General features: G+C 48.5%; 2 protein-coding genes and 1 pseudogene across 2 annotated transcripts; 1 reads left to right on the top strand and 2 right to left on the bottom strand.

Annotated features, from left to right (window-relative positions):
• Nucleotides 1–14,405: 14,405 nt before the first annotated feature.
• CAMK2N1 (calcium/calmodulin dependent protein kinase II inhibitor 1) lies at nucleotides 14,406–18,163 on the bottom strand. Its single transcript, XM_007980213.3, has 2 exons — nucleotides 17,166–18,163; nucleotides 14,406–15,722 (listed from the first exon to the last, which is right to left on the bottom strand). Exons 1-2 carry the CDS (start codon nucleotides 17,329–17,331, stop codon nucleotides 15,652–15,654), a joined length of 237 nt encoding a protein of 78 aa, XP_007978404.1. The 5' UTR covers nucleotides 17,332–18,163; the 3' UTR covers nucleotides 14,406–15,651.
• A 12,878-nt stretch (nucleotides 18,164–31,041) lies between these two features.
• MUL1 (mitochondrial E3 ubiquitin protein ligase 1) lies at nucleotides 31,042–40,418 on the bottom strand. The gene is made up of 4 exons (XM_007980209.3): nucleotides 40,150–40,418; nucleotides 34,775–34,862; nucleotides 33,625–33,745; nucleotides 31,042–32,995 (listed from the first exon to the last, which is right to left on the bottom strand). Exons 1-4 carry the CDS (start codon nucleotides 40,267–40,269, stop codon nucleotides 32,266–32,268), a joined length of 1,059 nt encoding a protein of 352 aa, XP_007978400.1. The 5' UTR covers nucleotides 40,270–40,418; the 3' UTR covers nucleotides 31,042–32,265.
• Nucleotides 40,419–60,143: 19,725 nt separating this feature from the next.
• The window catches only part of LOC103225454 (small ribosomal subunit protein eS4-like), a 21,253-nt pseudogene continuing 10,685 nt past the window's right edge, over nucleotides 60,144–70,711 (top strand).

The following is a 70,711-nucleotide window of genomic DNA, read 5'->3' as shown; positions in this document are numbered from 1 at the left end:
ATGTGAGCAGACCCTTGGGAAGGGCAGGGGAGTATCTGAGACCACTCATCAGAGGCTCTTCCAAAGCTCAGCACCAGTCACCCACAATACCCTGTTTCACATGCAGGGCTCAGCACATGGTAAGACTTAACACATGTTTGCTGAGTGCATGTGTGAATGAATTTGTGTATGAGGGATGAGGCCTCTCCAGGGGGATCTCGCAGAAGGAGGACCATCCTTTTTGCCAATTCAAAATCCAAGGAAGGATGTGGGAGGCCAAAGCACTCTTGCTCTGCAGGCAAGGAACGCAGAGGTCCAGGCAGTGGAAGACAAGGATCCCCAGGGGAGCAAGTAAGGGAGAGCACCCAGCAATGGTGCCAGAGATCCCAGAGGACACTGGCATGGGAGAAATCTTGTAAGACTTCCTGCAAGGACCTGCAAAAGCAGGCCCAGGAGAGGACAATCAGATGCCAATCACTTAGGCCACTCTGTGGTGATACCACATCCCTGGAAACTGGTCACAGCCAGCCCAGTCTACATCCCTAGAGGACCCAACCTGCTCCAAAAGCCCCCTGCATCCCCAGCCACCTGGGTCTCTGCCTCTGTAGGAGGAGCATCTGCCCAGCACGTAAAGCTCCTGGGATGACTTTCACACTAACATGGTGCTTGACAGTTCGCAAAGACCCTTTACACATTGTCCAGTAACCCTCCCCACCGCCCTGCCAGGTAAGTGCAGTATTACTATCTCAGAGGCTCAGAGATGGTAAGTGACTTGTCCGTGGACATAAAGCTAGCAAGAGGTTTGGTGAGATTTCAACCCAGGCCTGTCTGACTGGGATCTCACCTCTCCACTCCAGCATGCTGTCTTTTGAAGAAAGTTAAAGCCTAGACCCGATTGAAAATTCATAGTTAAAGGTACACATTATGTGTTCAATGATGCAGTCAATGCACATAGTCAATGCTCAAAATACTTAAAAATTGCACACAAACTGTGCTGGGTAATGCACAATGTTCAGAGTAGGTGGTTTCATTATGCACAGTAAATGCACTTACTAGGTACGTGGCAATGATAGTGCCGGGAGGAGGACGCACGCCAGGGACAAGGCTGAGGCTCTCAGGCCTGTTTTGCGAACAACTGCACTTGATCTTGGTCCCACCATGGGTCAAAGATGATGATAATAATGGTGACAATGGGTCCCCCTCCAGCAGCCTCCTCTGAGGTTCCAACTGGATGTCAGGCCCCTCTTCTCTGCACCCACTCACCCTGAACTTGCCCTGTGGCCTCAGTGTCTGTTTGTCTGTCTGCCTCTCACGCCAGAAAAGATTTTAAACCGGACAGTCTCGCTTTAGAGTCTAATTATTTATCCACCATTATACTGTTTCACCATGGATGCACAGATAGAATGGATGGTTGGATGGTGGCTCAGTTTGTTTTTGCTGCTATAACAGAACACCTGAGACTGGGTAATTTATAAAGAACAGAGATTTATTTCTTACAGTTCTGGAGTCTGGGAAGTCCAAGGTTTGAGAGACTGGCATCTGGCAGGGAGCTTCTTGCTGCACCATCATCCCATGGCACAAGGTGGAAGGGCAAGAGGGCACAAGAGGAGGCCAAACTCACTTTTATAACAAACTCGCTCCCTTGATAATGGCATTAATCCATTCATGGGGGCAGAACCTTTGTGTCTTAATCACTTCTTGAAGGTCCCACCTCTCAATACTGTTGCATTTGGGCTTAAGTCTCCAACACATGAGCTTTAGGGGACATATTCAAACCATAACAGATGGAGCAAATGGATGGATAGATGGATAGATGGACAGAGGGATGGATGGATGGATGGATGGATGGATGGATGGATGGATGGAAGAATGGTTGGATGGATGGACAGACGGACAGACAGATGGATGGATAAGTGGGTGGATGGATGGATGGATGGATGGATGGACGGATGGATGAAAAATAGGGGAATGGAAAAGTGAGAGACAGTAAGCTCTTGACAATGATAGTTGGTATGGTCATTTAAACCCATATCCCAAGAAGGTTCAGGAAAAAAATTAAGTCAAGATCTAACGTAGATCCCTAGCCCAGAAACCACCATCCCAAAAGCCTAGAACTCATGAAACTGTCAGTAAAAAGGTCTGAAAAGATCTATTGGTCTTTGCTTCTTAAAGGTGAAGACCATCCTCCAGCATCTTCCTGTCCTTGCCATGACATGCACACACTGCCCAGGATACAGTTGCACACATTGGCCAGAACTAACAAAATTCTCATCAGATGGGATAGGAGGTTATTGGACACCTACTATGTGCTTGGCACAGTCCTTTGCTGAGCAGCTGGCTGGCCGGCTGGCTTTCTCTGGCAGGCTGCCAGCCTGGCCAGCTGACTGACAGGGCCCATATCAGCTCACACAGCAGCTGGCATTTCCTTCGCTGTAAATGCCCTTGTCTCACTGGATAGAGGGAGAGTGTGATGATGACAGGGCTGGTCAGAATGATTTAGTTTCATTTCTGATGTGCCCTGCCTAGGGAATTCTCATTGTCATCAGGTGGTGACAGTTTATGGCTATGGGTATTTAAACAGCTTGGTTATTCATTTCAATAGGCATCATATAAAATTATTAAACAGGCAGAGGAGATGGTAGGCATAGCCTGATCTGTTTGGAAAAAGATTACCTGGGAGCTGACCTTCCAGGTAAAGAAATATTGACATAGGTGTGTTCTCAGGGTGTCCCAGGTGTTAATTATGGAGGCGACTCCCTGCAGTCACCCCCTTATGTCCAAAAGGAAAGTGCTGCTGCATGTATCTCCAGTTGTTTGGGGGAAAATAAAGTTTATTCTTTCATGATCATAAAAGTAAAACATCCCCATTGTAAAATATTTAGAGAATTCAGGGAAGTAGAAAAAAAGAAAGCAAAAACCATCCGTTAACCCACATCCCAAAGAAAACACTGAACATTCTCCTCCATCTTTTTAATTTTTCTTATACAGGTTTGACATAGCTGAGATGACAATAATGATTAATAATAGTAACTAAACCTTAACAATATATGCGAGGCAATGTTTTAAGTGTTTTCTAAGTATTAACTCATTTAATTCTATCAATGGTTCTCTGAGGCAGGGCTATTATTTTGTCTATTTTACAGATGAGGAAACTGAGGCACAGAGAGGTTAGTTAGCTTGCCTGAGTTCACAGCCAGTAAGTGGCAGACAGAGCTGGGATGCAAACCACTCCATGATACCGTCTCTCCTACCATCACACAATTTATATTTTCCTCTCTGCCTTAAGCTCCATGCAGACACATGTGCACTTTCCTTTGTCCTTGCATGAGCTGCAGAAACATTATTATTATTGTTATTAAGATGGAGTTTCACCCTTGTTGGCCAAGCTGGAGTGCAATAGCATGACCTCGGCTCACTGCAACCTCCGCCTCCTGGGTTCAAGTGCTTCTTCTGCCTCAGCCTCCTGAGTAACTGGGATTACAGGCACATGCCGCCAAGCCTGGACAATTTTTCATATTTTTAGTAGAGATGGGGTTTCACCATGTTGGCCAGGCTGGTCTCGAACTCCTGACCTCAGGTGTTCCACCTGCCTCAGCCGCCCAAAGTGCTGGGATTTACAGGCATGAGCCACCGTGCCTGGCAGAAACATTATTATGAATGGCCATCAAATATTGTAAGTTTCTGGACTACAATTTACTTAGTCATTCCTCTGTTTGGGACTTTTTTTTTCCTGAATTTTCAGTATTCTGTACCATCAATAGCATAGTGGTGAACAAATCTTCACAGAAGAAAACCACTGCCTCCTATAGTGTTTCCTCTCCCAAGCATATAACCACCCTGTCACCACCACACAAAGCTGGCCCCAGTTCTTCACTAGGCCTTGAAAGCAACAAGCTCTGCCCCCTACTCTTCACTGGCCCCCAGGCGGGATCAGAACTCTGAAGCGACTCCCACTGTGGACCAGATATCTCTCAAATGCATCCACGCCTGCTCAGGCAAGACCATGTGGGCATCACGCCTGTCCCACCAGCCACCTGGCACTGCACCTCATTTCTTCCAGCCTCAGGTTCTTCCCTTTAAAGTGAAAACACCAATTCAAACCCTACCTACCTTAACTGACGAGTTTTCTGTGAGACTCAGATGACACAGTTGTGTAAAAAAGGCTTTTGAAACTGGAAAAGAGCTCTGTTTATGCTAGACATTGTTATTATCATAACATTAATTCACTAACATTCCCTGAGGAGCTGCTGTGTGCCAGGCATTTGTGCAAAGCCCTGGGGACATGGAGACCAAGGAGAGAGCTCCAGCGCCTACCCAAGAGGGAGCATGGTCTGATGGAGGAGGCCCGATCAGCAATAACACATGAGGCTTGGACAGAAGGAAGCATCGGCACTGCAGGAGCCTAAGTGAGGGAGCTCATTCCGTTCAGGTGGAAGGGTGTCAGGGAAGGCTTCCTGGAGAAGGTGACATCTCAGCTGCAACCTGGAGGATTTAGCTAAATGGAAAGGATAAGAGGCTGAAAGAAGAGCATGTGCAAAAGTGCAGAGGCATAACAAGTATGGCACTCTGGAAACAACACAGTGGCCAGGGCATTGAAGCGGGCTTATGGAGAAGTGGAGGAAGATAAGGCTTGCAGTGTAGACCACACCCCATCTGCTCTTTTAACTGCCAGTGATCCCCAGAACTGTTTAGAGAATGGAAAAGGTGCTGTGCAATCCATCCCCAGAAAAACAGCCTCCCCGGGCTCATCTATGGGTGACGGGCCAGCATGATCCACTGTATAGCCTAAGGGTAGCACAGCATCATGGGAAGGGACCCACCAAGACAGTCAGGACCCTGCTTCATAGAGCGCAGCAGAGCAGTCATTAGAGACCTTCCCCTTCCTTCTGCCACCGCTGGGTGCCCCCTTTCTCTGATATCAACTCCACAGCAGCGCCTCCCCAAGGACTGCTCCAAAGCTCAGACCTGAGGATGGAGCCCCAGGAGGCTCAGGGAAAAAATCTGCTATTTATTGAGCACCTACTAGGTGCTGGGCAATAGATCATTTTATCACCTTTCCAGCAATCCTCTGAGGCCTTGATACGTGGCCCCATTTCACAGATGAGGGTCAGAGAAGTAAAGGAATGGTGCGCTGGCCATTCAGGTTAACATAGCCATCGGAGAGACCAGGCTGAATCACTGGTCTGCAGCTTCCCCGTTGGTGCCCTCGGACAAAATGACCGCTTCTCTAGACCCCGATGGGATAACAACAGTGCTGTTGCTTCTGCGGGCGGCTGTGGGGCCTCGCGGAGATGGGTACTCAGAGCATGACGCATGCGTATGCAGACCACACAGCAGCTGCAATGGCTGGCTTAGACTACGCCCACCTCTCCCATGTGCCCTGCAGAGTCCCACTTTCCTGAGGTCAAGACCAGGATTGAGTTCAATCTGAAATCTCTCCACATTCATCCAGGGAGTGGACCAGTCCAGTCCCAGGCACTAGTGGCGTTGTTGTGCTGTCTTAACTCCCCAGTTTGGTCACTTCAAGATGCTAATGCTTTCCACCTCCGCTAGGACTGCGGGGAAATCTAGGGCCCACCCTCCACCCCCACCCCTACCCTCTGGCCATCTCAGAAATGCCCACACACACATCAGCTTCTCTCTGCCAGTGATAGGAACACAGCCAGGCTCCAGTGGACCAAAGAAACCTCCCAGGAGCTTTCCCAAGACCTCCTCCCGAAAGCAAGGGGAGAAGACCCTGCTGTGCGACTCCAGTCAAGACCCTCAAGCTTTCTGTGCCCCAGTTTCTTCTCAACTCCCCGAGATTGGTGGGCCCACTGAAGTCCATGGAGGGTTTATTTCCTTCTTGACAAATATTTATTTACACACTGTTCTAGAGAGAGTAGCGAGCAAGGCATTGCCCGTAGGAAGCTTCTGGCCTTTTGTGCCTGTTTCCCCGTCTGTTAAATGGAGATTATAATAGTGCCTACCTCATAGAGTTGTTGTGAAGATTAAATAAATTAATATGTATAAGAGCTTAGTGCGGCGCTGCACGTGATGGCTCACGCCTGTGACCCCAGCACTTGTGGGAGGTCATGGCAAGAGGACTGATTGAGTCCAGGAGTTGGAGACCAGGCTGGGCAACATAGTGAGACCCCCATCTCTACATAAATATTTTAAAAATTAACTAGGTGTGGTGGTGTGCACCTGTAGTCCCAGCTACTTGGGAGGCTGAAGTGGAAGGATCGCTTGAGCCTAGGAAGTTGAGGCTACAGTGAACTGTGATCATGCCAATACACTCCAGCCTGGGCAACACAGCGAGACCCTGACTCTCAAAAAAAAAAAAAAAAGAGCTTAGTGCAAGGCCTGGCACTTCATAAGTGCCCACAGAGACTTGGTAGTGGTGGCAGTAGCAGCATTCCTCGGTGGACTGTAAGGACTGGATGAGATAATACACATAAAGCATTTAGGGTTGTAACTGGCACACAGTACACGTGAAATATATGACAGTGATTTCCTTAAATGTTAACGGTTACATCAGCCCATTTTAGAGAGGAGAGAACTGAGGTATGATAAGTTAAGTGACTTGCCCTAAATCTCACTTTAAAGGCTCTTAAACAGGCTCTAAACTAGTATTTGCTAACCTCAGCACATTGCTGTTTGAGGCTGGATCATTCTTTCTGGTGGGGCTGTCCTGTGCGCTGCAGGATGTTCAGCAGCAGCCCGGGCCTCCACTCGCCAGATGCCAGTAGCACTAGCCCTCTCCCCAGCATTGTGACAACCAAAAATGTCTCCAGATGTTGCCAAAGCCCCCTGGGGGCCCGAATCGGCCCCAGCTGAGACGCACTGCTGTAAACTGACCCTTGAGCTCCCACCTCAAAAACTTCCTGATCTAGCCCTAACCTCCTTTCCCCCAGTCCCAACACCACTACAAATGCCTTGTTCCAACCAGACCCTAAAGGACTGCCCTTTCTCAAGCAAACCCCAAACTCACCAACATCTGTCCCTCCGCTCAAGAGCACCCTTGCCACCCCTACCCGCTTCTCCAAGGCCCCACTGAAATCCCGCCCACTCATTAAATGGTCTCCTCACCCCCTAGAACACATTGTTTGTCTGTGTCCAACCCTCATCATGATGGGCATTTCGTTTTGTATCATATCTGATCGTGAACATGTCCATGCTTCCCTGTTCCCTGTCCCTGACACCCACCCCCAACTCCAGGGGAGGGCTGTGCCTGACTCACCCCTGGTGTCCCCGGCACCCTGCATGGGGCCAGGCACACAGACTGAGTCATCACTTTGTGCAGATGGTTGTCATAGATAAGACTGGTGCCCAAGCAGCCTCTTGGGTGCTGGTGAAGGGTCCCCAGGTTAGAAGGCAACGCGGCATGGAATTTAGCAGTGGTTAAGAGTTCAGAGTGGACCAGGCGCGGTGGCTCACGCTTGTAATCCCAGCACTTTGGGAGGTCGAGGTGGGCGGATCACCTGAGGTCCGGAGTTCAAGACCAGCCTGGCCAACATGGTGAAACCCCATCTCTACTAAAAATACAAAAATTAGCTGGGTGTGGTGGTGCATGCCTGTAATCCCAGCTACTTGGGAAGCTGAGGCAGGAGAATGGCTTGAACTCATGAGGCGGAAGTTCATTTCATTGCACTCCAGCCTGGGGCACAAGAGCAAGACTTCATCTCAAAAGAAAAAAAAACAAAAAACAAAAAAAGAGTTCAGAATGGAAGCCAGACTCAGACTCAGTTTCCACTCCTGGCTCCTTCCTGACTGAGGACAGGTTACCCAGACCCTCTGGGCCTCAGTTTCTTTGTATGTGAAATGGGCATGCATTTATAGTTGTAACTGGCACACACAATAAACATTATTCCTAGGGCTGCTGTGAGAATTAAATAAGAAAATGTACACGGAACACTTAGCACTGTGGCACATGATAAGAAGACTATCAAGAAAATTAAAATAATGGAAAAAATTAAAATGCTGATAGTGATAACTGTGCACTCATACAATGTCTTGGCTGCAGAGGTCATTCCCCCACATTACCTTGTGGGGTTTGATCAGCAGTTCTGGAAGCACCTAGGGCAGGAATCACCACCACAGGGTCACAGATGAGACTGCTGAGGTTCACAGGGGAACCGAGCAGAGCGGCAGGTACCCTGGCTCCCAACTCAGTCAGGGCTCTCTGGTTCCGGAAAAGAATTCTAGGTGAAGGCGGGAGGGGGTGGGAAAGTCCTTCCCCCTAGGTGCCCCTGAGGTCTAACTCTGGAACTCCTTGGATAATGAGAAAAGGGGGGCTTCGGAACCCTGGATGTGGGTTCCACATCCTGCGGGGGCAGGGAGGCCGCCTGGGAGTCCGCCAGACGCGGTAAATAATTCACACAGATGAACTGGAGATAAGGGCGGTTTCGTGGAGGATCGAGTTCAGGTCGGAGGAGGCTCAGACGGCTGGGGGGACTTGTGGTCTCCTCTGTCTGAGAGGGGAAAATTCGTGGGACTCTGGCTGCCAGGAAAACACAGTCCCCAGGTGCCGGCCCGGTGCCACTCCCTGCCATTGGCGGGAGGGAGCTCCCCGGAACTGCCCCGCGGGGCAACATGCCTGGCCAGCCGCCTCCGCCCAGCCGTCCCCATGGCAACCGGCTGGCCTGGTCCAGGGTTCACAGCCAACCGGATCCTCGGTCTCCCCTCCCCCACGGGAGGCTGGGCGTCTTAGACTCCCAACTCTGTTCTCTGGGAGCTTCCAGCTACAGGAGCCTACAGAATCATCCTGTCTGACCCCCTCGTTTTATGGGAGGTCCGTCGAGACCACGGACTCTGGGGGCCTGCCCATCCTGGTTGCAAGCCTCGCTCCACCATTTTCCAGCTGTGGGATCCTAGAAAAGGGACTTGGCCACCCTGCGCCTCGGTGTTCATTATCTGTAAAATGGGGATGATAACAATAGTGGCTATCTTATAGGGTTGTGAAAATTGAATGGACTAAATGCAAAGAGGGCAGAGGGGTTACTGGTCTGTAGCCAGCACTGAGGAAGCATTATTTTCCATGTTGGGAAACGGAGTCTCAAAGGAGCAAAATACTTGCCCAAGGTGACGGTCACACAGCATGCTATTGGCAGATTTGGAATTGGAATGCAGTTGTCATTCTTCCTAAAACACCCAGGGTGGACACACTGGGATTCCCTGTGCTTCCTGCAGGCCCATCCAAGCCACCTCTCTGACCTCTTGACAGTCACAGTCATTGAATTGTCCTTGACCAGGCAGTAAGGTCCCTGAACCAGAAAAGGTCTTGCTTTAGCCAGCCCGGTCTCCCCACTGCCAAGCACAAACCTGCTTCCTGCACCTCTGCTTCCCCCCCCCCCCCCCGCCCGTGCCTGGCAGAGGAGCTATCCAATGAATATAGACTTAATAAATTAATTAGTTCATCTCTTCTACCCAAACACCCTCCCAGAGCAAGCTCCTGAAGCCCCTGGTCACCCAGCTGTCTGCCTTACAGGACACCCCTTACCCTGACCACTTCCTGTCATCAACCCCCACTCCACCCCACTGCCATCACCATGCTGTTTGGATTTCCCATGGCACATTGCTTGGGTCCTTCTCCTCCCTTCAGCTTGCCCTCCCTGACTTCCTTCCCCACTTAGTGACCCTTTGTCCTCAAAATAGCTGTTTTGGGGTCAAGGACCTTCCTCCAAGTCCAGAGGTGTTCCTTTCCCCTGTGTTAAGGACAAACCCTCCAATGTGAGAGGCAACAAAGTAAACCGTCCTCATCCCCGATCCTGGGAGAAACAGATGGGGACCTGGTACTGCCACGATGTGGGTAGGGGCGATCCAGCGGCTTTCTGGGACTCTCAATCCCACTACGGAGGTGGCAGGGGCTTTGGGACGCAGAATCTCTGTCCTTAGGGGCCACCCCACAAGCTCCAGCCCAGCTGCCAGGTTTCCTCGGATACGGCCCAGTCGCCTCTGATTTATTTTTGCATATGGTTTGGGAGAATCTCTGTTGCTGGAATAACGACAACCTTTTTTTTTTTTCTCTTTTCCTTCCCTCCAATAGGCAGGCTTTATAAACCACAGCAGCTGCCTGAAGGTTTCCAAGAAAAAATTCTGCACAGTTTCTAACCAGGGTGACAGTTCCCCTCCACAGGAAGTTCTTTTATTAATTTTTTTATCTCTTCTTTTGTAAGACTATCTATCGGTCATCAGGGAGCACCTGTGGGCATTTTTTTGTTTCCCCCCACTGCTCCCATTTGCCTGGAATTCATTATTAAATCCAAACCACAGTGGCCTTGCCCAACACAGGGGCGAAGTTCGAACTACTGAAAAATGGGTCACTCAAATCGCCTGTGCAGAAGAATCCCAAATAATTTATGGAGATACTCCTTCCTCAAGGAGGTGAAACATAAATCCCTGTCCCTGAAGTGTGGGCTGTGCATAATGATTTCCTTCTATGGAGTATAGTATGGAAAGCAGGGAGAAAGAGTGATTTTGCAGGAGAGAAACCTGACAAACACTAGCTCAGCCAGATGGCCAAGGTCAACATCAGCAGCGGTTAGTCGTGTCTATAGCATGGACACTTGATATGATGTGATGAGAAGAGCACATCACCCCCAAACCCATAACCACTGTTGAACCACAAGAAAAACAGCAGACAGACCCCACTTGAGGGACAGTCTACAAAGTACCTGACCAACAGTCTATCAAAAACAAGGAAAGTCTGAGAAACTACCACAGCCAAGAGCAGCCTAGGGAAATATGATGGCTATATGCAATGTGGGAGACCCTGTGGAACAGAAAAAGGATGGTGGGTAAAAACTAATAAAATCCAAATAAACTACAGAGTTTAGTTAACAGTAACATACCAGTGTTGTGGAAAATGTATGGCAGTAATGTCAGGTGTTAACAATAGGAGAAACTGGGTCGGGGTATGTGGCAATTCTGTAATATCTGCGTAACTTTCTGTAAATCTAAATCTATTCTAAAAGTTTACTTTTTAAACAGCGAGCCATCTGTCTGGGCTTCAGGTAATCCTCAAAACCTAGCTATCTTTGATTCCCCATTTTTGCCATTTATGAAGGATTTGAGCTTCTGAGGTGGGGAGTATCCAAGCCCCTAGATCCCAACCTCATTTCCATAGGAACAATCATCATTTTCAGGCCCAGGAAAAACATCCATTTTGTTCACCATTTTATACCCAGATAGCCTAGCACAGTACCAAGCACATAGTAGGTACTAAATTGATATTTGTCAAATGAAAGAAACTTGAGGAGGTCTTCACGAAGGAAGTGATCCAAGCAGAAAGTCAAGATCTTCCCTTTCCAGGGCAAGAAGTCAGTACCTCTTAGTCTCCATCCAGAGAAGGAAGACTTCTGGCAGTCTGGTTAGAAGTGGGTAGAGACTCCTCTTGACTCTGCCTTTGGAAGGCAAGCATGTGGATTTGCTTAGGATTGTATTTATTGGGGCATTTTGGGAGCTGGATGAAGATCATGAGAGGCAGGCTGATCCCCTGAAAACGACTCCCCACCTCCTCACCCAAGGCCCCACCCTTCAAACCCCCAGGATGCCTCCACTGACCCTCAGGGCAACTGCCAAAACTATAGGCAAAGAAGCTTCATGCAACAAAAACGGTTGGCTAGATCTTAAAAGTTCATTTCCTGGCACCTGGTAGTCACTTCATATATGTTCTTATTGATGGCTGCCATTTGTTATGCACCAGGCCCTGTGCTAGGGAAAAGGGAGGAGTTCCCATCTAATGATATGCGAGAATTGTCATTATCCCTATTTAATAGAAGGCAAAACAGAGGCCCAGAGAACCTGAGAAATGCCCAAGTCACAGCTAGAAAGTATAGAAGAGAGGTTTCAATCCAAGACATCTGTGTCCCAAGCCCATGCACCAGCCACCCTAATGTCTGACCCCTCCCTCTAGGCCAGAGCTTCCCACTAGCCCCCCAGACCCTGGGAATTCCCTCTTGGCTCTCTGCAGAGGTACCCCTTACTCATTCCTTCATCTGTGGCCTCTAGACAGTAGTAATTTTCAAGTCTCTTTCTTTCAAAACTTAATTTGCCAATTTCCCCCTTAGAGGTGCTTTTTGATATTCCTTCAGGCTGTCAGCCTGGACAGGCCACGGAAGCAGAATCCAGGGAGATGGATGCTTATTACAACCATTCAATTAATTAAGTTTGAATAATGCAGCGCTGGCATGCTCCCATCGATGCATGGAGGCCTATAGACCTCCCCCACCTTAGACTTTTAATAGCCTTTTCCATATTTATTGCTACCTAACCGGACACTTCAAACATATCCTGCACTCAGTATAATTTGATATCTGCCCAGACCCCAAAATGCCCTCTCGACAAAGGTTTACCTGATGCTATACTATATTTAAAAGATTGATATTCCTTTTTGCTGAATGGAGTCCTTGGGAAAGGAGGACTCTGTCTTCCCGAGCAGAGGATCGGGCATTCGCTGGCGGGGTGGCCTCCCGCAGGAATGTTTTCATACATCACTCATTAAAATGGACCTGGAGCCTTGGCCGAGGGCTCCCATACTCCCTGCTTCCCAACAAAGGACAGCCCCAAGGCCTTAGCTGACCACATCCAAGCCCTGCCCCCTTCTAAACCCTTACACAGTGACTGTCAGAGCCAACAGGGCCTCAAACCAACAAAGGACATTTAAGGCTGAAGGACAGTGACAACAGCTGGGACTGAGCCTGGGCCTGGGGTCAGATGACCCTGCATCCTCCTCCTGAAGCGTGGGCCCTGGGTTCCGGTCCTGTCTCTGTGACTTACTAGCTGAGTCACCTTATACAAGTTACTTCACCCTTCTGAGCCCCAGTTTCTCCTGTATAATCAGGATAATAATAGTGCCTATTTCATATGGCTTTGTGAGCCTGGTATACAGTAAGAGCTCAATTAATGCAGAAGCTGTGCAATCCTTTTGGCCTCTCTGGGGCCTCGATTTTCTTACCTACTGAAGAGAGCAACTCGTGGGTTTCTAGGGGTGCTGGGATGATTGCACGGGAAAACAGGAGGGAAAACACGTTGTAATTACACAGTGCTTTGATCACATCAGTGGCAATTACTCCTGGGTGCGGACACAAACCATGCCTTCCAAAAGAATCTTTTCACGTGGCTTCTGCCCCTCGGCAGATTGATGCCTTGTCCCCCTCAGTCTATCAGAGGGAAAGCACAGGGGATGGCTGAGCTCCATGGTGCCCATCAGCTCGGAGGTGCTGGGAGTCCCCGGGTGAGCAGGGAGGAGAACAGGTTCTGAAGGAGGGTCAGCACCTGGGAAAATCAATCTGGCATTCGCACTCCTGCTGGCCCCACCAGCCCCAGCTTGCTCACCACTCCCAATAATAACTGCTTGCATGGAGAGCTCTCTGCTGGGACCTCCTGAGCCCTTGGGCCTCCACCGCCTGGGAAGGAGGTTGAGACATCACCCCCTCTGGGCCCTCTGGAGCCCCTCTTCCTCCTGCCCACCCCCCTTCCCTCGCCTCTTACCTGATGTCTGAGTCACACTTAGGCTCCTGTCACCGTGAGCTGTGTTGTGACGCCTGGCTGACAGCTTTCCCACAAACACATTAAAACCTCCCAGCACTTCTGGGTGTGTGATAGCCCAGGAGAAAAAAACCTCTCCCAGTTTTCTTCAGCCAAAATCCTTCTCCCAAACCCTCCTCCCCCGGGACCCTGCTCCCCCACCTTTGACTGCCCCAAGCCTAACAAGGGGCTGAGATTTGTCTACCTATCAAGCCTTCCTAACTGATGATTAGAGGAAGGCTGGTAAGTGCAGGTGCCTGAGATCTCTCAGGCCGTGCACCCCCAGGAGCAGCGCATCCCTCGACCTGCGAGCCCTGGAAAGTGAAGATGCAGAGAACGCAACTCCTCTTCAGCCCTGCCTCTGAGGACAGGGGGCCCTTGGCGAAGTATGAAATGTGCATAGAGTGGCCTGATACTGAGTGTTCCCATGTGCTGGCATTGTGTTCATCCTCCTAATAACCCTATGAGGCAGGGGCTGAGTTATCCTCACTTTACAGATTAGGAAATGGAGGCTTAAAGAAGGTCAGGCTCAAGTCCAAAGACCTAGGAAGTCAGGGAGCTGGGACTTGCATCCAACTCTGCCAGCCTGCAAAGTCGCTCTTAACAAGATTGGCTGCTTCCCTGCACAGTATCCCTTTCTCCCCTCACCCCCACCAGAGATGGCAGAAACCTCAGGGATGCAGTGAGAACTCAAACTGCAAATCCAAAACGGAACAAATGCACCTTAGGGGGATGGCCTTGCCAGTCCAGCCCATCTTTCCTCTCATCTGAGTCCACCCACAGGGGCCCCCAACATTGCCATTTTGCCTCGCAGACCAAAGCCACCATCCCTCCTTCCTGTCTGCAGCCAGCCCACAAACAGCAAGTCATGTCCCCCCCCACCTCACCCCCTAGCCAAAACAGAGGAAAGAGAGGAGTGAGACACAGGAACAATTCTTTTATTGTACATTGGAGAAATAGCCCTGTGTGCTGGTTCAAGGTGCAACATACAGAATATTGAATTAAGAAAAGAGGGAACGGGGAGGGGAAGGGAAACCTCTTGAGGTCCAAAGTTGCAAACAAAAAATGGTAAAAGATTTCCTCACGCAAGAGGCATTTTTGCAAATACCATGCAAAACAGGCAGCTGGTGTGCCTTAAGAGAATCCCTATAAATAACAGAAAAGACACTCCAAGCATTCCTGTACGTGGACTCAGAGCACAGAGAAAAGAAACTAAAATGCCTTTTGGCATTTCAAGATATTTGGCACTCTTGTGATTACATTTTTTTACAGTCCATTAAAGAGAATAAACTGACATAATATTAGAGAAATAAACAGGCTGCTCACACAACAGATTGCAAGGGGAGGTTAGAAAAAGCTCAAGCATTTTTTTGTTTTTCATGTGTGCATGTGTGTGTGTGTGTGTGTTTCTGACATAAAAAATGTGTCCATTTGCATTAACTTGGGCAAATAGCTTGCAGCAACAAAGAAACACAAGCTTTACAACTCATTTTAAAATAAAACAAGGATCTTTTCTATGTATCATTCCTTAGAAAAGTTCTCTTCTTGTTTTAAACACATTCCTGATAACTTCTAAAGATGACCAAAATAAAACAGAATATCTACAGAGATCATATTCTGAATTTTTTGTACATCCAAGGATAACAACATAAAAAAAATAAAACTGGACAGCATTTCACATCCAAGTGCACAGAACCATTTTTGCAAGATTAAATAATGTAAACATTGGGAACAGCCAAATCAGCGAAGAATGCCAACACCTCAAAATACCTGGTGTTGCCACTTCATTAAGTGGTTCAAAATCCAGATCTATAATTGCGCAATATTCACCGTATATAAAAAGAAATGGATATTAATTTTGACAAATAGCTGCAACTGAGACTTTTTATTTCTTTATATGTGTGTATATAGTGATTTTTTATTATTTTTAAAATTTTATTTATTTATTTATTTTTATTTTTGCAGAGAAGCCCAGAGCCTTCTCCTCCTCCTCCTTCTCACACCTCATCGGTCTCCCGGCCTGATACCAGAAACAGGTTGTTGATTTCATCGTGGGTAGCAAGCTAGTAATACATTTCAAAGTGCTTTCTGTTTTCATGCTTTTTGCCAATAACTGTTATCGCCGTTCTTATTCTCTCCCTTAACTCATTGTCTTTGGGGGAGTTAGACACCAGGAGGTGCCTTGTCGGTCATATTTTTCAGCACGTCATCAATCCTATCATCTTCAATAACAACTGCAAAAAAAGGGGGGGAAAAGAGAGGTGAGCGCACTTGGGCCTAGCCAGAGGTCTCTGACATTTCCCCTTTTGCCCAGAGTGGGAGGTCGGGAGAGGAGAGGGGGAGGGAGCAGGGCTCACTGCGCGGTGAAACAGCTCCATCCTCCTCCGCCCCTGCCAGGGGTCCCTTCCCTGCTTTCCTCTGAACTACCCCAACATCCCCTATCCTCCAGCCTGCATCCCAGCTCCATTCTGAGAAAAGGAAACAGAGAGGGCGCCAATCCAGCCGCTCTTGCTGCAGCCGGGGCGCGCACTGGCCGAGTTCTCCCGGCACCAGGTGCACTAATTTAGACAGAAATGTCTGGAGCTGTGATAGGAGAGGGAGCCAAAGTCTTTGGGTCTCGGGACCGTCGCTGGGCAAGGCTAGGTGTGGAAATGCGCAGAGCCAGGAGGGGACGCCAAAGCCGGTTCCCACGACGCGCAGCGGGTGGGAGTTAGGGCCTGGCCTGGGCGGGCGCCCCCTCCTGCGAGCCCTCTCCAAATCGCCAGCGGACGGACTCCGCCGCCCGCGCTCCCCGCTGCGGCAGGGACACTAGCGGTAACTTCCGCCTCTCTCACCGTCTCGACCTAGCCTTGTCTTTCTCAGTCCCTCCATCAGTCCCTCGGCGCGACGACCGCCGATCGAGGTCTCTGGGTCTCCCTTGTCTAAGGCGTCGGTCGCCTTTATTGTTTCGGCGGCTTCTGCGTTCTCCCCATACGCGCGTCCTCGGCTCTGTCTCTCCCGCTTCAGCTCCCCTCTCGGGAGCTTTGTCTCGGTTTCTGCCACCCTCGGTCTCCCGCGTACCCCCTCCCCTCCATCCCTGCGTCTCAGTCTCTCTTGGCAGACGTCAGTCCCCCTCATTGTCCCCGCGCCTCTAGAGCTCCTCTCGGAGCCTCTCTGCCTCTCCGCCTCTCTGGGGCTTTTCCAGCTCTCGCGCGGATCGCCCAGGCCTGGCAAACCCCCACCCAGGCCAAGTAACAATGAAAACCCCGTAAGACTCGAACGCCCTAGCCTTCCCTGCAGGAATGGGATCCTCCCCACGCAGGTCCCCACGCCGTCCCCTGGGGGACCCTGGGACCCCCTCCCCCCAGGGTTGTGGAGCGAGCGCAGCTGCGACTACACTGCGCAAAAGGCGGGGGTGGGGGGCGCAAATCAAAAAAAAAACTTTGCCGCGGGTGGGGACCCCAAGCTGCAGCTAGAAGCCGCCACGCCCCCGGGGTGATCCAGCCGGGGATCGGGCTTAGGAGGACGCGTTCCTGGGACCCGCTTCAGCCGGACCCGCAGTGCGGGATCCCCCAATTCTGCAGGAGGGGATTCCGTCGGGTCTGAACCGGCTCCAGCGGGTGGGAGACCTCCACAACCCTTGTTCAGGCCGCCGCGCGGGAAAAAGGGGATGTCAGGGAAGGGGGCCGAGAACTCACCCCGCTTGCTCCGGCCGATCTGGCCCAGCTTGGGCGGCCGCTTGTTCTGCCCGGCGCCGAAGAAGTTGTTGGTGTCCTGCAGGCGGCAGGAGAAGATCTGGCCCACGTCGCCGCCGTCGCCGTAGGGGCTCAGCTTCTCGTCGCCGTAGGGCAGCACCTCCGACATGGTCGCGTCCGGGGGCTCCGCCGCGGCGCCTCCTCCGCCCGCGTCCCCGCCCGCGGCGGACAGGTTCAGCGGCGCTGGGGCCGGGGGCGGCCGGCCGGGGACGGCCCGCGGGCTGCTGCGGCGGTGGCGCCGGCGAGAGGCCGGGGGACGCCGCTAGGGCAAGAGCGCGACACCCGCGCGAGCGGCCCGGAGAGCGCCCGCGGCTGCGCTGCGCTGCGCTCCGGCTCCGCGCGCGAGTGGCTGCTGCTCCGCCAGAGGCGAGCAGGACTCACATCCTCGGCGCGCTGGGGCTCTGGGCGGGGGCCGGGCCGGGCGGGGCCGCGAGCCGGGAGGGAGGAGGCGTCCCTGCGAGCCCGGAGGGCGCGGGACCGAGGAGGGCGCACCCCGGGAGCCGGGCGGGCCGGTCCTGCGGCGAGTGCGGGCGGCGGCGCCGGTTCGGGGAGGCAGACTGGGAGCTGCGAGCCGCGGGGCTGCGAGGGGCGGAGGGGGAGGGGAGGGAGAGAGGAGGGAGGGCACCGGGGGAGGAAACCCAGAGGGAGGGTGGGGGAGAGAAACCGAGAGGGAGACGGGGAGAAAAACAGGGACTGAAAGACAGGGAGGCAGGGGAAACGGTGGAAGGAGAGAGAGGAGAGGGGGAGAGGAAGGAGAGGAGGAGAAAGAAGAAAAGGTGGTGGTGGGGGACGAGCTAGAACGGAGAGACAGGGGAAAGATGAGAGGAGGAGGGAAAGGATCGGGAGGGAGAGGAAGAGGGTCGGAGAGGGAAGGAAGGGAGAGAGACAGAGGGGGGAGAGGGAGGCAGGGATAGAGGAGGCAGCGAGCTGCGAGGAGAAATGCCGGCCGCGGCGCCGAGGCGAGGCGCGGGGAGGAGGGCGGGAGGAGGCGGGGAGGAGGGGACCCGCGGGCCTCGGGGAGAGATCCCTGCGAGCGGAGCGACGTCACGGGGCCGCGCCGGCCGGCCCGGGCCGCCGCTAGCTTCCTGCCCCCGCCCCCAGCCCCCGCCGTCCCGCTCGCGGGTGTTTACGGGGCCCGGAGCTGGTGCGCGCCCGCCCCGCAGCCGGCTCTGCATCCTGAGGGGACCTCGGGGGGAGTGGGGGTTGCGGGAGCCGGAAGGGGAGCGGACAGACGACGCACACGCGGGGAAGGGCGGAAGCATGCTGACCTCCCTGGGGGCAGATGCTGCGGGGCAAAGATCGGAGGGCTCCAGGGCGACCCACGAACACAGCCTCCCCCGCCAGCTGCAAACCAGGGAGCCCCTCCTCCCCACCGCACTTGCTCCCCAATTCAGACCCCGAGGGCCCAGCCACTGGGGCCTTACACTCTCCTCCCGCCCTGGCTCAGTCCGACCTGGAAGGCCTCACTCCCCACCGCCCCCGCCCAACGGCGCTGGACTCCGGCTCCCGCGGGGCCTCCAGGAGGGGGAGGGGGAGAGAGAAGGGGCAGCCCCGCCTCCCGCAGGAGAAGGGAGCGCCTCATTACGCCGGGCTCGCCCGGGATGCCTGGCTCCCGGCGTCCTCTGCCTCCGCTGGGGACGTCCCGGGCCTGCCGCCCTCTGCCCTCGGGGCCTCCCTTCCAGCAACAGCCGTGCGCCCTGTGGAGAGACTACGGCCTCTGAGATGAGGAGCGGGCTTCTCGATGCCGGGAGGGAGACTGGGGCAGCCCCAGAGGCCTGGGAGGCGCATCTGCCAAGCAGATGGAAACTCCGAGGGGGCAAGGTGCATGAGGAGCGCTCATTATCCTCGCCGGAGCCAGCAGCACCTGCCCTCCGCTGGAGACCGTCTTTACTTAGCAGAGCCGCCTGACCACGGGGAGGGGCAATGACCCCAAGGTCATGCCAGCTGCTGGAGGCAGGGCTGGGAAACACATCCAGGTGGCCCAGGTGTGTCTCACCTGGCTCATCCTGCTGCCCTGCAAGAGGTCCCATCAACAGTGAAAGGAGCTCTCCCCTCCCATCTAGAACTCCGGCGGGTGGGAGCTGGAGGCAGAAGGGGGAGGTTTTTTCCTGGTATAACATCTGGTGGAGGGGGGAGTCAGTCCAGCCCCCTCTCCAAACTGTGTAAAAGGATTGGCTGGCCTCGGGAAGCCAGATCCCATGCGGGGAGGAGGAAGGGAGCAGAGAAAACGGAGACTGAAGCTATGTGGCAGGTGGAATAAAGATGTCCCTTGGATTTAGGTCTGGGTTTGAATCCCAGCCCCGTGGTTTGCTGACTGTGCGACCCTGAGCAGGTCATCTCTCTTCTCTGAGCTTCCATGGTCTCAGCTGTCCAATGGGTATATGGTTAGCTACTACCTGTGTACCCTGAAGGACAGTTATGAAAACAAAAATAAAATCAGGCTCTGATGCCTGACTGAGAGTGGATGTGCAATAGACTTTTGAGAGATGACTTAATGAGTGAGAAAGAACGGTAGCACTTCATTCGCGCCATTTCAGGACCACAGGAGCTGGGAGAATCCTTAGAGACGAGCGGGGCCTAGCCCTCATTTCCATATGGGGAAACGGAAGCCCAGAGGGCCAGGGGCTAACCCCAAATCCCACAGCTTGTCTACGACAGAAGCCTCAGGTCCCCAGACTGACCTTGTTCCTCTCCACAAGCCACCTGGCTCATTCATTAGGGCTTTCCCGAGTGCCTGCTTTGAGGTTAGCGCCAAGGCCAAGTGCTAAGAGAGAAAACAAGAGCATAACAAGCAGGACAATAAAGTTCCAAGAAGCGCTGACATTTGTCTCCTGCTTTCTTATTTTCCCCCAAAGCATTTTCACATCTATTATTGACCTTGCTTCTCAAAATAAATACCTTTTGAGGTAGAAAGAGGAGACGTTGCATCCCTGTTTAACTGACGTAGCAGAAAGAGGATAAGTGACTTGCCCAAGGTCACAGCCTAGCGATAGAGCCAGGAGAAGCCACTGTGGCCAGCCCTGATTCCATAGGGGACTCCCTGCAGTGCAGGGCTGGGACCACCCCATTCATGTCACATCCACCTGGCTCCTTCCTTGCTGCTGAGAAGCACAAAGCAATTTACACGCGGAGCACCTAGGACAGTCCCACTGCACAGAAGGTAAGCAGAAAGACTTAGTGAGGGCTGACGAATCCCTGCGCGCACAGCAAGTGAGAGCAAGAAGAGAAGTCCCTTTTCCACTCCATCTGTTTTTATGTTTACCTTGCCTTGTTCCAAATAAGGTTAAAGGTGACAGCATCCCACTTTCCCAACTCAGTACCCACCCCCTTCAGGAAGCACAGGCGCCTCCCAGCCCATGGCACCTGACAGCTTGAAAAGCATCTCCATGACTATTCGCTCATTAATCGCCAAGCTTCGGAAGCCAAGAGGCTGGCTCTGAACCAGAGGCCCAGAGCTGTGTTGAAGAGGCCAGACCCAGGTGACGGAACCTAATGAGGCAGGAATGAAGGCTTCTCTCCCCACCTCCCCACAAGGAAGCATGACAGTACATGGTCTGGGGCAGTAGTCTAGGATGAAGAGCCCACTGAGGCAGTCAAGTTCAAAGCCCTGGTTGGGCGCGGTGGCTCACGCCTATAATCCCTCCTACTTTGGGAGGCTGAGGCAGTCGGATTGCTTGAGTCTAGGAGTTCGAGACCAGCCTGGGCAACATAGCAAGACCCTCATCTCTACAAAAAATTTAAAAATGAACGGACATGGTGGGGCACGCTTGTGGTCCCACCTACTTGGAAGGCTGATCGGGGAGGATTGTTTGAGCCAGGGATGTTGAGGCTGCAGTGAGCCATGATTGCACCACTGCATCCCAGCATGGGCAACACAGTGAGACGCCATCTCAAAAAAAAAAAAAAGTTCAAAGCCCTGCTCTGTCGTTTCCTAGGTCTGTGATCCTTTCACTCTCGTGCCTAAGTTTTTTCATCTGTCAAATGGGCATAAAAATCATTATGACTTGGTGGTTATTGGGGGAAAGAGAGCATACACACACCACGCCTAGCACAGAGTCCGTCCTCAATAAAGGTGGTTGTTATTATTTGCTATGGGCTCTCTTTGTGGCTTTGAAAAAGCTACCTCTGACTCTATATCACCCAATGGGAAACCTGGAGAAGATCACATCTTTTCAGTGGCAAAACCAGTTTTCCCAAATCCAAAGTAGATAAAACCTGATTGAAGCAAAGTTGGGGGGGTGTCCCAGGGCCATACTCCAACCTCCCCCTGAAACTTCATCTGAAACTCCTTCACCAAGTCCTGGGACTCTAGAAATAAGAACCACAGGACCAGGCCATTTCCATGGGGCCTTTCAGCACAGACATTCCAGGATTGAAAATACATATTTCATAGTCCAGACTGGGCACCAAGTCCCACACTCAAGCAGGTGGAATAAGAAAGGGGAAGGTCAGCCCCAGCAGCACCCAGCACAGAAGAGAGGCTCAGCACACATCAGTTTCCCCTTGATCTAATCTTCTCCCTCCAATCCAGACAGGGAAACTGAAGCACAGGCAGCGATATCAGACAGTGATGACAAGACGTAGGGAAGAACATGGCTGTGGTACAGCCCAGTCCAGGCCTCTGTGCCTGCCTTCTGGGGTCCGTTCCTTCACCTGGGCATTGGATGGCAGGCCAAGCCCAGGCTCCTGTGGAGAAGGGGTGCTGGGAATGCTGAGGTTTGCCAGGGTCGGCTCAGACCCTAGACAGTCAGGAAGAGAGGCCAGGGGACAATGCCCTGTCAATAGCCAGCTGGTCACCTCGGGAGAGGTTAAGTGACCACCCAGCAGGGAATCACCACTCTGAGCCAGAGTTGGATAAAAACCCAAGTCCCCACTAACCCTCTCAGCTCAGTGACTAGAACCTGGGTTGCAGCAACTTCCCTTACCTACCCTCCTTGAAAGGCAGGGCCTCTGCCCCCATCCCCACCTCGTGACCACACACACACATGCACACATGCACGGTGAGAGACAAGCACACGGACTCACTGGAGGTGGCTTAGATCCAGAATCAAGGAATGTTAAGAGAAGAATTCATTCATTCAGCAAACACTTGTTGAGGACTTCTGTGTCAGACACAACCCTGTCCCCAGTACAACTCAAAGGGTGTTAACTTATTTGTGTCTAATCACTAAGACCCCTTCTCCAAATAATATCTTACAAGGAAATTCAGTAGATAAAACTTAGACAAGGGTAAGCTGATGGGGTCACAGGGGTCAGAACTCCACCTTCTGGGCCCTCCATCCCCCAGCTGGTCTCCAACAGTCTCCAAAGAGTACCCAAAGCCCTGCCAGGCTCGGTGTGAAACCACCCCTAGAGCTCATCTAGTCTAACTCCTCACATGACAGCTGGGGAAACTGAGGCCCAGCCAGGGAACAGTAAAACACAGGTTTCCCCACTACATTTCACATTCCTGCCACCCTGACACGACATGTGTCACACTTGGAGTCACAAAAGGGAGGGAAATTCTAGCAATGAGCGATCAGTCACAAAATAAAAGCTCATTTTTTCTGACTATGAAGTTTGGGGTATTTCTTTAAAATAAAATACAAAGATCACAGGGTCATTGTTTAGGTCATTGTTTAAAGTTTTTATTGCACCAACAACCCACAGAATGAGAGTTTCATGGGCTCTTCAGGAAATTGTAAAAAACCATGATGAGAGCTTGGAGGGGTTTAGGAGCCAAGCCTCACCAGGGCATGGGAGGGGGTAGGCCACCTAGGTGCCCGATCCTGCCCCCTGCCTGTCCGCTCCCCCCATCCCCATCATTCTACATCAGCAGTGCATGAGGACTGGGTGAGGACCAAAGGCGTGGGGCTGGGCAGGGGAGTCTGGGCTTGGAGCTCTGAAGGAGAAATTCTGTCTACAACTCCCAGCCCAGACCGAGCTGGTGGGAGGTGCTGGGGCTCCAGGTGCCCTGGAAAACTCTTGCTGCCTCTCAAGCCAGGACAGAGAGGAGAGAACAGCAGACAGACCTGGCACAATCAGACTTTTACAACCACAGAAGTGTATCCTCAAGACCCTGGGGGACAGGCAAGGGCAGGTACGACTTTAGCCCCAATGGACGGATGGTGAAACTGAGGCTCAGGAGGTTTGGAAACATGGCCTGGCTCCAAAGTCCAGGCTCTGAAAACGTCAGATGGCCTACCAGGTTTCTCCTGCCCAGGGGTCCCAAGAGGCTAGAAGTCCCCCTAACTAAGCAGCCCCTGACTTCAGCAGAGCAATGAACTGAGCCAAACTGTGGCTACTAAAGGGAACTAAGGAGGAGCTGACCCCACCCCAGTTCAGAAGGGGCAGCCACTGCCCTCTGATCCCAAATTCAATACCCACTCCCAGTCATTACTGAGAGCTTGCCATGGAAGGTGGCTTGTGACTGTCATATCTATACCACGAAGGAGGGCTTCGAGGCCAGAAAAGTTCACAGATTAGTCCAAAACCACACAACCAATGGAAGGCAGCAGGTTGGACGCCAGAGGCCAGGCTCGCCACTGTTGGGTGGCATTGCCTCCCTGAGCAGGCCTGGGGCCAGGAAAGTCCGGCAAACCTCTTCCAGTCCCTACACCTCAGCCTAGCCACAGAAACAGAGTGGGCGTAGATTAGAGTCCAAAGCTCTCACAGGCTGAGGACCCCTTCGGGAATCTGATGAAAGACACGATTCTCTTTCCCAGAGGCAGAACATTGCGTAAACAATTTCCAGGGGATCGCTGAACCTCAAAGACCCCTCACATGAAAAAAGTCAGGGCTGGATCCTCAAGTGGCATTACAGGGTCCCCCACCAGTGTTCTGTGATGACAGAAGAGCTTTTTACTCCTTCAGCTAAGAGGAGCCAGGACTGACTAAGGAGGCCCCCAGATCTGGGTCAGACTTGTGACGGCTCCATTCTGATCAGAGGGATGCGGCCCCTCACTGCTAAGCCCAGGATCCCACCGAGAAGCCTGGCTGTGCAGGTCTCTGGACCCTCAGTTCCCAAGCACTGCATTCAGGCACTTTCTCACTCGATGGACGTGAGGAATTTAATGTCCATGATAGTCCTGTAAAGTGGGCAGGACGCAGCAGGGATACTTTCCCACTGTGTGGTGGGAAAAGTGAGTCCCACAGAAGGAAGATGAGCTGCTCAACTGCAGACAGAGTCACCAGCACTGAGACCAGGTCTCCCAAGAACCAATGCAGCACCCTGCTCACTGAATCCCAGGAAAAGCCTGTTAAATGAGGGTAGACCCAGAAGCCTGGGTTCCATCCCAGCTCCACCCCCTCCAACCTGTGTGGTCTTGAGGCAGTTACTCCACTCTCTGAGCCAGAATGCCTCTGTGCCATGAAATGAGGGGGACAAGATCAGCCTCCAAGGGAGATTGTGTTGCTCAAATGAGGCATTAAGGTGAGAGCAAGGGACAGCTCCAGCAGTGATTCCCACGGCCCAGAGCCTCCTACAGCCTTCAGGGGAGGAGAAAAAGATCTCTTCTTCCTAGGAAGCAACTTCCTACGTCATAGGGAAAATAGGATACTACAGAGCCACCGATGCGTGGTCACAGAGGCCCTCCCCATCCAGCTCTGTCAGGCCCTGGGCTGGACATGGCAGAGGACAATCTGATCGGGGAGGCAGGTGCTAGGGACAGGTGAAAACGAGACTCGCAGAAAGTGGCAGAAAAAGAATCCAAGAAACTAAAAACAACCTCAGAGAAGCAGACAGGTCCCCACACAGAGGAAGAAACTCTTCCACAGGCTCAGAGGCAGGAGATAAACTGGGCAGACAAGAAGCAGAACTTCCAAGTAAAGTAGAGGACAGAGGAAGAAAGGAAGCAGAAGATGGGGAAGTGAGGAGGCAGAGAAAAGCCGGAAGCACAGGAGAAAGGATGAGGCAGTGAGGAGAGCTGGCCAGGCTGGAGAAGCAGAATTTCTCCACGGAGGAAAATCTTCTGGGGAGAAAAATCAAAATCTGTGCCATACAATTTTTTTTCAAGCATCCTCTCCCAGTGTGAAGTCATTTGCATATTTTAAGAACATGCAATGCATTATGCATATCTCGTTTTTGTTTAAAGAAATTATGGTTAGTATATTTAAAGATGTGAATGCCTGGGAAATTACAGAGGGAGAAATGTGGGATTTTTGGTCCCCCCTGAATTTTCTGGGTTTCTCAAAACTTTCACATCTGCAGCCAGCTCCCTGAAACTGAAGAGACTGCTTCGCCCTATCCAGGCTGTTCCCAGTTGGCCCTGGGATCAGGAGGCCAGCGTCCTCCTCAGATTCTGCTGACTTCCAAGGCCTGTTCCCCACCCCTTGGGGAAGGGAAAATTGCACAGGCCTTTGGAAGTACAACCTCAGTTTGTCCTCCAAGTCCTCCAAGTCCTCCTCGACCATAGAGACACAGCGCCACCTGGAGGGTATTGTGGAGACTGCAGCATTAGGAGGGGCTGGGGAAGGAAGGAAATGAGGAAATGAAGATGAGCGATTTGTTGCAAGCACGTGTGAAGCACAGCCCAATAACTAGGAATGTAGGAATCACCTTTAATAGCTAGGGAAGACCGTGAGGGGATGGAAGCCTGCAATTATGGTCATCTGGACATTAACATTAGTATCACCTCGTTTGTACCCCCCCAGGCCTAGGGAGCATTCAGGTCACAGACGCAAGGTGCCTGGCCCACTAAGTGCTTAATAAATGTTTGTTGAGTTCGGCTGTGTCCCCCCAGAGTCACGGCCCAATGGCAGCAGCAGCAGCAGCATGTGGTCACAAAATGTGGATGTGAGGTCCCTAATGAGGAGCAGTGGCTCCAGCAGGGACTAAGGGTTAAGAGCGGGAGATGAGGGTACTCACCCAGACCGGCTCAGCGCCCCCTGCCCCACACCAGCGGCACTGGCTCAGCCTCACGTGCTCCAGTCTCAGGGAAGGGAAATGCCAAGTCCCTTGCTGGCATCTGGAAAACAATAAGGCAGCTGCAGGGGAAGTGACTAATGAGCACTTCAGGGAGCAATTCGGGACAGCACACATAGAAACTGATCTCATTCAAAATTGATCAGTTAACACTATCTAATTAGACAGAAAATGTGCTGAGCACCCGGCTTTCTGGGAGCACGGTCTGGAGGCTGTGGCACCCAGCTAGCCTGTAGAGGAACCACATCTCATCTCTCAGACCAGCCCCAGGACTGCCCTCCCTAGTCCTTCAGCCATGCTGCATCTCATAGATAAGCAAAATAGAGCTGAACAGAGGAGAGCTTCTAATCCAGCTTGCTCCTTTCATAGACAGAACTAAGGCCCAGAGAGGTTAAATCACTTGATCAAGATCACACAGCAATGGAGCAGAACCAGAGAGAAAGCCAGACTTTGGGCTCCCAGTCAAGACCATTTATCTCCATCCGGTGACACTGCCCTGACTTTCCTGGGTGGAGTCCTCAAAGCTCTGGACAGGTCACTGGACATAGCATTCTTCCTGTACAATTCATCCATCCTGGCTCCCAGGTCCTAAAAGGGGGGCTGTCCTCACTCCTTACAATCACCACTTTCATCTATGGTCCAAAACCCAGCTCCTCTAGGCAGTCTTCCAGGATTGTTTCGCCCACACCTACTATTTCATTCATGGGTTGACTCATTCATTCCATGTACACTCTGTAGTTAAGAACTTGGGCTCTAGAGTCAGACTGCCTGGGTTTAAGTCCCATCCCTCTTGTGCACTTCGGCAAGACACTTGACCTCTTTGGGCCTGTTTCCTTTTGTTTAAGAATAATACAAACACATTCGTCCATACCTCTCAAGTGAGGACCGGAAGGGTTCATTATGTACTGCACTTCTCAGGGTACCTAGCAAATAGTGAGCCCTGACGTGAGTTCTAATTAGCCTGCACTGACAACCCAGAATTTGCGGAGAAGGAAAAGAAATGAGACAGTCCCCGCCCAAGACACGGACAATATGGCTAACAGCAGGAATCGAGATTTGAGACTCTTATTATGGAATCTCAGAGGAGGGATACCTAACCCAGCCTAGGTGGGGAGGGACAGGGAAGATTTTCCCTGGAGGACACACCTAAAGCTGAGTGTTAAAGGGTGAATCAGTGTTAGCAAGGTGAAGAAAGGACCAGCATTCCAGAGACAGGAATTCATGTGAGCAAAGACAGACAACGGCATGGCATGGGGTTTTTTTTTGTTTTTCGTTGCTTTTTGGAATTGGGGTCTCACTCTGTTGCCCAGGCTGGAGTGCTGTGGCATGATCACAGCTCACTGCAGCCTCAATCTCCTGGGCTCAAGCCATCCTCCCACCTCAGTCTCCTGAGTGGCTGGGATTACAGGTGTGCACCACCATGGTCAGTTTTTTAGTTTTTAGTTTTTGTAGAGAAAGTGTCCTGCTATGTTGTCCAGGCTCATCTCAAATTCTACTTCCTGGCCTCAAGTGATCCTCCTGCCTTGGCCTCCCAAAGTGCTGGGATTACAGGCGTGAGCCACTGCCTGGCCAGCATGGCATGTTTAAGGAAACTCAACAGTTCAGTGTTGTTGGAGTCACAAGGAGGAGACTGAAAGGGACGCGGACAACCGTGGGGAGGTGGCCAGGGACGGGGTCATGCAGGGCTTCTCAGGCCATGGAACAGCCAGGACACGATGTTGCAGGTGGCAGAGAACCTGGAGGTGAACTTGAAGCAGAGGCAGGACGTGGCGAGGTTGGTGGTTTAAACAGATCATCCTCGACTCTGTGCGGTATGTTTTCTCTGCTTCCCTTCAGCAGTGATACCACCCTTGATTGGTTGATCTCTAATGGTCACAGAATGTGCTCTAACCAGGCCTGTCACAAAGGCTTCTTTCAAGTCCTATATTCTGTGAACCACAAATGTTCCCAACAACTGAGTCACCATACCTGTTGATATGGTTTGGATCTGAGTCGCCATACCTGCTGATATGGTTTGGATCTCATGCCGAATTGTAATCCCCAGTGTCAGAGGTGGGGCCTGGTATGAGGTGATGGGATAGTGGGGGCAAAGTTCTCATGAATGGGTTAGCACCACCCCCTCAGTGCTGTTCTCACGATAGTGAGTGATGTGAGAGCTGGTTGTTTAAGAGTATAGCATCTCCCTCCACTTTCTCCTGCTCTGGCCATACGAAGTGCTTCTACCCCTTGCCTTCTGCCACGACTGAAAGCTCCCTGAGGCCTCCCCAGAAGCGGAAGAGCAGCTGCTATGCTTCCTGTACAGCCTGCGGAACCGTGAACCAATTAAAGCTCTTTTCTTTATGAATTACTCAGTCTCAGGTATTTCTTTCTAGCAGTGTGAGAAGGGAGTAATACACCTGTCAAACAGGGTTTACTCCTGTTCAGTTACGATCCTTTGAAACAACTCTGAGCCCTTTGCGGGCAGGGACTGTCTTAATCATCTTGTATTTCCAGGCACAAAATACACATTCAGCAAATGTTTGTTGGGTGAATAAATGCCCATCCATGAGCAGGCCGTGGTGAGGCACGCCTGTAACCCCAGCACTTTGAGAGGCTGAGGCGGGCGGACCACAAGGTCAGGAGTTCGAGACCAGCTGACCAACATGGTGAAACCCCGTCTCTACTAAATACAAAAAATTAGCCAGGCAAGGTGGTGCATGCCTATAATCCCAGCTACTTGGGAAACTGAGGCAGGAGAATTGCCTGAACCCGGGAGGTAGAGGTTGCAGTGAGCCGAGATCATGCCATTACACTCCACCCTGGGCAACAAGAGTGAAACTCCATGTCAAAAAATAAATGCCCATCCATAATACCAACTTTGAGCATTCCAGAGGCCCTGTGGGACCATCAGCATCCATCCCCCAACTAGAGTTGTCATGGCCTACGATCAGGGCTGCAGAGGGTGTCAAGAGAGTGGCTAGTTTGTCACGTTATTGTTTGCTTTTTAATTTTCCCACAGGTTGTTCCTTTTTAGATTTTCCATTAGAATTCTGAATGAATTTGGATTCCAAAGACTGCCTTCCAGCCCCCATCCACTAGATCCGCTGGGGATGTGATTGGTTCTTCCCAAGGTGCTGCTCGGCTTGTAAAATGCTGTGTATTTATGATAACACTCAGTTGTCTCACGGACAACTTCTCTTTTTAGCCTCCTAGGCCTCATGTGATAAAAAGCAACGATTACAGGTTTTAGAGTCAGATTGTGGTAGCCTTGAACAAATCACACAACCTGTAAAAGGGTGATGCAGCCTCCCTTGCTGGTTTGCTATATTAGAAACAATACCTGTGAAGAGCCTGACATTGCTGGGCTTGTGATTACGTGTGGATGCAGCAAACTGTAACCCCACTGAGCCCCACTAATTGGAGTTAACAACATCCATTGCATAGGGCCACATTAATGCAAATGAAGTGCCTGGCACAGACAGTCAGAACACCAGCAGCAATTATTCAAGATTCCTGCCCAATACTGGCTGCCTGGGAGTAAAGAGACTGAGCACAGGGCTGATGTAGGGGACACTCAAAATTCATCATCATCCCATGGTCAGTTCAGAACTGACTTCCTGCTTCCCCTTTTCCCTGTCATCCTTCCTGCCAGCCTTGGTTCCACACATCCATTTAGGACCCATGCAACTCTCCTGGAGATCAGGCTCCTCAAATAGGTGGGAACGGCCAATGATAGCTGAAGTAGAGTATGGGACAGTTTCAGTCCCCAGCAGGCCAGGACCAAGCACGGCCCTCACACCCAGGGGGTCCAGGCACAAGCCAGCTTCCCGAGGCAGGGGCTGTGTGCCGGTCCTAGGTCTCCCATGACAGGGAGCTCAGTTGGGAAGCTCAGTGGGGAAGAACACTCAGAATGAAGAACTGGAGTCTGTCCAACATTGGGGTAGGCTGGGGAAAGTAGCCTGCCTGCTCCTTTTTAATCTCTTTGATCACATTTACCCATGAAAGCTATGCCAAGGGCTGAACTCAGATAGCTTACCATGCAAATCCCCCTGGGCCAGTTCATTCACCTTCCATTACAAGCTAAGTGCCAGAAGGACGATGAAAAGGGGACAGAGACTTTCAAGGTGCACAAAGAGGCCATTCCCGTCAGGGGCCTTTCACCCTGCCCTGCCCTAGAGCACCTTGTGTAAAACCAGGGTCTTCGTACTTCACTGGACGGACTCAATATTGGCAAGTGGATTCTTACCCCAACTTTCACCTGCTGCTCTAGTGTGGCCACCAGTTCTCCTCTATGGACTTGGGGAACACGTCTCTTGTGTGTTCCTGTTAGCACTGAGGAATTTACTGGCCGCACATTTAGTGAGCAGGAAGATGAGGACTTTAGAAACAGCTTGGGGCTTAAATTCAGACCCGTGACTTGCTATATCTGTGCCCTCAGCCCAGTGAACGTACCCTCTCCAGGCCTACTTCCTCACCCGTACAGCAGAGACACCAGGACTCGGCCTGCAGGGGTTTTGTGAGGATGAACTCACTCTGAAATGAGTGTGAAACAGCACGCAGCACAGGACCTCGTGCACAGTGGTACTGCTAAATGCTCATGTCCTCTCTGCTGTCCCCCAGTGCCCCATCTCCATCCCATTCTCCCAGCAGGTGAAATCTCAATGCCCTGGTTTGTAGCCTGTTGGGACAGACTTCAAAGACGGTCAGCAAGTCCAGCTATAACCTGCGGGCAGGATGTCCAGATTCCTCCCCGGGGGCAGGCATCCCTGCCTCCGCATCACACCATCTTGGGGGGGCCCAAACCACTACAGTCAAGGAAAAGGACACAGAGGCCTCAAACTCCCCACCTTTCACTCCATTGTGGCGGGGATTCAATCCCATCCTGAGAACGCTTAGGCTTAGTCATTTAACTCTTTTTAACAAGCAACAGGCTAGCACTTGGTTGCAACATGTTTAATTTGTGCTGTTCACACTGGACACTGCATCGTACTAGTGTCGGCCCCTGACGGCCCCTTCCTCAGCTGCACAAAGGAGGACGAGATATGAATATTCAAAGGCAGAAAAGGGCTATAAAAAAAAAGCTGTGTATGTGACCTCCGACTACTCAGAGGCGGGGGAAGACAGCCCCATTTGTCTTGCACTCAAAGGCTCACCAAGGGCAGGTGAGGGGCAAATGGTAATACAGGGAGGGGGTAACAAAAGGAGAAGCAACATGAGTACACCAAGATGTCAACGCTGCGACAGGCTGGAGGAGGGAGCCCTGAAAGGCCGTATGCTCAGGGTGCCAGCCGGCTGCTTTTCCTTGTGACAGCCTTGCAAGGAAGCTGTGAGGCCAGGACACTAGGCCAGCAGCGTCCACACTGTGTCCTTCGGGAGGCGAAGCCTCTGCGCCTCATTCTCCAGGATGGAAAACCAGGGACCACCCCTGAGCTCTCCCAAGTGGTAGCAGTTCAAATCAGGGCCAGCGGCGAAACCAGAAGGGCTGTCTGATCAACTGCCCTTCATGCGATCTCTCTCCAATCTGTTGCCCAGGGCCCCAACCATTTGGGCAGAAGCAGATGTGCTGACTTCACTTTTTTTGTCCTCTACACACATGTGCAGGTGTTTAAGAGGCAAGCCGGTGAGGGAAAAGGAACACAAGTTGACCCGCCCAGCCTGACAATTCTGAAGAAAGACTATTTCCCGGGGCATGAGGAAAAAGAAGAAAAGCTGCGGCAGAATCTCTTTGGAGGGAGCACCCAAGGCATCCGTTGTTCTCAGGGCCCAGCCTTTCCTCCCCTCTGACTGAGTCCTCCACCAAGTCCACAGCAAGCAACAATTCACCAGAAAAAAAACAGAAGACACAGGAACAGAAGGGCTGCTGATCACTGACTTTGGTGCCTAAGCGATGAAGCGTTTTCAGTCACACTCGCACTGATCTGGCTCCTGGGAGGAGACACCATGGCAGCCTCCCAGGGCGAGGCTCTGATTCTCAGGCCCCACGTGGACAGGGTCCCCATTCAGGCGGGAAAGGCAGCATCTTGCCACTGGAGGCGTGGGTCCCTCAATCATACCTGGAGGTGACAGCTACCCCCGCCACTGCTCCTCCAAAGGCCTTGAGATAAAAATCCCTGAAAAGGGGGCAGGGGAGCTACCATGCCAAGCTGTGCGGCTTCCAAACCATTAGCTGTTGTACAGGGGGATCACCCGGGTGATCGCCTGTCTGCAGATAGGGCACTTCTTGGGCTCTGGCAAGGCGCGGTAGCACTCGGTGCAGGAACAAACGTGCCCACACTCCAGAAAGACGCAGGACTTGAAGCTGCTCAGACACACGACACAGGCGCTCTTCAGACTCTCCCTGTCCTCGGGCTTGGCCCGGCTCAGCAGCTGGGCCTCATGCTCCTGGAACTCCTCCTGCATCTGCTTGAGGCGCAGACGCTCCTGCCGCTGCAGATACTGCTTCCGGAGGATGAAGAAGAGGGTGGCACATGTGGCAAAGCCAAAAACCAGCGCCAACACCTTCCAGAGCCTGACGCTCGACTCCTGCCTCTGCAGCAGGCTGTCGAAGTCCTGGCTGCTTAGATAGTACTGCATGCCTTGTTTGGGCGGCTGCAGGCGGACAGAGTTGTTGTCCAGGACCAGTTCGCCAACCCCCGTGAGGGTGGCCCCCACCTTCAGCATCTCCTCGGTCTCCTGGATGCCTTTGGGCCGCTCACCGCTGATGTAGTGGCCGATGACATCGGTGAAGGACTGAATCGAGGGGTGGAATTTCTCATACACAGTCTCTAGGCCCAGATCCACTGAGTCCAGGGGCTTCAGTACTCGCACGGCCACATCCACACCATCCTCGTGGGGCACCAGGTCAAAGGGCACTGTGTTGGTCCTCTGATGAATGATCTTTGAGCAATCATTCCTAGAAGAATAAGAGAACTAAAGATACAGGGTAGCAAACAGCAAACACCCAGGCAGAGCTGGAGATCAACTAAATGCAGAAGACAGCATAGAGTCTGAAGTAACCAGAAGAAGACAGTAAGATCACTATCTCCAGGTGCCCCCTAACAAGGAGGCTCCATTTTTAGGTCCTGGGGCGATCTCAGTGGGCAACAAATACCGCCACAGACTACGGAAACCATTCATTTCCCTTTCCACTGTAAAACAAACATCTAAAACAGAACCCACTAGGACCAGTTGGAAAACTGGTATTTCACGTGATGGCACAAAAGCATTTTAGGAAATACTGAAATCACTGATTCAGTGGTTCTCAAACTTCAGTGTAACTAACAACAGATTCCAGGTGCCTGATCCTGGAAATTCTGGTTGGATAAGTCTGGAAGGGAGCCCAGAAATCTGCATTTCAACAAGATGCCTAGGTGATTCTGATGTAGGAGGCCCACAGGCTACACACAAGAATATGACCTGCATTAAGAGACTGGTCTTCAACCTGTCTCAGGAGAAGCTGAAGACAAGGCAACAGCACCCAGGACCCCGGCATTTGAATAGACCAACTGCAAGGGTTTTGGCCAGTGGAGAAGTGATACATACCAAAGGTGGGTGGTTCGATTCCACACCATCTTGTGCTCCTGAAGTGTCAGGCGCTGAATTACCCCCTTGCAGTTTTCCACAAACTGGCTGTTAAGCGTTTCTTTAACAGACCGTACAGCTCCTAAGTGGACACAAATTCTATTATTTCTAAAAAATTTTTCTGCCCTCTCCTTTCAGATAGTTTAAAATGTGTTTTCTGGTCTGGCACAGTAGCTCACAACTATAATCCCAACATTTTGGGAAGCCAAGGCAGAAGGATCACTTGGGGCCACGAGTTTGAGACCAGCCTGGTCAACAGTGAGATTCCATCTTTACAAAAAATTTAAAAGTTAGCAGGGCGTGTGCCTGTAGTCCCAGGTACTTGGGAGGCTGAGGCAGGAGAATCACTTGAGCTCAGGAGTTTGAGGCTGCAGTGAGCTATGATCACACCACCATACTACAGCTACCTGGGTGACAGAGTCAAGACTCTATTTGAAACGGAGTCTCACTCTGTCACCCAGGCTGGAGTGCAGTGACACAATCTTGGCTCACTGCAACCGCCCCCCGAGTTCAAGCGATTCTCCTGCCTCACCTCCCAAGTAGCTGGGATTACGGGTATGTGCCATGACACCACATCCAGTTGATTTTTGTATTTTTAGTAGAGACGGGGTTTCACCATGTTGGCCAGCTGGTCTCAAACTCCTGAGCTCAAGTGATCAGCCCACCTCAGCTTCCCAAAGTGCTGGGATTACAGGCATGAGCTACCATGACTGGCCTTAAAAAAAAAAAAAAAAAAAAAAAAATTTTTAATTTAAAAAATGTTAAAAATTAAATGTTTTCAGTTGACTTTTGCTAATTAATCAAAACAATGACATTCTGATCACTGTAAGTCACATTTTAGAAGCACTCTCCCAAGCACTTTGCATGGATCACATAATTTGTCTTATAACAACCCTATAAAGGTTAAGTATTATTTTTGAGATCAGGCTGGTTCAGGGAGGTCTGGTAATCTCAGCGATCACAAAGCAATAACCCACATCTTTCTGACCCCAAAGTATGTTCTGGACCATGGACCCAACACCACAAAAGGCACTTAACATGAGCCAAGATGATCTTTATCAATCTTTTGGAAAAAGGAAATTGTTTGCCATTGCCCTATAAGCAAACATACCTTCTATAACAGCATAAGGCACACATTTTCCTGGAGCTTCTGAAAGAATACTCTTTAAATCTTCACCCAAGTGAACTTTTTTAGCTCCCTAAATACAAAAAAAAAAAAAGTTAAATAAATTGGCCATTGAACACTGACACGCTCAGTCAAACTTACAGGCAAAAAAAGAAAAAGATTCTATTTTTTTCATGTCAAGAGAATACGGAAATTGGACAGGAACGTGACTACAGAGAATCAGATTTCAAAGCTGTGTACATCAACAGGAATGGAGCCATGCCTGTGCCCTCTTCCATCACTGCAGAATGGGGGTGCCACATACATTCTTTTTCCAGTTAACCAAAACCTACACTCCTTTTCATGTTAAGACTTTTTAGTGAAAATATAAAAGATACTAGTCAATTTACATACCAGAGACTGAACATCATTCAATCTCTTCTTGACAACACAGAGCTATGGTCCAAAGGATTCAGGTATAAAGTACCTAACCTACTGCCTAGTACATGGTAGTGGTTTAGAACTGGTAGGTGTTGTTATTAACGTTACCACATCTTTACAAACAAATGCTCTGCATTGTATGTTATTAAAAAAACAAAGCAGGGGGGTTGCCTTTGCTTCAACAGGGCAAGACTGCTAACTGGTGCCAAATGCCATTTTACATTTGTTTATTTATTTATTTATTTATTTATTTATTTATTATTTATTTTTGAGCTGCGGTCTCACTGTTATACTCAGGCTAGAGTATAGTAGTGCAATCATGGCTCACTGCAGCCTCAACCTCCCAGGTTCAAGTGATCCTCCCACCTCAGGTCCCCAAGTTGCTGAGACCACAGGCATGCACCACCACACCTGGCTAATTTTTTTATTTTGCAGAGACAGGGTCTCCCAATGTTGCCTACGCTGGTCTTGAGCTCCTGGGCTCAAGTGATCCTCCTGCCTTGGCCTCCCAAAGTGCTGGGATTACAGGTGTGAGCCACTGCACCCAGTCTGTTCTACTTTTTGCCTTTTTCACGGTCATAATTAAGTGAGCACGGTTCCTTCTGCTGCTGTCTTCCTCTAACAATCCCTAATTCTCCTCTGCCTTCCAACTCAGAGCGTCCCAGCCACTGCATTTGGGAAACCAATCCTGTTACTGCTGTTTCAAAAATAAGAGAAAAGGAATAAAATCAATCATTTCCTGAGCATCTATGTGCCGGGTACTGTGCTGGGTGTCAGAGATTCAGGGATGAATAAACGACCACCTCTGCTTTCAGGGTATACCCAAAAACAGCTCTCGAGGATGCCAGATTCAGTAACCTCTAAAGATGAGACACCAGATGTATATGAAGGTCACTCGGAGTTTTAGCTACTGCTACACAGTAAATGACAGGAGCAAGGTCAGTCAAAATTTCTTAGCCACTTACACTGTGAAGATCCGAAATGACAGCAATAACAACTAACGATGTACTCATTTATTATCTGTCTCGTTCCACTAGAATGTTAAACCCTAGGAGCGCTTGGACATGGTTTGTCTCGTTCACTGCTATCCCCCTAGTGCTGAGAACTGTGCCTGACACACAGCAGGCATTTAATACATTATTTGATGAATAAATTAATGAATAAATAAGCATTTTAAATATACTGTGTACCAAGCAATATGCTAGGCACTTTAAATGCATAAGCCACTTAATGCCCACACCATCCCTTTACAGCAGACATTATTATCACCAATTACAGATAAGGAAACAGGCTCAGAGAGGTGAAGTGATTTGCCCAAAGTGAGACAGCTAGCAAAGTATCCATCACAGGATGGCCAATTCGAATTTTAAAGGGGGAAGAGGGAGAATATGATCAGAAAGACCTGGAGTTTAATCAAGCTCCAATGCATCCACTGTGGCTTGGGACAACTTCATTTATCTGAGTCTCAGTTTCCAAAACTGTAAAGGACACGGAAAATGCAATTTCACAGGATTTTTATGTGGGTTAAATGAACTTTAAGGTGTGAAAAAATCCAGTCCAGGGGCTGGCACATAGGAGGCACACAATAAATATGCATTCTCCTATGAGAGATATACAGGATAGGACACAAGCCCCACTCTGGAAATTCTGTCATCTGATCAAGAAAACAGAATCTAGGACAGGCATGGTAGCTCACACCTGTAATCCCAGCACTTTGGGAGTCCAAAGTGGGATGGCTGCTTGAGGCCAGCAGTGCAAAACTAGCATGGGCCACTTGCAAGACTCCATCTCTATGAAAAATAAAAAATTAGCTGGACGTGGTGGTGTGCACCTGTGGTCCTAGCTACTTAGGAGGCCGAGGCAGGAGACTGGTTTGGGCCTGGGAGCTCGAGGCTGCAGTGAGCTATGTTTGTGCCACTGCACTCCAGCCTGGGCAACACAGTAAGACCATGTCTCAAAAAAAACAGAGCAAAAAAGAAGAAAGAAATGAAGGACAGGAAGGCAGGCCAAGGAGAAAGAAAAGGAAGGAAAGGAGGGAGAGGCCGGGCGCGGTGGCTCAAGCCTGTAATCCCAGCACTTTGGGAGGCCGAGACGGGCGGATCACGAGGTCAGGAGATCGAGACCATCCTGGCTAACCCGGTGAAACCCCGTCTCTAGGCCGGGCGCGGTGGCTCACGCCTGTAATCCCAGCACTTTGGGAGGCCGAGGTGGGCGGATCACAAGGTCAGGAGATCGAGACCATGGTGAAACCCTGTCTCTACTAAAAATAGAAAAAATTAGCCGGGCGCAGTGGCGGGTGCCTGTAGTCCCAGCTACTCGGGAGGCTGAGGCAGGAGAATGGCGTAAACCCGGGAGGCGGAGCTTGTAGTGAGCCGAGTTCGTGCCACTGCACTCCAGCCTGGGCGACAGAGCAAAGACTCCGTCTCAAAAAAAAGAAAGGAGGGAGAAAGAGAGGAAGGAAATAGAAAATAGAGTATTAAGAGTCCCAGCTCTTTTTCCAGGAAGGGGCTATTTCATCCTCATTTAGGAACTGGTTGGCAAAGGTTGTTGTGTTTTTTTTGTTGTTGCTGTTTTTTTGAGAAGGAGTGTCGCTCTGTCGCCCAGGTTGGAGTGCAGTGGCACGATCTCGGCTCACTGCAAGCTCCGCCTCCCAGGTTCACACTCCTCCCGAGTAGCTGGGATTACAGGTGCCTGCCATCACACCCAGCTAATTTTTTTTTTTGTATTTTTAGTAGAGACAGGATTTCACGTGTTAGGCAGGATGGTCTCAAACTCCTGGCCTTGTGATCCGCCCACCTCAGCCTCCCAAAGCGCTGGGATTACAGGCGTGAGCCACCGCGCCTGGCCCGGCAAAGGTTTTACGGTCACCCAAAGATGGAACCTAAAGAGTTCACCGCTTCAAAGAATCCCACTACCAGCCAACTTGAGGCCAAAGTGGTCTGGAGTCAGAAAGTGAAGTATCAGTTACACAGAGCTAATCACTTCAGGATTAACTTGATTATTTAATCAGGTGACACACGGGGCAGCTGCAATCTCACTATAATGCCACTGCACAGCAAATCCAATTGTCTCCTAACTTGGTTCTTTTCAGATTCCAAAACTCCCTTCATAGCAGGGATTTCACACATTGGTTTCTTTTTTTTTCTGAGATGGAGTCTTGCTCTTGTCACCCAGGCTGGAGTAGCCCGGCCCACCCATTAGTTTCTAAACCCTTACTGAAAACAATCTGATAATGAAGTTAGTCAAGTTTAGGAATCCATCTTTCATATAAACATCAAATTAGGTTAGGCCCTTAGCTCTCGTATTGTGAAACTTCAGCCAAAAAGAACCCACAAACATTTACTGAGCATCTACCACTTGTCAAGTACTGTGTCAGAAGCTAGAGGAAAGAGAATGGATGAATAAGAGTCTGTCTCTGACCTACAGAGGCCCATCTCTCTGGACCAGTCAGAGAGTCACATAAAGCAATGTCAATCAGATTAAAATCCTACCCTTGGAATCAAAATACCTAAATTTAAGTTTCAAGCTGACTAGTTGTATGGCCTTTCCTCCGAATCTCAATTTTCTGATTTGCAATGCGGTGGTAACTGCCATTTTATCTACTTCAAAAAATTATTGTGGGCCGGGGGCAGTGGCTCACGCCTGTAATCCCAGCACTTTGGGAGGCTGAGGCAGAGGGATCACCTGAGGTCAGGAGTTGGAGACCAGCTTGGCCAACATGGCAAAATCCCATCTCTACTAAAAATACAAAAATTAGCCGGGCGTGGTGGCAGGCGCCCGTAATCTCAGCTACTCAGGAGGGTGAGGCAGGAGAATCGCTTGAACCCGGGAGGCTGAGGTTGCAGTGAGCCAAGATCATGCCATCGCACTCCAGCCTGGGCAACAGAGCGAGACTACGTCTGAAAAAAAAGAAAGAAAGGAAAAAAATCATATTGTGAAGAAAAAAATAAAATCAAGATGCAAATGTGGCTAGGCGCAGTGGCTCACGCCTGTAATCAGAACACTTCAGAGGGCCAAGGTGGGGAGATCACCCGAGGTCAGGAGCTGGAGACCAGTCTGGCCAACACGGTGAAACCCTGTGTCTACTAAAAATACAAAAAAAAAAAAAATTAGCTGGGTGTAATAATCCCAGCTACTCAGGAGGCTGAAGCAGGAGAATCACTTGAACCCGGGAGGCGGGGGCTGCAGTGAGCCCAGATCGCGCCACTGCACTCCAGCCTGGGTGACAGAGCAAGACTCTATCTCAAAAAATATATAAAAATAAAAATAAATGCAAATGTGTTGTGTAAACCGTAAAGCACAGTTCAAAAAAGAGCACCATTTATTTAAAAAAAAAAAGTTGTAATATAAAAAGGAAGCGTCTGTAAATCAAGGAGAGGTGAGGTTTAGTGAATGGATGTCTGCACTTGCTGTTCCCTCCATCTCCCGCTAGATATCCGCATGACTTCCCTCGTCTCTTCCTGGGCTCTGCTCAAATGTCACCTTATCTAAGATAGGAGATCCCCCTTTTTCCAGCATTCCATGTCCTCTCCCCTACCTTACTCTAAAGCATTGCTCACCATCTGTTACACTGCCTGATTTACATGTTTGCTGTCTAGCCGTATTAAAACGGAATCTCCACGAGGGGAGGGACTTTCATCTGTTCTACTCACTGCCTGGCGCATCGCAGGTGTTCAATAAATACTTTTCGAGTAAAGTAATGAAATCAAAATTCATTCTGAGTCATAAGAAGGACGTGGGAAAAAAGGAGCGGAACAACCGTCATCCCGAGCCCGAATCCTGCCCCTCGCTCCTCCATTTACTGGCTGGATGACATCCTTCAGAGGCTGTTTCCTTTTCTGGACAGTTTCCGACGGTGGGGCGGCCAAGGTGAATCGTGGGCTCCCCAGGACCTGGGACAGAGATGACCCGGCTGAGGCCAGGCCGGCTCCAGCACTGACCTTGAGCTCTTGGGAGACCCGGGCCTTCTGCCGGTACACGGAGTACAGGGCGGCGGTGACCACAGAGGTGGTGCCCAGGAGGATGAACTGGCACAGCGAGGGCCGCCCTCCGCTCTCCATGACGGCGCCAAGCCCCGGTGGCCGACTGTGACGCAGAGGATACGCCTGGTGACCCCCTACTCTCCACCTCCTTCCGACGAGGACCGCACCCCCTGGACAAACCGGACCGAAAACTCGAAATCAGTCGCCCAACGATGACGCACGACGCCGGAACCGGAAGCGGGGGCCAGGGGGTTGTAGAGTGAACCGGAAGGTGGGGTTGCCCGGGTGACAGTCAAGCTGCTGCGGCCTACGATGAGATCCTGTCTCTCCAGCCGGGTGTCGGAGAGCGATTGGGGAGCTGAGCGACCACCCACCGCTCCATGGCCATCCCCTTCGAAACGCGGCGCACTGGCCATAACTGACTCGCCCATTGCCTTGGTCTCCGTCCCTCTGGTTTCCTGTGGTTACTGGACTGTTTGATGGGTTATTCCATGTCTTCGCCATTAGATTGGCAGGAAATAAAATAATTGTGTATTAATCTCTTATGAGTAGTATACGTTTAAGTTTCAGAGCAAACTCTTAAGACTTGGAATTTATTCTGGCCACTTTACAGATGAGAATACTGAGGCCATAGAGGTTAGGGAACGATGTGCTCGAAGTGTAGTGAGTGCTAGAGAGGAATTTACGCAACTTCAAAGCCCTCAACTCTACCCCAAGAGGGCAGATTATATCACCAAAGTAGCCCCTCAATCTGCCATCGCCACATAGAACAACATATTTATTAAATAACAACTATGTTGAGTGCCTGTTATGTGTCAGGTTCGGGGAGGGGTGGGAAGTTTTGCAGGCATCATCCCATTGAACCTTTACAACACAACTATAATGCAGATTACAGATGAGGAAACTGAGGCTCAGGTAAGTAATTTGTTCAAGGTTATACAGCTAAAAGCAATACGGATGGGCGTCAAACCCAGGGGGTCCTTCTTCAGAGACTGTTCCCTGATCTCTGTAATGCATCTCCTTTCTAAAATTATCGGAGATAACCCAAATCCTTCTTCTAAACATCAGCATTCATTGAGCTATCTCCTACAGGTTATGCTTTAATTTTTTTATTTGTTTGAGACAGGGTCTCACTCTGTCACCCAGGCTGGAGTACGGTGGTGCAATCACAGCTCTCTGCAGCCTCTCACCCTGGGATCCTCCCACCTCAGCCTCCCCAATAGTTAGGACTAGACATGCATGCCACACCCAGCTAATTTCTTAAAAAATGTTTTGTAAAGTCAAGGTCTCACTATGTTGTCCATGCTGGTCTGGAACTCCTGGGTTCAAGCGATCCTCCTGACTTGCCCTCCCAAAGTGCTGGGATTACAGGCGTGAGTCACCACGCCAAGCCTAAATTCTTGTATTTTCATGTTTACATGTATAAGTATTTATGTAAGGAGAATTTCTAGAGGTAGAATTGCTAGGTCAATGGGTGTGGGCACTGTTAATCTTGATCAACATTGTCTAATTTTTCTCCATAATGTCCAATTTTACATTTATGAGCAATATGTGGGAATTTCTTTTCTTTTCTTTTTTTCTGGAGACAGAGTCTTGCTCTGTAGCCCAGGCTGGAGTGCAGTGACATGATCTCAGCTCACTGCAACCTCCGCCTCCTGAGTTAAGTGATTCTCATGCTTCAGCCTCCCAAGTAGCTGGGACTACAGGCATGCACGACCATGCCCAGCTAATTTTTATATTTTTAGTAGAGAGAAGATTTCACTATATTGGCCAGACTGGTCTTGAACTCCTGATCTCAAGTGATCTGCCTGCCTTGGCCTCCCAAAGTATTGGGATTACAGGTGTAAGCCACTGTGCCTAGCTGGGAATCTCTTTTCACCCACACTTTTTGACAAGTTCTATTAAAAATTTAAGGTTAGACCTCATTTTAAGTTTGTGTGTGTGTGTGTTTACCAAATTCATGATCATCCCTTGGGTTGAAAATCATCAAAGATATCTCAGGGTGTTAACAATCTAACAATTCTAACCCTATGCTTATAAAAAGTAATTCTTATATGACCCCAATTGTATTTAAGGAATGGAGTTTAAAAAAAACTGTTATATATAACAGGCTGATTTAATAAAGATATTTTACTTTTGTGGAGTAATCTACAGTTTTTAGACACATCATCTGCAGTTTTTAAACACATCTTACCTAGTGGCCTGATTCAATGTATGTAAAATGTGTCCCGCCAGGCCCAACATTGTTTTTAATAACAAAGTAATGAAAGTAACTTTATCAATAAATGTTATCAATAGTAAATTGGCTGAATAATTTTTTAAAATATGTGTATGTGTGCTTAGTCAGGTGAAAAAGCAAACTGCAAAACTAAGGAGGAGCCCCATTTATTTTTAAAAGGAGAGAGAAGAGTATACTATATATATTGCATGTCTCCAGAAGGATTCACAAAAAGCTGATAATAATTGGTTCTTTCCATAGAAGGGAATGGGGTGGCTAGAGAACAGAGAAGGTGACTTTTCACTCTGTTGTATCTTTTGAGTGTGAATGTACAGCATATTTTGAATTAATAAAACTAGAATTTAAAAAAAAAAAGCAACCAGGTGAGGTGGCTCACGCCTGTAATCCCAGCACTTTGGGAGGCCAAGGCAGGTGGATCACCTGAGGTCAGGAGTTCGAGACCAGCCTGTCCAACATGGTGGAACCCCATCTCTACTAAAAATACAAAAAATTAGCTGGGCGTGGCCAAGCGCTGTGGCTCACGCCTATAATCCCAGCACTTTGGGAGGCCAAGGTGGGCAGATTGCCTGAAGTTGGTAAGTCGGGAGTTCGAGACCAGTCTGACCAACATAGAGAAACCCTGTCTCTACTAAAAATACAAAATTAGCTGGGCGTGGTGGCACATGCCTATAATCCCAGTTACTCAGGAGGCTGAGGCAGGAGAATCACTTGAACCCGGGAGGCGCAGTTTGTGGTGAGCCGAGATCGTTCCATTGCACTCCAACCTGGGCGACAGAGTGAGACTCCGTCTCAGGAAAAAAAAAATATATATGCTATTTACTTCACAACCAACAATTACAGAGAGCCTCCTGCATCCAAGATTCTAGGTTGGGCATTAGGAGATATACCTTATATGGCCAGCCTCTTCCCTCTGTTTGGTTAGGGCCTTGTGAGGAGGTTACAGATTGTCTGAGGTCCAATGAAATTAGGACAACCAAACTGCCACCAGCTGCCTGCAGTAGGGAGGCGCTGTTTATTTCCACCAGGGAAGGAATTGGAGTTCTGTTAACAGAATGGAGGGTGGAGTGGCTGGGATGGAAGTAGGAAAGCCTTTCATGAAGAGGGGGAAAAAGACAGCAAAGGTACAAAGCTAGCAAGAGTTGGCCCAATATAGCTGGAGCCCAGGATATGTGACAGAGAGCAAGGAGCAAGTAATTGAAAAGGAGGGTTGAGGCCAGATCCTGTAGGTCCCTAAATGCCAAACCGAAACTTTAAACTTCATCATTTTGGGGACGGTATCCAGTAAAGCTTTTTGAGGATCAGCAAGGGCACAATCTAACCTGTTTTTTAAAATATACATATAATCAAAATTCTTGCATCCTTAGGTTACAGCAAGGAAGAGAATAAAAAGGGGTCCTTAAAAGAAAACGGGCCGAGTGCTCCACTGCGATAAGTTAGGGGTCTTTGCTTACAGGTTCTGACTATTTTGGGCCTCCTTGTTTTATTCTCTGGGCCCTTTTATGAGTTCCTTGGGAGCTCATTAAAGCCATCACTCTTAAATGACACAGTGTGGTTTTAAATAACCCTTCCATTTTTTTGCCAAAGGCTGAAATCCTTCATTAGCTATGCTGAGCACAGTCCTATTGGGACAATCTGAAATTTACACCATGTGGACCTTGTTAGGAGCGATGAGAGATGGGCAATTTCAGCTGCAGCCAGATGTCCCTAGAGAACCATTCCCAGCCTGGAAGGCTGTCCTCACTGAATCACAAGTTAAAGATGAGCCTCTGACTTCAAGAAAGGGAGGTAAATTCCTAAGACAGGAGGCAGAGCTTCCTGGGAGAAACAGAGTTACTAAGGACAATGCCACTGGAGGCATTTCACTTTAGATTTAATTCAGATTTCCCTTCGGAGGAGCAAAAATTCCCTGTGAGTCACTGGGTAAATGCCTCTTAGGCATTCGCCAAGGTCCAGGGACCAAATAGGTATGAGAGTGGCGTCTTAGCACCTGCACTGACATTGCCCTAGATGCCACAGCAAACAGGAAATGAAAAAGATGTTAATAATAACATCAGGTGGTCACTCAGTTTCCTTCCAGAATATTCTCTTGGGAGAGTCCCTGACATAAGAATTATCCAATACAGTGAGCACGTTTTTAGTGAGCATTTATCCTATGCAAGGTACTCCCCCGGATGCATGGCGGGACCCAGGGGTAATGTGCAGGACATGCTCCCTGGCCTCATGGAAAGTACAGGGGAGACTATTTTATGATTTAATCCCCACCTATTTGTGAAAAAATCTGAGATAACTTCATTAAGTGGAACACATCATAAGATAGATGTATTAAAAATAGGGGCCGGGCGCGGTGGCTCAAGCCTGTAATCCCAGCACTTTGGGAGGCCGAGACGGGCGGATCACGAGGTCAGGAGATCGAGACCATCCTGGCTAACACAGTGAAACCCCCGTCTCTACTAAAAATACAAGAAAATTAGCCGGGCGTGGTGGCAGGCGCCTGTAGTCCCAGCTACTCGGGAGGCTGAGGCAGGAGAATGGCGTAAACCCGGGAGGCGGAGCTTGCAGTGAGCCGAGATCGCGCCACTGCACTCCAGCCTGGGGCACACAGCAAGACTCCGTCTCAAAAAATAAATAAATAAATAAATAAATAGGGCCAGGCACAGTGGCTCACGCCTATAATCCCAGCACTTTGGGAGGCCAAGGTAGGCGGATCACTTGAGGCCAGGAGTTCAAGACCAGCCTGGCCAACATCGTGAGACCCTGTCTCTACTAAAAATACAAAAAAAAAAATTAGCCAGGCATGGTAGCACATGCCTGTAATCCCAGCTACTCAGGAGGTTGAGGTGGAAGAATTGCTTAAACCTGGGAGGCAGAGGTTGCAGTGAGGTGAGATCGCACCACTACACTCTAGCCTGGGCAACAGAGTGAGACTCTGTCTCAAAAAATACATACATACATACATACAGGGCCGGGTGCAGTGGTTCCCGCCTGTAATCCCAGCATTTTGGGAGGCCTAGGCTGGTGGATCACTTGGGGTCAGGAGTTTAAGACCAGCCTAACATGGTGAAAACCCATCTCTACTAAAAAAATACCAAATTAGCCAGGCATGGTGGCACAAGCCTGCAATCCCAGCTACTTGGAAGGCTAAGGCAGGAGAATCGTTTGAACCCAGGAGGCAGAGGTTGCAGGGAGGCGGAGGTTGCAGTGAGCTAAGATTGCGCCATTGGGCAACAAGAGCAAAACTCTGAAGAAAGACAGAGAGAGAGAGACCAGGCAGTGGCAGAGAGAGAGAGAGAGAGACCAGGCATAATGGCTCACACCTGTAATCCCAGCACTTTGGGAAGCCGAAGCGGGAGGGTCACATGAGCCCTTTTAAGGTTACAGTAAGCTGTGGCAGCACTGCTGCACTCCAGCCTGGGCGACAGAGTGAGACTCTGTCTTAAAAAAAAAGAAGAAGGAACGAAAGAGAAGAGGAAGGAGGGAGGGAGGAGAGGGGGAAGGAGGGAAGGAAGGAAGGAAGGAAGGAAGGAAGGAAGGAAGGAAGGAAGGAAGGAAGGAAGGAAGGAGGGAGGGAGGGAGGGAGGGAGGGAAGGAGAAGGAAGGAAGGAAGGAAGGAAGGAAGGAACGAAGGAAGGAAGGAAGGAAGGAAGGAAGGAAGGAAGGAAGGAAGGAAGGAGAAGGAAGGAAGGAAAGAGGAAGGAAGGAAGGAAGGAGGGAAGGAGAAGGAAGGAAGGAAGGAAGGAAGGAAGGAAGGAAGGAGGGAAAGAAGGAACTCGGCTAAAATAAAAGGAGCAGGAAACTGATGATAGGCACCCAAGATGAGTTAATCACACAGTTGGACACCAGCCTTGACTATGAGCTTCCCAATAACCATGGCAAAAAGGAAATACATTGGGGTACAAGCTAATAAAGATAGTGCAAGCACTCAAAAGATTCAATTCGGCCGGGCACAGTGGCTCACACCTGTAATCCCAGCACTTTGGGAGGCTGAGGTGGGCAGATCATGAGGTTAAGAAATGGAGACCATCCTGGCCAACATGGTGAAACCCCATCTCTACTAAAAATACAAAAATTAGCTGGGCATGGTGGCACGCGCCTGTAGTCCCAGCTATTTGGGAGACTGAGGCAGAAGAATCACTTGAACCCAGGTGGCGGAGGTTGCAATGAGCTGAGATCACACCACTATACTCTAGCCTGGCGACAGAGTGAGACTCCGTCTTAAAAAAAAAAAAAGATTCAATTCTAAGCAGTCTGTGAGAAGTCTTATGAAGACGTGAAGAGGAAGGCATCAATTTATCTGCAGGTCATAGAGTTGATCCACTGTCTATCCACGAGGATGCTGCTGTCAGAAGCTCATAGGAGGTAGGCTTTCAGAATTTCCCAAAAAGAGGTCACATCCAGTGGGGGTCACAATCAGGGGGTTCATTTCCTGTCTCCTTTGGACCAGTGGGACTTACCCACCATGGATTGGCCAAAGGTTCCAGCAGCCGACAATGACAGGAGACCTTGTGGAAAGAAAAATGGTCCATGAGGATGGAATGATGGGCCCTGGCCTCACCAGTCACTTCTTCCTTTGGAAGTTTCTCAAATCAGAGCATTATGAGTCAGGCACTGTACTTTTCTTTTTTTTTTCCTTTTTTTTTTTTTTTTTTTTGAGACAGAGTCTGGCTCTGTCACCCAGGCTGGAGTGCAGTGGCGCAATTTCAGCTCACTGCAACCTCCGCCTCCTGGGTTCAAGCGATTCTCCTGCCTCAGCCTCCTGAACAGCTATGATTACAGGTGCCCGTCCCCATGCCTGGGTAATTTTTTGCATTTTTAGTAGAGATGGGGTTTCACCATGTTGGCCAGGCTAGTCTTGAACTCCTGGCCTCAAGTGATTTGCCCGCCTTGGCCTCCCAAAGTGCTGGGATTATAGGCGTGAGCCACCATGCCTGGCCAACTTTTCTTTTTTGAAACAGCCTTACTGACCTATAATAAACTGCACATATTAAAGGTACAATTTGATAAGCTTTGACATATGTATACACCTGTGAAACTATTGTTATCAAAACCCTAGCGGTTCAGTCTGGGTCCTGCTGCTCACCACACAGAAGGCCAATTACTAAGAAAATGAGTATTGCCAAGGAAGAAAGCTTTAGGCCAGTGCTGCAGCTGAGGAGATGGGAGCTGGGTCTCAAATCCATCTCCCTGATGGATTAAAACTAGGGCTTTGGCCGGGCGCGGTGGCTCAAGCCTGTAATCCCAGTACTTTGGGAGGCCGAGACGGGCGGATCACGAGGGCAGGAGATCGAGACCATCCTGGCTAACACAGTGAAACCCCATCTCTACTAAAAAATACAAAAACTAGCCGGGTGAGGTGGCGGGCGGCTGTAGTCTCAGCTACTGGGGAGGCTGAGGCAGGAGAATAGCGTAAACCCGGGAGGCGGAGCTTGCAGTGAGCCGAGATCGCGCCACTGCACTCCAGCCTGGGCGACAGAGCAAGACTCCGTCTCAAAAAAAAAAAAAAACTAGGGCTTTATATAGCAGGGAAGAAATGTAACAATGTATAAGAAAACAGGAACTCAGAAGGGACAAGGAAGCAATTAGGATGAATGAGGGGTCCAGCATTTCATTGTCAGGATGGGGTGATCTGGTGAGTTTCAGTTCTTTGATACTATTTATTTATTTATTTATTTATTTATTTTTGAGAGACCTGAGTTTCCTGAAGAAGGAATTCAGATAAAACAAATATAAAGTTTAAGAACAGAAATGTCCATTTCTTTTCCTTTCTTTCTTTTTTTTTTTTTTTTTTTTTTAAGAAGAATAAAAGGAAAAAATCAGTTGAGAAGACAGCTAAGACTAGTCCCTGGTGAAAATTCTTTTGAAGCTACAGGCACAGAGAGAGCAGCCTGGGGAAAAATCAAGCTGCAGCTTCACAGATAAGGGAGCAAGGCCCAGCACAGAAGCCCTTGTTCTTTGTGTAATAAGAGGGCTCCCAGGAAAAAGTTTCCTCCCCTTTTCAGGCGTGTACACAGTGGGCTCCATGGGAACTTGCATGGGACTTGGGGGCTTACATAAAACATATCTGCAGTTACCCAGACAAGAGAAGCTACATTCTGTGCTTGCCTAAAGACATACCTACAGCTGCACGTATAAAGGGAGTTACACAGATAGGGGAAGTTACACAAACAGCTGCAGAGATGAGGGGAATTTCTCATAAAAGCTTTTGTATTCAACTGTAAAATGGCAACCCATTTGGGTCCCCTCTGTGCTGCAAATAACCTTCTAGTGTCGCTTATTAAACTTTCACTCCAATCTCACCCTTGGTAGCCATACTCCTTAATTTTCTTGGCTATGGGACAAAGAGCTCTGATAATACCTCAGGCAAGAAGACTGCTTCATTAACCCTAGACTGTTTCACTATTATTATTTTTAGAGACAGGGTCTCATTCTGTCACTCAGGCTGAAGTACAGTAGCATGATCATAGCTCACTGCAGTCTTGAATTCCTGGGCTCCTGGGCTCAAGTGATCCTCCTGCCTCAGCCTCCCAAGTAACTAGAACTACAGGGGTGTGCCACTAGGCCCAGCTAATTTTTTTTTTTTTGTAGAGATGGGGGTCTTGCAATGTTGCCCAGTCTGGCCTCAAGTGATCCTCCCACCTCAGCCTCCCAAAGTGCGGGGATAGTTAATTACTTTTTTCAATAGTTAATTACTTTTTTCCTTTTATTTTATTTTATTTTATTTTATTTTTTGAGATAGGGTCTCAAGGCTGGAGTGCCCAGGCTGGAGTGCAATGGCACAATCTCGGTTCACTGCAACCTCCACCTCCTGGGTTCAAGTGATTCTCCTGCCTCAGCCTCCTCAGTAGGTGGGATTACAGGTGCACACCGCCACCTCACCTGGCTAATTTTGTATTTTTAGTAGAGACGGGGTTTTGCCATGTTGACCAAGCTGGTCTCAAACTCCTGGTAACTTGGAACTCATTTGGAAAAACAGAGGAGGTGCCACAGACCCTGTTTTGGGAAAAACCTCTGTTTGCCTCATGAAACCCCAATAATTAAAAGTGGATAAATGGCTGGGCGTGGTGGCTCATGTAATCCCAGCTACTCAGGAGACTGAGGCAGGAGAATCGCTTGAACCCGAGTGGTGGAGGTTGCAGTGAGCCAAGATCATGCCACTGCACTCCAGCCTGGGCAACAGAGCGAGACTCCCTCTCAAAAAAAAACAAAAAGAAAAAAGAAAAAAAAGAAAGGCAGGGTAGAGACACTGCACTGTCTTCTCCCATAGTATTTCCCTCCTTTGGGGGATCCAGGATCCAGTATAGAATGGCACCCTTAATTTTGGGGTTCTGTCTTTGCCTTCAGTTGCTTATTTGGCCCTAGAAACGCAAGCTTTCCCAGCCCTCTTCCTCCAAGGGCTCTACCCTGAAGCCATTAACCAATTAAGAAACTGGCAAATGGGCCGGGCGCGGTGGCTCAAGCCTGTAATCCCAGCACTTTGGGAGGCCGAGACGGGCGGATCACGAGGTCAGGAGATCGAGACCATCCTGGCTAACACGGTGAAACCCCGTCTCTACTAAAAGAAAAAGGTACAAAAAAACTAGCCGGGCAAGGTGGCGGGTGCCTGTAGTCCCAGCTACTTGGGAGGCTGAGGCAGGAGAATGGCATGAACCCGGAGGCGGAGCTTGCAGTGAGCTGAGATCCGGCCACTGCAGTCCAGCCTGGGCGACAGAGTGAGACTCCGTCTCAAAAAAAAAAAAAGAAACTGGCAAATGAAGAATCTTACAAGTGCTATATCTTCTGTCTGTCTGTGTATTTATATGTGTTGTATGTTTATAGATAAAAGAGCTCTGATTAATTGGCTTAAAAAAATAAGCACTTAAATAAAATTTTTGTCAGAGAAATAGAAACTTTAATGCCTTTTTGTGGATGTGACTTTAGTAATCTTTTGGAAATAAAGAGTTTTAAAGACGATTGGTAAAATAAAATGTCTTGAAAATGTAGACATTTGGTCTAAATTAAGGTCAGATATCAGATTTGCTAAATGCTTTAAGGCCAAACTGTTTCTTTGACTTTTGAAAATTGTTCGATTTACCCACTTTGGAGCATTAGATTAGCCATGCCCGCTAGTTATCCTAAAAGGAGTCAGACCTTATCTTCATTTCTGTCTGGTGTCCTAGGTTCCACCCGAGTACATAATTAAAATAGCTTACTTATCTGTTTTTTCACTAGAAATAAAAGTTGCTAAGAGTTAACATTTTAACATGTAGTTGAGACCACTGGAGAAACAGTTTTACACACAAGGTGTGTAGGGAATGTGTTTTTGGTAAAAGATTATAAGAAAGCAGGATGGGTGTGGTGGCTCATGCCTGTAATCCCAGCACTTTGGGAGACTAAGGCCGGTGCATCACTTGAGGCCAAGAATTCGAGACCAGCCTGCATGGTGAAACCCCGTCTCTACTAGAAATACAAAAATTAGCCAGGTGTAGTGGCACGCACCTGAAGTCCCTGGGGAGGCTGAGGCAGGAGAATCGCTTGAACCTGGGAAGCAGTGAGCCAAGATTGTGCCACTGCACTCCAGCCTGGGTGACACAGCAAGACTCGTTCGAAGAAGAAGAAGGAGAAGGAGAAGAAGAAGAAGGTGGCATGGGAATATGGCTTTTGTTAAAGGGAATGTAATTTTGTCTAGTTCAGAGGGTTTAAAAAAAAAAAAAAAAAAAAAAAAAAGATGGTCTTAACCTAAAAGACTAACCGAACAAAACTCAAGGTTTAAGTGAAGTGAAAAGGGTTCGTAAAGGGTTGATCTTGTAAAAATTCTGTGGGTATACAGGCCGGACACAGTGGCTCACACTTGTAATCCCAGCACTTTGGGAGGCCAAGGCAGGCGGAACACCTGAGGTCAGGAGTTTGAGACCAGCCTGGCCAACATGGTGAAACCCGGTCTCTACTAAAAATACAAAAAATAGCCGGGCATGTTGACATGTGCCTATAATCCCAGCTACTCGGGAGGCTGAGGCAGGCGAATTGCTTGAACCAAGGAGGCAGATGTTGCAATGAGCTGACATTGTGTCATTGCACTCCTGCCTGGGAGACAAGTGTGAGACTCCACCTCAAAAAAAAAAAAAAAAAAAAAAATTCTTGGGCCAGGTGTGGTGGCTCATGCCTGTAATCCCAGCACTTTGGGAGGCCAAGGAAGGTGGATCACCTGAGGTCAGGAGTTCAAGACCAGCCTGGCCAACATGGTGAAACCCCATCTCTACTAAAAATATATAAATCAGCTGGGCGTGGTGGTGCACATCTGCAATTCCAGCTACTTGGGAGGCTGAGGCAGGAGAATTGCTTGAACCCAGAAGGTGGAGGTTGCAGTGAGCCAAGATTGTGCCACTGGACTCCAGCCTGGGCGATAGAGACTCCATCTCAAAAAAAGAAAAAAAAATTCTTTGGGTACAAACACATTGGCAAAAATTTAAAAGAAATTATTTAGCTTTTTTCCTTAGGTAAAAACATTAAAATCATAGTAACATGGGGCCAGATTCTGGGCCCATCTGTCCGAATAACAGGGTTTTCTTAGAAACTGATCTACTGTTTGATGGAAAATTGTAAAGGGTTCTAAAAAGTTCATGAAAATCTTACCTTATGGTCAAACTAATGAAAACTGGATAGAGATATAAAGTTTTATTTTAAAAGCTAGCTTTAACATTAAAGGTACACTAATGCAGACATGAAATTTGGTTTTCTCTTTTGAAGACGATTTTTATGTAATGTTAAAAGATAATGAAAGAGTTTTGTTTTCTCCTTTGGGTAAATGGCAGGAAAAAGAAGGGAGGAGAGAGAAAAGAGACAGATTCAGTTGGCTTCATGCTGTCTTCATTGGGTCTTGTTTGGAAAGCTAAGTCTCCTCTATCAGAGTAAAGGTTTGTTTTTTTTTTAAATTTTTTTTTGGAGTTATCATTTTGGCCAAATGATTGACTTATGGTGACCTGGGATTCTATTTTGTGATATCCAGTGTTTTAAACCTTTGATATTTGACTATCCAAAATCAAGTTATAAATTATGTCTCTTTCTTACCTAATACTTTAGATATAGGCCCAAAAATGACATTTGCTTATTTGGTACAAAACTCACATAGGAAGCATTGTCAAATATGAAATGGTGTTTGGCTTTCTTTGATCTATATTTGTGTAAATGTTTCATTGTTATATGTTCCAAAATTATGTAAAACTCCTAAAATTCTAATATGACTTAGTATATGTTATCAGTAATAATTATAATTATTATTTTAACAGACTATGTGCCACAGAGGTAACAAATTTCCTTGTCAATTATGTCTTTAACTGTGGCTGCCCTAAAATGGTACATCCACAGACAGTTGTCTCTTTAAAAGATGGTTTGATAATCAGCTATAAAATTTAACAGGTGCTCTAAAACGCAGGATTCTGACTAATAATGCTGGAGATTGTGACATTAGAATAGAAGAAAATCTTTCAAATAGAAGAGTGAATGGTGTTTGGTTTACTTTGGACTGTATTTCTGTAAAATGTTATTAATATGTGCTCCAAAATTATGGGAAACTTCTATAATGTTGATATAATTTAGTGTACATTATTAATAATTATAATTGTTATGTAAAATTGCTGCATGCCACAGAAGTAACCAAAATTCCTACCCAATTGTAGCTTTAATAGTGACTATAGTCTTTTGTCATCTATATTTTGTCTCACTTTGGTCATTTTCAAAAGGCAGTTTATAATCAGATACAGGACTCTAAGTGCAGGTCTCAGATAACTTTAAAAATTGTGCTACTGGAATAGAGGAAAAAACCAAACTTCTGAGACGCTCACGGAGAACTAATGTGTTAAACATTGTCAAACCTTTTGTTTTCAGAGTCAAGAGAATTTATTTCTTTAGAGCTATTTGCAACTTTTAAGAAGTGAGTAAAATATACTCCTGTGAACAAAATTTGTAGCATGTTTGTTCCTCTCTACCTGATTTCTCCAGAATTTGGAAATTATTTGAATATTCTCAATTTATGGCAGTATAGTTAATTGCATAAGTGCAATAAGAATCTATTTTCTGGCTGGGTGCAGTGGCTCACACCTGTAATCCCAGCACTTTGGGAGGCCAAGGCAGGCAGATCACGAGGTCAGGAGATTGAGACCATCCTGGCTAACATGGTGAAATCCCATCTCTACTAAAAATACAAAAAAATTACCCAGGCATGGTGGCGGGCGCTTGTAGTCCCAGCTACTTGAGAGGCTGAGGCAGGAGAATGGCATGAACCCGGGAGGCAGAGGTTGCAGTGAGCCGAGATTGCACCACTGCACTCCAGCCTGGGTGACAGAGCAAGACTCCATCTAAAACAAAAAAGAAAAAAAAAAAAAGAATCTGTTTTCTTTTGTAACAGGACACAATTGGAGAAATTGGTTATTTCACCAAGGCTTTGACTGGAATGACATCTTCCTTTAAAGAATCAAAGTTGACTTATAGAGCCAATTAAAGCCTACTGGGGAATCTGGCCTCATATCTTGTCCACACAGAGTCCCTGTACAAGGTTCCTGACCTGTGGTAAGTAAAGATTTTCACTTTCTAACAAGCCCGGAGACCCCAAGTTATCTTGGGACCTCAAGAGGAGAGGAATTTGCCCAACTCATAAGTATTTGAGTGTAAAAACCCATGGCTGGGCTTGGCTTTTAAAAAGACGTATCTGAGATTTTTCATGGAACAGAGGTTTGGTTTTTGTTTGGTTGGTTGGTTTTGCTCTGTTTTGTTTTGTTTTGTTTTCTGATGCAGAGTTTCACTCTTATTGCCCAGGCTGGAGTGCAATGGCGTAATCTTGGCTCACCACAACCTCCGCCTCCTGGATTCAAGCAATTCTCCTGCCTCAGCTTCCCAAGTTGTTGGGATTACAGGCACGTGCCACCACGCCTCGCTAATTTTGTATTTTTAGTAGAGATGGGGTTTCTCCATGTTGGTCAGGCTGGTCTCGAACTCCCAACCTCAGGTGATCCACCCTCCTTGGGGAACAGAGTTCTATCAAAGCCAATTTAAAAAGCCTAAGTGAAAAATAATTATTCTTTCTGCACTTTATGCAAATAATCAGGCGAAGTACAGTAAAACTAATACTTTGTAAACAAATCAGTTCCATCATGATTTGTTTTTAATAAAAATGGGGACTGGAGAGAGCTAAATTATGCTTCAAAAGAAAAACTATAGTACACTGTTGTTAGCTGTTCTTGAGTTTTTTCCTGCAGTTTAGACTAAATTCTACGTTCTTTGTGGGTTAGAAGTCCCCAAACTAATGCTTTCAAAGCATTGCTTTTAAAACTGGGAATTGTACTCCTAATCCTAGGACTCGTTACACTGTAGTAAAACTATAGATGAGATACTTATGTTTTTGCCACGCAAGCCTTGAAAACCCATTCAGTCCTGCAGGAGACGTTCAGTTGCAAAGCAGTTCCACTCTTCTCACCTTGGGGTTCACTCCCATTCCCACTATGTCCGTCCGTACCCTGTCAGCAGGAAGAAGCCAGAGAAATTGACAGCCTTTTCCCATCTTCATAGCCTACACCTTAAGATTAAGGTGTTATGAAACCCAAAGGGAGGGGCTGAAACTGCCTTTGCAAAATTATGACTGAGACAGTGAAAGCAATGTAACTTAACTGCCTCCATCTTGCCTCCAACCTCCAGGCTGCCCTTGTTCATTCCTGGGTGTAGGCTGAAGTAACTTTGGGAGAAACTTAGTTTATACGGTGGCTCAAGCCTGTAATCCCAGCACTTTGGGAGGCCGAGACGGGCGGATCACGAGGTCAGGAGATTGAGACCATCCTGGCTAACATGGTGAAACCCCGTGTCTACTTAAAAAATACAAAAATCTAGCCGGGCGAGGTGGCGGGCGCCTGTAGTCCCAGCTACTCGGGAGGCTGAGGCAGGAGAATGGCGTGAACCCGGGAGGCGGAGCTTGCAGTGAGCCGAGATCCGGCCACTGCACTCCAGCCTGGGCGACAGAGCGAGACTCCGTCTCAAAAAAAAAAAAAAAGAAAAAGAAAAAGAAACAGACGGTAACAGCCCTTTCCCAAAGCAGACTTCCTTCTTGCCGGGGAACTAGATTGCCTTTGTAGGACTAACATTAGCCACAAGATGAGAAATTATGGTTTAGGAGTCACACAGCTGGAGGCTGCAAGATTCTGACCCTCCCTAAACTGCTCCCAAGATCCGTGCTTGAGATATTTGGCAGATCCTGCACTTGATGGATCAGCTGGCCCCACCCAGATCGATAAACTGGCTCGTCTGATCTATCTGATCTTGTGGCCGCCGCCCATGAACTGACTGTGCACAAGAAGACAGCCCTGACTCCCTATGATTTCATCTCTGACCAATCAGCACTCCTGGCTCACTGGCTTCCCCCCACCCACCAAGTTATCCTTTAAAACTCTGCTTTCCGAATGCTCAGAGAGACTGATTTGTGTAATGATTAAAACTCTGGTCTCCTGAAAAAAAAAAAAAAAAAAAAAAGACTAATTTGATAAATGAGTGTCAACTTCTCATTCTCTTAAATTGTCTTTTTGAAGAGCAGAAGTTCTTCATTTTTATATAGTCCAATTTATCCATTTTTTTCTTTTATGGATCATTCTTTTGGTGTTGCATCTAAGAAATCTTTGCCTAACCTAAGGTCACAAAGATTTTTTTTTCCCTATGTTTTCTTCCAAAAGTTTTATAGTTTTAGGTTTTACATTTAGGTCTACGATTCATCTTGGAGTGAATGTTTCCATCCGGTGTGCAGGCACTATTTTCCATGAACCATTTCATGCCATTCTCACATCATTTCATCAAAGATATCAGGTATTATTTTTGCTCCCATTTTACAGATGAGGAAACTGAGGCTTTGTGAGGTGAAGTTGCAGGGTTTAACCAACTCCTTCTTTCTCCAGAGCTATATGCTTAAGGACAAAACTAAATTCGCTTTTATTTCGTTCATGTTATTGTCCCTAAAATCAACTTGATTGATGAAGTTGAGTCCACAGATTGATTAATTGATTGATCAGGTCATTTCCTTCCTTAAATTACACGTCACTCCTATTCAAATACTTAGGCAGTGACCACCCATTTGGAGAACTTGTCTGGAAACCAGGGTTCCTGGGTTCTAACCTGGGCTCAGATCAGTATCGCCACTGGGAAAAAATGCAAATTATTTCCAAAATCATCTCTAAGGGTCCTTCAGTCTCAGCATCCTAAGATCTCTGGGATTTTCCTGGGAATTTAGAGTCAGTCATTGATGCAGTTGACATTTTTAGCCACAAGGAGGCACCAGGAGCACAGGATGGAGAAGGCAAAGCAAAGCGCCCTGAAGGAGGATGTGGAACCTAGGAATGGGAGGTGAAGGCGGAAGGGTGAAGGAGGTCTGGAGATTGAAGGGAAACACGCTAACTGGGGCCAGGTTGTATCCAGGCGCCCAGTTCAGCCTCAGGCTTGCTATTTGCCAGCAGGCCCTGGGCCCGTCACCTGTAGCTACCTTCACCTCCAGCCTCACCTGAGAACCACAGGAACACGGTCTTTATCAAGGAGCCCACTGGTCACCTGAAAGCTGCCGGTACCCTGTGGATTGGGAAAGGGTGAACTAGGACAGGCCTGGGAGTCAGGCACCAGAGTCTGGGGTCCGCGCTGCCGTTTACCTGCCATGTTATCTCTGGCAAGTGCCCTGAGGTCCCTGAGTCTCTTTCTCATCTGCAAAATGGGGAGATGGAAATAGATGATTCCTCGGGTATCTTTCAGCTGGGATCCTTTTTTTTTTTTTTTTTTTTTTTTGAGACAGAGTCTCACTCTGTTGTCCAGGCTGGAGTGCAGTGGCACGATCTGAGCTCACTGCAACCTCCACCTCCTGGCTTCAAGCGATTCTCCTGCCTCAGCCTCCTGAGTAGCTGGGACTACAGGCGCCCACCACCACGCCCGGCTAATTTTTGTATTTTCAGTAGAGACGGGGTTTCACCATGTTGGCGAACTCCTTGACCTCAGGTGATCTGCCTGCCTCACCTCTCAAAGCACTGGGATTACAGGCATGAGCCACCATGTCCGGCCTCAGCTGGGATTCTATTCAAACGACCTGAAAACTAGAGAAAGGAACGCATCCTCCTCTCTGTGTACTGGGCAGGCCATCTCAACATTAAGAGTCTTAGTTTCCACCACAGCTAGAAAAAGGGAGTAATAGCTCTGCCTTCTGCACAGGACTGCCCTAGGCCCAGATAAGCTAATGTGTGGGAAATTGCTGTAGGCAGGTTAGGAATTCTCCTTTTCATTATTATTTATGTTCTTGGCTTGTAAAATGCAGGCATATTCTCAGTGTTCAGGATAGTACCTGGTGCTCAATAAATATTTGCTGAATACATGAATGAATGAACAAATCCAGTCCAAACTCAGTCCCAATAGATGAAGTCCTTCTATAATGATTCAGAGAGGGCCATCCAGACTTTGCTTGAACACTTCCCTTGGTGGAGAGCTCGCTACCTCTCAAGGAGTTTATTGTCAGCCATCTTGAATCTGTAACACTTCACCTCCTTGGTCTTGGTTCTGCCACCCAGAGCCTTTGCCTATCCTGAACATAGAGCCTTTCCGCACACCTCAGAAACTTCCTGTGACTTCTGCCAACCATGGGTCCACCTAACTCTGATGGAAGGAAGTAGAGAAATATTATGCTGGCTGGAAAGGGCACAAGGTCATATGAAGAGCTTTTCCTCAAAATGGGAGGAAGTTGTCTGGGTGGTAGGGGATGGAACCTGAAGAGCAAGCAGAATGAAGATGCAGGAGAGGAATGCATAAATATATGTCCCTCTATGGGACCTAAGCTATAAGGAGGTGGATCTCAGCCTCAGTCCCAGCCGAACACGGTGGTCCCATCCTCCTTGTCTGGGACTGGCTTAGGAATGAGCATGTGATTCAGTTATGTCCAATGAGATGTGAAGGGAAGTCTGCTGAGGGGCTTCTCTTAAGCAGCACAAGCTGGAAGAGACAGCCCCATTTCTGCCTCTGGTTGATGAATCTGAATGTGTTGCAACTGCTTAAGTCATGTTGCTGCCACCAAGACCAATACATGGAGAGGGGCATAACTAAGAGAATCACAGAGAAGTGGAGCTGGAGCTTTGATCAAACTGTGCCTGAAGGTGTTCTATGCCTGATTTCCTATAAGTGAGATCATAAACCTTATTGTGTAATCCCAGTGAATTGGCCATTGGCAAGTACCACCACCACGAGCATCCTAACAGATATGCAGATTTTAAAAATGGACTGTATTAATGTGGGCTCTTTAGTGACAAGTGCAAAAGCCCAATTCTGGCTCACTTCAGCAAAATAAACAAACAGAACAGAATTTGTTGGCTCAAATAACTGAAAAGTACAGAGTTGGTTACATCCAGGGATTCAGAAAATCAGGACTTATCTTTCTGTCTCTGCTCCACCAGCTCCATTCTTAGGCTGTCACTCCCAGATCATTAAAAAGGCCACTGGCCGGGCGCGGTGGTTCATGCCTGTAATCCCAGCACTTTGGGAGGCCAAGACGGGCGGATCACGAGGTCAGGAGATTGAGACCATCCTGGCTAACACGGTGAAACCTCGTCTCTACTAAAAATACATTTACAAAAATTAGCCGGGCACGGTGGCGGGCGCCTGTAGTCCCAGCTACACGGGAGGCTGAGGCAGGAGAATGGTGTGAACCCGGGAAGCGGAGCTTGCAGTGAGTGGAGATCGCGCCACTGCACTCCAGCCTGGGTGACAGAGCAAGACTCCGTCTCAAAAAAAAAAAAAAAATAAAAAAAAATAAAGAAATAAGAAAATAAAAATAAAAAGGCCACTGGACCCACAGTCTCACAGCTTTGCAGCCCCAGAAGAAGAGGACTGTTCTTTCCCAATAGTTTCAACACAAGTCCTGGCACTTAAGTCTCATAGGCTGCTTCAGGTCACATGTCCACCCATGAGCTAAGCATCAAAGCCAGAGGAGGAAAAGCATCAACTGGCCAAGAACGAGTGATGCCCCATTGTTAGACATGTCTAGGGTGAGACGTGACCAGATCAGTTCAATTCAACACATATGTGTTGAGTGCCTTCTATGTGACAAGCACTATCCCAGGTACTGCTGCCCAAAGAAGGGGAAATGAATTATGTATCTATTCCACCAACCATAAGACAAGTCAGAAAGACAGGAGCTCTGAGAAAGTGACAGCTGACATCCAACTGAGTTACAACCAACACACACCACGTTCCCTAATGAATCGCTGGTGCTGGAGCCACGTCAGTTGCTGGCAATTGTGAAATGGGCCACATCTACTTTCTTAGCCTCTGTAGAAACCCACTGACTTTGACCCAGTTGTCTGTGGGCCTGTGTTCTTCAGGATATGTTCATTTAATTTTTTTTTTTAGATGGAATTTCACTCTTGTTGCCCAGGCTGGAGTGCAGTGGTGTGATCTCAGCTCACTGCAACCTCTGCCTTCCACGGTCAAGCAATTCTCCAGCCTTAGCCTCCCGAGTAGCTGCGATTACAGGCACTCGCCACCACGCCCAGCTAATTTTTTGTATTTTGAGTAAAGACAGGGTTTCACCATGTTGGCCAGGCTAGTCTCAAATTCCTGACCTCAGGTGATCCACCCACCTCAGCCTCCCAAAGTGCTGGGATCACAGGCGTGAGGTACCACGCCCAGCCTGTTCCTTGAATCTTCAGGGGAGGAAGGTGAACTTCTTTCCATGCCTAAGGTAGCCATGGCTTATGGTCCCAAGAAGCATCTGAAGTGGTAGCAGCTCAAAGCAATGGTTGGAGGGGACACTGACTGGTGTGTTTGCTCCTCATCCATCCACCAGTCCCCACAAGCTGAGAGTGTGTCTCCCCCTCATCATTTTTCCTAAGAAACAGAATTAAGTATGCCCTGACCGGAGATGAACTAAAGATTTGGATGCTGCGGTTCATTAAGATTGACGACAAGGTCCAAACTGATAGAAGCTACCGTGCCGGATTCACAGATGTCATCGTCGACAAGACCAGAGAGAATTTCCGTCTGATCTGTAACATCAGGATCACTTTGCCATTCACCGTATTACAGCTGAGGAGGCCAAGTGCAAATTGTGCAAAGTGAGAAAAAATCTTGTGGGTACAAAAGGAATCCCTCATCTGGTGACCAATGATGCTGGCACCATCCACTACCCTGGTCCCCTCATCAAGGTGAATGACACCATTCAAGTTGATTTGGAGACTGGCAAGAGTACTGATGTCATCAAGTTCGACACTGGTAACCTGTGGATGGTGACTGGAGGTAAGAACCCGGGAAGAATTGGTGTGATCACCAACAGAGAGAGGCACCCTGCATCTTCTGATGTGGTTCATGTGAAAGATGCCAACAGCAACAGCTTTGCCACCTGGCTTTCCAGCATTTTTGTTATCGGCAAGGGTAACAAAGCATGGATTTCTCTTTCCCGAGGAAAGGGTATCCACCTCACCACTGCTGAAGAGGCAGACAAGAGACTGGCAGCCTACAAAAAGCAGTGGGTGAAATGGTGTCTAGGTGATATGTTAATAAGATCTTTGTACCCAATTTAAAATAATGCAGCCTAAAAAAATCGGGGTGTATTTGACCAACTGGATCAACTAATATAATGTTTTTAACTTGCAATTTGAAAATAACAAGTAGAGCTTATATTAGCCAAGAATTCGTGATTTATTGAAAATAACAAGTAGAGCTTATATTAGCCAAGAATTTGTCTGGTTACAAGTTACTAAAACGCAACTCAAAGTCAAGACTAAGAGGAGGCCAGTGAGGAGCTCAGGGTGAGAAATGTATGAAGGTGCTCACTGTCAGGCTTGTAAAGATGCCTCCTTCAATTTTGCTCCTTAAGTGCCTCATTTGACTTGCTGTTCCCACTTCTGATCCAACTCAAAGTAGCTTAAGCCAAAAAGGAAAAATTACAGGCTCAATAGCTGAACTAGAAAAGGCACAGTGGGGCTGGGCGCAGTGGCTCAAGCCTGTAATCCCAGTACTTTGGGAGGCCGAGACGGGTGGATCACGAGGTCAGGCGATTGAGACCATCCTGGCTAACACGGTGAAACCCCGTCTCTACTAAAAAATACAAAAGACTAGCCGGGCGAGGTGGCAGGCGCCTGTAGTCCCAGCTACTCGGGAGGCTGAAGCAGGAGAATGGCATGAACCTGGGAGGCGGAGCTTGCAATGAGCTGAGATCCGGCCACTGCACTCCAGCCCGGGCGACAGAGCGAGACTCCGTCTCAAAAAAAAAAAAAAAAGAAGAAGAAGAAAAGAAAAGGCACATTGATGAAGCTGGCCCCGAGTACACATGGACCCAGGGTTCAAATGCACCCATATTTATTTACTCTTCTCTCCCGCGGCCTCCTCTTGTCTCCCTCCTCATTCTCTCCTCTGCTTTTCTCTGCTAGTTTGCTTCAGTCTCTCCTACCACCATTAGTCTTTCTCCTTACAATTAGTTCATAGTCATATACAGCACCAGGCTAAGCTCTTTACCTTGCAAGCAGAACTAGGGGGAGGCAGAGGACTAAGAGAAAGACTTCCCATTGGCTATCTTGGGCCAATGTGCATGCCTGGACCAATCACTGTGGTGATAATATATTTGCCCAGTGTTGGACAGAACTCACCCCTGTGGTCTAGGGGCTGGAGGCTGAGACCAGAAGACAGGAGGGTCTGATGGGCAGACCAAGACAACTGTTAGTATTTCAAGTGTGAAATACTCTAGCCTTTATTTTTATCTTCCTATTGAAACAATTATTTTTAAATCACACAGTTTGATAATCTGAGGTTTCTTTTAAAATGCAACTATATTTGTTCCAGTAATAAAAATAAGAAGAAGGAAAAAAAAAAAAAAAAGCGGCCGGGCGCGGTGGCTCACGCCTGTAATCCCAGTACTTTGGGAGGCTGAGGTGGGCTGATCATCTGACGTCAGGAGTTCAAGACCAGCCTTACCAACATGGAGAAACCACGTCTCTACTAAAAATACAAAAATTAGCCAGGCGTGGTGGTACGTGCCTGTAATCCCAGCTACTTAGGAAGCTGAGACAAGAGGATCACTTGAACCCGGGAGGCGGAGATTGCAGTGAGCCAAAATCCCGCCACTGCACTCCAGCCTGGGCGACAAAGTGAGACTCTGTCTCGAAAAAAAAAAGAAAAGAAAAGAAAAAAAAAATGCGGCTATTGAATTACAGAATAGATTCCACTCAGGGGCAGGAAGAGGCAATGGGGAAAGTGATAAATTAGAAAGGAGAAATTAGAGCCAGCTCATAGAGGCCCTTGAGTTCATGATTTTAATACATTTGCATTAAATGCCTATTCAGTGCCAGGAATGGCAAAGTTTGGATTCTATTCTGTAAGCAGCAAGGATTATTTCGGGCAGAGGCATGTCAGAGTAAGAGAAACTGCTCTCTGAAAAGCCAACAAACCATGGGTGATCCTGGAAGAGAGATAACAAGCCCACCTGCTGGAGAGGTTGTCCCAGGCCCAGAAATCAGCAGGCAGCACTTGAGGAGCACAGCCTCAATGCTCCACCAGCCACAGTGCCCGCTGGGGGATGGTTTCTAGGATCTCGATGCCCGTAGGACAGGATCTGCCACCTTTCAAGTGGCCACAGGTTGGTCCCTAAGACCCTTGAGCCTCCATTTTCCTCATCTGCTCACTGTTTACCAAGAACACGTACATTGAGAAAACGTTGTGTCAAAAGACAACTAATATTTATCAAATGCTTATTCTGTGCTAAATCCTTTGCATGCATCATCTGATCAAATCTTTGTGACAACCTGTGCAGAGACAGCTAATTTTGCCCCATATTTGTTCTATCCATTGTTACCTGGTTTAAAAAAAAAAAAAAAAAACTCTACTCTTTGGCTGGGCACTTAAAACTGCACTTCTCAGCCCTCCTTGCAGAGGTATAACCGCGTGACTAAGTTCTGGCCAAGGGGAAAGAAAGGAAAGTGTCACATCAAACTTCTAGGGAATGATTTTTGTTTTGTTTTGTTCTGTTTTTTGAGACGGAGTTTTGCTCTTGTTACCCAGGCTGGAGTGCAATGGCACAATCTCAGCTTACTGCAACCTCCACCTCCCGGGTTCAAATGATTCTCCTGCCTCAGCCTCCCAAGTAGCTGGGATTGCAGCCATGCGCAACCGTGCCCAGCTAATTTTGTATTTTTAGTAGAGATGGGGTTTCTCCATGTTGGTCAGGCTGGTCTCAAACTCCTGACTCGGGTGATCCACTTGCCTCAGCCTCCCAAAGTACTGGGATTACAGGCGTGAGCCACTATGCCCAGCCTTCTAGGGAATGTTCTTAAAGGGAAAGAGGCACATTCTTTCTTTCTCTCTGTTGACTGGAATGTAGTCAAGATAGTTGGAGCTCCAGCATCCATCTTTGACCATGAGGTAGTAGCTAGGTATTGAGGATGACAAAGCAAGAAGATAAAAGACACTTGGGTCCCCAGTGGCTGTAAAGCCACCCTGGACTTCTCATATTTATTATAGCAAAGTGAACCTTTGTCTTTTTTGAGCCATTGTTGTTTGGTTTTTTCGTTACTCCCAACCAAACCTAATCCTAACTGCTATTCATAACTCCCTTGCACTGGCTGTCCCTACCCCCTTCCCTGCTTCACTTTTCTCCAGAGCACTTATTACCAGCTAATGTATTACATTTGAGTAATTTGCACATTTACCATTGGTCTCCTCCAATAGAATGTAAGCTCACAAGGGCAGGAATTTTGTGTGGTTTGTCCACTTTCACATTTCCACCTTTTCCATAGTTCTTGAACACGGTAGATACTCAGTACATATGTGTTGAATTGATTAATTGAAGGATAATTAACACTAAAGGTAAGTAATCTTACGATCTTATAGATGAGGATGCTGAGGCTCAGAGAGGGCCACAAATTAGAAAGGGATGGCTCCTGGAAATTCACCAAGGCAATCTGGCTGCAGAATGCATGCTCCTCAATACTAACTCAACTGCCAACAAATGCACAGAAGTCTCTCAAAAGCCTTCTAGCTGAAACCATACACTGTCTTTAATGGGGAAAGCTACACTTCTTCGGGGAGGAAATGTGAGCAGAAGTCCAAGGCCAAGAGGATTCTCTGAGGACTCAGGCTTAGTTACTAATGAATATTGGGAGTAAAAACGGGAAATCTCAAATATCCTTGATTCTAGGACACCATTGACTATAAGACACACCACCAATTTAATTGGGGATAGGAAAAGAAACACTTCATTAAACATACACATCAGTCACGAGAAACATTCTGATTTCAGAAACATTATAATGGAGAGAATCTGCATCTTCAGTTGAAGCGATGGGGTAATCAAAGATGCCTCCGAGAAACTTGTTAGAGGACTTTTCTTAAATCTTCCTGGGAGGAATACAGTTTGACCAATCTTTTCTGTAAGAGAACCTAAAACAAGGCTAAATTCTTTGATTTCCACCCACCACCCACATCTCTGCTACAGTTAATCACTCCCTTCCTTCCCGTGCACGCCTCTTTCAGTGAAGCTGTTGAGTAATGAATGTGTTATTATCTATTCTGTAATATGGGGCTGGAGAGTGAGAATCACATCCTTAATCATGCCCTGTTTGCTTCCAAGTCTCCAGCACAGAGCTAGATACGTAGTAGGCACTTAATGAATATTTACTAAGAGAAGGCACGAATGAATCAACGAGGAAATATATAGGAGAATGGATGAACGGTGATGCCCGCACCTGTCAGATTCTCAGTGCACAGGGTGTGTGTGTGTGTGTGTGTGTGTGTGTGTGTATCTGTTATCATGTGTGTTCCTTGTAGAATCCAAGAATGTCTCCAGGGATTTGAGCAGCATCAAAGAAGGCAAGAGCAGAAGAGAGACCTCCTTCCAAATAACTGGGGAAAGGCATTGATTATGTGACTTTGTAGAAGAGAGCTGCTTTCACAGTGGGAGTCGGAGAGGGGTCCAGCCTCTAACTCCACTAACCAAAAACCTCAGTGTCTCATCAACTCTAGAAGGAATCCTGCTGTTAACCTCACCTCCCCACTGCCCAACTCACGGGCAGGAGAAAGGCAAGGCATATTTTCTCCCCAAAATATGCAGAATGGCGGTTGCCATGAGCACTGGGATCTGCATGTTACTTGACATCCATTTTTTTAGAAGTCTGGTTGCTATGGTAACAAATACCATTTTCCAGACTAAAGATAAATCTCTGGTTCAAATCTGAGGGCGATGACGCTCTTTCTAGACATCTCTTGGAGTGGCAGGGTGGGACCACGCCTGTCACGTCAGGGCTCAGTAAACACGGAGGAATTCAATGGAATTGCACCGAAGCAGCCTATGAAAAATGTCTGATGGAAGAGGAGTGGAGCTCCCATTTCGGCCTGTCCGGGTTGAGGGGCTGCCTAGCACCCTCCTCCAAACCACCCCAGGCATTGTTGATACTGCCCATCACATAGGGAGCAAGTGCTTTCAAAGACCAGCAGTGTTGCTGGTTGGCACATATACCAAGAGCGGGCAGACACAGCCACAGCTAAAAAGCCAGATGTTCATTCAAAAATAGATATTTATTGAGCACTTGCTATTAGCTATGCATTGTCCTAAGCACTGTGAATACAGATACAAATCATCCCTGAGATGTCTACAACCTGCCCTCGAGAACACAGATGGGGCCAGGAGCAGTGGCTCATACCTGTAATTCCAGCACTTTGGGAGGCTGAGGTGGGAGGATTGGTTGAGGCCAGGATTTTGAGACAAGCCTGGGCAACACAGTGAGAGCCCTTTTTTTTTTTTTAAAGATGGCAGATGGTAAACAAAGAAGTATACTGTAGTTTATCAGCAGGTGTTACAGGCCGAGTAGTGGAACCCCCAAAGATGTTCACTTCTCAATCCCTGTTAATTATGTCAGTACATTACCTTATGTAGCAAAAGGGATTGTGCAGATGTGATTAAGTTAAGGATCTTGACATCAGATTGTCCTGGATTCTCTGAGTGGGCCCAAGGTAATTGCAAGAGTCCTTATAAGGAGGAGGCAGAAGCTGGGTGTGGTGGCGCATGTCTGTAATCCCAGTTACCCAGGAGGTTGAGGCAGGAGTTGGATCGTTCGAGGCCAGGAGTTTGAGTTCGGTCTGGGTAACAAAGCAAGACTTCATTGCTATCCCTCTATCTCTCCATCTATTTATTCAAGACAGGGTCTCACTCTGTCACACAGGCTGGAGTGCAGTGGCACAATCACAGCTCACTGCAGCCTCCAACTCCTGGGCTCCAGTGATCCTCCAGCCTCAGCCTCCCAAAATGCTGGGAATACACTGTGAGCTACCTTGGCTTGAGACCCTATCTCTAAAAAGAGAGGCTGGAAATCAGAGAGAAAAGATGCTAAGCTGCTGGTTCTGAAGACAGAGGAAGAAACTGTGAGCCCAGGAATGCAGGTGGCCTCTAGAAGCTGGAAAAGGCAGCTAGGGGAGAAACAGACTCTCCCTTAGAGCCTCCAGAAGGAACATAGCCGGCTGAGCACAGTGGCTCACACCTGTAATCCCAACACTTTGGCAAGCCGAGGCAGGAGGGTTGCTTGAGGCCAGGAGTTCGAGACCAGCCCAGGCAATGTAATGAGATACCATCTCTTAAACAAAAACAGACAAACAAAACTTAGCCAAGCATGGTGATACATGCCTGTAGTTCCAGCTACTCAGGAGGCTGAGGCAGGAGGACCACTTGAGCCCAGGGGTCCGAGGCTGCAGTGAGCTAAGATCACGCCACTGCATTCCGATCTGGGTGACAGAGCAAGACCCCGTCACTAAAAAATAAGAATAAATTAGAAGGCCATGGCTCACACCTGTAATCCCAGCACTTTGGGAGGCCAAGGCGGATGGACCACCTGCAGTCAGGAGTTCAAGACCAGCCTGGCCAACATGATGAAACCCCCATCTCTACTAAAAATACAAAAATTAGCCAGGTATGATGGTGCATGCCTGTAATCCCATCTACTCTGGAGGCTGAGGCAGGAGAATTGCTTGAACCCAGGAGGCAGAGGCTGCAGTGGGCCGAGATCATGCCACTGCACTCCAGCCTGGGCGACAGAGATTCCATCTCAAATAAAAAAATAAATAAATAAATAAATAAAATAAAAGGAACACAGCCTTATGGCCCTGTTTTAGACGTCTGATTCCAGAACTGTGTTGTTTTAAGCCACCGTTTGTGGCATTTGTTACAGGAACAATAGGAAACTAACACAGATGGTGAGGAGTGCTAGTAAAGACTACAGCAGAGATGTGAGCAGAGTGTGCTGGGGCAGGAGTGGGGAGGTGGGAGCTGGAAATGGTGTGACCGGCATGCTGCTCAGAGAAGGTGGCATTTGGGCCCAGATGTGAAGGGAGTGGTGAGGGAGCCCTCTGGGTGCCTGAAGAATATCCCTGGCCAAGGGAACAGCCCATATGAAGACTCCCAGGTGAGAGTGCCTGGTCTGTTGGGGTTAATAGCAAGGAAGTCAAAGTGGGGCAACACTCTGAGGGGTGGACTAGGGGATGAGGTCAGAGAGGCCACAGGGATGGCTGAGACAAGGCCTAGTTGGCCATGGGGAGCCATGAAGGATTTGGGGTAGGGGAGGGACATGATAAGACTCACTTTTTTTTTTTTTTTTGTGAGACAGAGTCTCGCTCTGTCACCCAGGCTGGAGTGCAGTGGCGCAATCTCGGCTCACTGCACGCTCTGCCTCCCGGGTTCACGCCATTCTCCTGCCTCAGCCTCCCAAGTAGCTGGGTCTACAGGCACCCGCCACCACGCCCGGCTAATTTTTTTGTATTTTTAGTAGAGACGGGGTTTCACCATGTTAGCCAGACTGGTCTCAATCTCCTGACCTCGTGATCCACCCACCTCGGCCTCCCGAAGTGCTGGGATTACAGGTGTGAGCCACGGCGCCCGGCCAATGAGACTCACTCCCTAAGGATCTAGCTTAAAGTGTTTGATTAGCACTCTTTGGATACAAGATAGAGTCTTGCAATCCTAAAAGGGCCCCTCTGCTGAGAACAGATTGTACAAGATCCTGGGAAGAGACATGGAGGGCAGTGTGGGGGATCGGTCAGAGTGGTGGGAAAAACTACAGGGAAAGGACGCAAACCTTCTGAAAGATCAGAAGGTTCTGCAGAGCCCTGGGGAAGCATAGCTGAAGGCAGCTGTTCTATAACCCTGAAGCAGAGGGCAAGGAGTAGGTACACGGGAGTGTGGGAGAATTTATCTTAAACAGGCTTGTTTACTTATGTTGACCAGGAACTGACCTTTGATGATCTGTGCGCGTGAGGTTCCCTGAAAGGGGAACAATAAATCTTAATTACCTACAGGTTGTGTTTGCGCCAGGTTTTCGGCATTGTGCCTGCACTGAATAAAAGAAAGCAGCTTCATCCTCTTGAGGCTGCTTTCTGGCCATGAAAGCCAGGCAGTCTCTGAGATGCTCTTATGCCGCATGCCTGTATCTGAGTACTCATTTTATCCGTCAGCTAGGGTCTGCGGTACAGACCCGGCAGGGTAGGGAAGAGGTTACTGCACTGATCCAGGTAATAGATGATGGTAGCTTGGACCGGGGTAGGAGCAGTAGACATGGTGAGAACGAGTCAGGTCCTGGGTGTAGTTGGAGATAGAGCTGACATGAATTGTCTGGACTGGTTAAAAGGTATGAAGGAGAGAGAAAAGCTGAGATTGATGCCAAAGTTCTTGACCTGAGCAACCATGGCTGACGTTGCCATTGTTGGTTTATGTCATTTTATTTATTGATTGAGTGAGATAGGGTCTTGCTCTGTCGCCCAGGCTGGAGTGCAGTGGCGCGATCATAGCTCATTGTAGCCTCAAACTCCTGGGTTCAAGTAATCCTCCTGCTTCGGACCCCCAAAGTGCTGGGATTGTAGGCATGAGCCACTGCGCATGGCTGGTTTATGTCACTTTCACTTTGAGTGTATTTACCTCCAAGTGGAGGGCAGAAAAGAGTCTGGAACTGAGAGAGTCCCGACTACAGATATAACTTGGAGGTCATTAGCTTATAAAATGGTGTTTTATGCCAACAGCCTGATGCACTCACCAGGAGAGCATGAGGCACTCCAGCATCTCAAGGTCAAGGAGATAAGAAATCAGCAAAGGAGCTTGAGATGGAGCTGCCACTAAATAAGAAGGAAACCAAGACAGGAGGTAAATAAAACATATTCAGGAGGAAGCAGTGATCAGCTATATCAAATGCTGCTGAGAGCTCAGTAGGGGAATCGACCGCTGGATTTAGCAGTGTGGCGATTGTCCGTGACCTTCAGAAGCACTGTGGAAGCCAAGGCCAGATAGGAGTGGATCCAAGAGAGAAGGAACTGAACCAACAGGCAGCATTTTTCTCAAGTTGTGCTGTAAAGAAAGACCGAGAAATAGGACAGTGGCTGGAGAGGAGATGTAAGAAAAACAGAGAGGCTTATTTACTTTCTTTTTTTTAGGTCTGTTTTGTATGATGGAAGAAATGATAGAACATTTGTATGCTGATGGAAAATAGTCCAAAAGAGAGGCGAGAGGGTAATTGATAACACAAGAAAACGCAAGGGCTCGCTGGACTGGCCTCCCTGGAGGCAGTGAGCAGGGATAGACCCAGGCATCAGGGGAGGGGCTGCCTTCAGGCTGGCGTTCAGCTGTTTATCCACAGGACGGAGGGAAGGCTGTGCCTGAGCACAGATGCAGGTGGGCGCTGATGAGTCTGGGGAAGTTCTCTTCCAATTGCTCCAATTTTCTCTAGGAAGTAGGAATCAAGATTCAGCTGAGAATAAGAACAGGGAAGGAAATGTGGGGGCTTCGAGAGAGGAGGAGGTGTGAAATTAGCGTCTAGAAGCGAGGGAGTGTAAACGGATGAGGGAAATATAGTAGAATTGCCTGGCAGGTCTGGGAGTTTACTGGAGACAATTGAGGAAGATTCTCTTTCTCCACCGTGCTTAGCTGCTTGGGTGCTTAGCATGTTGGGTGCTTAGCTGCTTGGGTGCAGGCTTGGAGTAGGTGGACACTTGTTTTCAACGAGATTTGGGCTTTTGCTGAGGCCAGTACAATAAAAAGAAGGGAAAAATAATGGCCCCTCAAAGATGTCCACCTTCTAATTCCTGGAATTTCAATCTGTCAGGCGACATAGCAAAAGGAAATGAGAATTAAGGTTGCAGATGGATTAAAGTAGCTGATCAAGCCAGGTGCAGTAGTGCACACCTGTAGTACCAGCTAGTTGGAAGGCTGAGGCAGGAGGATTGCTTGAGATCAGTCTGGGCAACATCACGAGACCCCGATCTTAAAATATTATTTTTAAAGCAGCTAATCAGTTG

Source organism: Chlorocebus sabaeus, chromosome 20 (genome assembly GCF_047675955.1).
Source record: "Chlorocebus sabaeus isolate Y175 chromosome 20, mChlSab1.0.hap1, whole genome shotgun sequence".
NCBI classification, from domain to species: domain Eukaryota; kingdom Metazoa; phylum Chordata; class Mammalia; order Primates; family Cercopithecidae; genus Chlorocebus; species Chlorocebus sabaeus.
The sequence above is the reverse complement of the archived record's forward strand: the minus strand, read 5'-3'. Positions and strand labels throughout refer to the sequence as shown.

What these genes read in the sequence shown, in the direction of transcription:
- CAMK2N1 (XM_007980213.3), bottom strand. Translation starts at nt 17,331, where the DNA reads ATGTCGGAGGTGCTGCCCTACGGCGACGAGAAGCTGAGCCCCTACGGC. An exon ending in GATCGGCCGGAGCAAGCGGG is followed by an intron (nt 15,723 to 17,165) that starts GTGAGTTCTCGG and finishes CTTTTTTTGCAG; the next exon opens with TTGTTATTGAAGATGATAGG.
- MUL1 (XM_007980209.3), bottom strand. Translation starts at nt 40,269, where the DNA reads ATGGAGAGCGGAGGGCGGCCCTCGCTGTGCCAGTTCATCCTCCTGGGC. An exon ending in GGGTCTCCCAAGAGCTCAAG is followed by an intron (nt 34,863 to 40,149) that starts GTCAGTGCTGGA and finishes TTTTGTATTTAG; the next exon opens with GGAGCTAAAAAAGTTCACTT. An exon ending in GCCTTATGCTGTTATAGAAG is followed by an intron (nt 33,746 to 34,774) that starts GTATGTTTGCTT and finishes GTGTCCACTTAG; the next exon opens with GAGCTGTACGGTCTGTTAAA.